At 46.1% G+C, this 72,089-nt stretch overlaps 1 long non-coding RNA gene across 1 annotated transcript; it reads right to left on the bottom strand.

Annotated features, from left to right (window-relative positions):
• Positions 1-14,886: 14,886 nt before the first annotated feature.
• LOC138515547 (uncharacterized) lies at positions 14,887-38,443 on the bottom strand. The gene is made up of 3 exons (XR_011282066.1): positions 38,302-38,443; positions 15,069-15,155; positions 14,887-14,973 (listed from the first exon to the last, which is right to left on the bottom strand). It is a non-coding gene; the product is annotated as an uncharacterized lncRNA (long non-coding RNA).
• Between the last annotated feature and the right edge of the window lie 33,646 nt (positions 38,444-72,089).

The raw sequence follows: 72,089 nt of genomic DNA, 5'->3' as shown, positions 1-72,089 counted from the left end.
GACTAATGGGGAACGGCACTCTAGCATCCAGGGCAGGGCCGCCCCGAAGGCACTTGGGATACCTGCTGGCTATTTAAACCACGCCCTAATTGAGGCACGCGCTTTGCGTTATTCTGCTCTTGCTGCACGACGTTCACCGGGTCCTGCTCAGCATCCTGGCCTGCACGGGTGAAAAAAGGCAAGAACCATTGTCATCCTTACCTGCTCAGCGACATCCTCCGTCAACCGAAGTCATCCAACGATCATCGTCCTCCTCCAGCATCGTCTCTGGAAAAGGAAGCGTGAACAAACATCGAATAAGCTACTTACCAGTTCGTCTGGAAGGCCATCGTCTCCAGTACATCTTCCGCCTGCTTGGGTTCCAGTGAACCTTTCCTCCTGGATTCTTCTCGACTTGCAATACAAACAATATCACAGGTTAGCCACTTGCAAGGACGCTTGCAGCGCCGCTTGGCGCATCCATCTTACCTTCTCGAACACAGCCTCAACATCCATTCACAGCTTTCAACATCTGCAAGAAAAGGGGAGAAGATTATTGGGTGCTTAAACCAATATAGACCTGTTCTCATCTTAAAGACTTACCTGAAAGTGGAGTTGCAGCCAGTCTGGACTCCGGCCCTCGCCAGTGAAGAAACTCAGCGGTACGGTGCCATCGACAATGCGCCCCTGCTCAGCGCGGCAGGATGGAGGGTGCATCTTAACAAGCATCAAGTTGAGAGATGTTCCCAGGGGAATCGCAAGGGGAACCCGGGGGGTGGGTCGCAAGGGAAGAAACAGCAATTAAACTTTGCCTTCTGTCTCCTAGAACTGATCTTCGGCCGCACAAACTCCAGTGAAGGTGAGGCGTCCCGGAGAGCATCCCGACCAGCCGAGGGGCGTCCCCGTGGATACAAGGTGAGTGTTACAGAACACGAAGCCCTAAACTTAATAATCCACCCGGGCGCCTAGTATGGAAACTTCGGAAACAGGCCAGTTAGCCCAGTTGTTGGGGCAGTTGCGTGCCGAGGTCCACTCTGCACGGCGAGAGAACTAATTGTGGCCAGGGGAAGAACTGATGACCTTGGTAGGCAGCTCCTTCAGTTACAAGCAGGACAAGCTCCGTTACCCGGAATCAGCCAGCCAACACCAGCACCAGAAAGCAATCCAGTCCAGATCAATCTCCCTGGGGCAGTACCTCTGGCTCCTCCGGAGCGATTCTCTAGAGACCCCCGATGAAATGCTACCTTCATGAACCAGTGTCATCTCCATTTTCTGTGCAGACCTGGGGCGTTCCCCACTGACCAATCACGTGTGGCCTTCGTGTTATCTTACCTGAGTGGGAGTGCGGCAGATTGGTCAGTACCGTTCATCAGCCGGAACAACCCTCTGTTACAAGATTTCGACAGGTTTCAGCAGGAGCTGGAAAAACATTTTGCTCAACGCCACCATGGACAGGCTCTAGATAATGAACTCTTGTCCCTTCGTCAAGGGAGCCAGGATCTGCTGACATACATTGCGACTTTCAATAGACTGGTAGTTGAGGCAGGTTGGCCTGAGGATAAACAGACTACCTTGTTTCACCGGGGTCTTTGAGGGGAGCTAAAAGATATTTTGGCCCAGGTAGTGGACCCACCCCGGGATTGTGCCGAGTTCATCAGTTTGGTAGTACAGTTGGATCGCCGACTGCAAGATAGAAAGAACAACTGTGGGAAGCTGGATTCACGACCCTTATTCCTGCGACCCAAAGAACAAACCCTGCGGGGACCAGACAGACCCAGTAAACCCATGCAGATAGGAGGAGTGAGGCCTCCTCTAACCCAAGCCGAACGAGATAAAAGGAGGGAATTACAGTTATGCCTGTATTGTGGAAGAGCCAGTCACTTACTAAAGGAGTGTCCGGTCAAGCCACCCAGAAGAACAGTGGGAGCCACAAATAAAGAAACTCCTGATGAGGAGTCGGGAAACGACCAAGCCCGGCAATTGTAATGGTCCAATTGTCGAGCGAAGAAATCCAGTTACAGACCTCCCATTTTGAGCTACCTGTGATCTTAATCACCCATCAGCAGCCGTCTAACATGTACTCGTTGGAGGCCTATATCGACAGCGGAGCGGTGGGAAATTACGTAGATCAAGACCTTGCAGCAAAGATGGGGATAGTCCTCTGCCCCAAACCAACCGCTGAGACTGTAACCACCGTTGATGGTACTGAGATTGCCTCGGGCCCTGTGTCTGAATGCACCACCAAACTCACTCTCCTGTGCGAAGATGGACATCGCAAAATCATAGCCCTCGATCTGATTAAAGCGCCCCAATTTTGGCTGATCCTGGGAATGCCATGGTTGGTCGCACATAATCCACGGATCAATTGGCGAGCTCGCGAATTGGTTTTCGCCTACAGCTGCACACACACCTGTTACCCGAAAGGTCGGAAGGCAATGCACGCTAGCTCTCCTGTTCGGGAGGGAGTCACCCATGTCCTCGGAGGGGTTGCTACTCATTACCAAGACTTCCAAGACGTTTTCCAAAAGGAGCAAGCCAATACGTTGTCCCCCCACAGACCCTATGATTGCCAAATCGATCTGTTACCTGGAGCCCAAATTCCATGTGGGCGCATTTACACGCTCACTGAACCTGAGAATCAACACCTGATAGACGAACCTGAAGCAGTACCTGACCAATGGTTTCATCCGCCCGTCCAAGTCATCGGCCGCAGCGCTGTTATTCTTCGTACCAAAGAAAGAAGACGATTTGAGAACGTGTATTGACTATCGTGCATTGAACCAAGTAACCATCAAGAACCGATACCCTCTGCCTTTGATCCCGGAGTAACTGGACCAAGTCAAGGAGCCCCAGATTTATACTAAGCTGAATCTGAGAGGGGCCTATCACCTGGTGCGTATCAAAGAAGGGGACGAGTGGAAGACGGCATTCCGTACCAAGTATTGCCGTTCGGCCTATGCAATGTCCCGCGGCCTTCCAGTATTTCATGAACGATGTCCTTCGAGAACTCATTGACGTTTGCGCCCTAGTATACATCGACGACATTCTGGTGTACTCAACATCTGAGCAAGAACACATTGGGCGTGTACGGGCAGTCCTTGCCAAACTCCGAGAGCACCGTCTTTATGCCAAGTTGGAAAAGTGTTTGTTCCATGTTACAGAGGTGGAGTACTTGGGCTTTATCCTCTCCCCTAAGGGCATGCGAATGGACGCTCACAAGGTGGACGCCGTCCTCAATTGGCCAGCTCCCAATTCAATCAAGGGGTTCCAGAGTATGTTGGGTTTTGCAAAATTCTACCGTCGGTTTATTCCCAGATTTTCCCAAATAGTACACCCGATTACTTCATTGCTAAGAAAATGCAACAAGACATTTAATTGGACAGAGGAAGATGAGATGGCCTTCCAAGAACTCAAGACAAAGTTTACCACCGCTCCCATCTTGCGGCATCCGTGTCCAGACCTTCCTTATGTTGTAGAAACAGATGTGTCCAGTCTGGCAATGGGGGCAGTTCTGTCCCAAAAAGACCCACAAACGAACCAACTACATCCAGTGTCCTTTTGGTCACGAAAATTCATACCAGCGGAACTCAATTACGCCATTACAGACAAAGAGTTATTGGCTATTAAAGCTGCCTTCAAGGCCTGGCGACACTACCTGCTGGGGGCCCGGCACACCGTCAAAGTACTAACAGACCATCAAAACTTCCAGTACTTAAAGGGAGCGAAGGCTCAATTGTCACGACACCTGCGCTGGGCCCTTTTCTTTGCAGAGTATGACTTTGTAATTATGTGCCGACCCAGAGTTAAAAACGGCAAGGCGGACAACCCTCTCCCGATTGGGCACTGACGAAATGGTGCACACGCCTCCAGATCCGGTGGCCATCATTCCAGGGAACAGAATCCTAGGGATTACAACCACCATGACCCAGGACGAGCTCTTGTACGAGATTCGGCAGGTTTTGACACAGGAGCAATTACAAGAGTGGGGTTCCAGAGGGGAGCACTATTGTATTAAGAACCAACTGCCTGCTGTTTGTGCCAGTGAAGGCGCTACAAGAACAGGTTATCTCCAAATACCATGACTCCCTGATTGAAGGCCACCCGGGAATTGCCAAAACTTTGGCCAAGGTAAAAAGAAACTACTGGTGGCCAACTTGGCGCAAGGATGTCATTGAGTTTGTTTCTTCTTGCGGTATCTGTGCCCAAAATAAGTCTACCAAACAAAGACCAGCCAGACTCCTACAGCCTTTGGACATTCCGCCGGCCCCATGGCACACGTTATCTTTAGACTTCATCACCGATCTTCCTCCGTGAGAGGTCTTCCTTCCTAAACTGAGGTCAGTTATTTTTCAGAATCACCAAGTCAGATTCCATCTTGGTCACCCTATCATCTGTGTCCACAATCCTGGATTCCTCGTTATCAATTCAGCCACTTTCTTTCTCTAGCTTTGTGCAAATCGAGCAAATATTTGCTGATAAATAATCAAGCTTGGAGTGGACAGAAGCGAATCCCGGGTGCATGGCATTTATTATAGGGTCCGGACGTAATTGTGTGGATATGCTGCCAGTGTCACCCGCCTCTGAAATCAAAGATAAGTGTGGGCCAGGAGGATCTCTAGACTGCGTGTTCATGAAACAAGTCCATAGGGCCATGTTTTTTATTTGCTTCCTTTGTTATGGCTGACAGAGTTGGCGGATGTTGCAAGCAGGGCAGTAAGGGTCCCGCTCAATGGCCTCAGGTGCTGTGGATAGCGGATGCCCCTTCGGGAGATGCTCACCCCTACCTTCAAGACATGCCTGGAGTGCCCTATCGATGAACTGTAGCTCACAAAGCTTCACTTCTCTTCTCACCCAGCCAGACAGTTCTACCTTCAACTGGGCTCCCGCCGTATCAGACCAGAAGCATGTGCCAAGTGGACCCTGCTGTGGGGGCACAATGTGTGGTGGCCTCCACACACAGTCCCACCGCAAAAGAGGTGTGAGTAGATGCCGGCCTGGTTGCAGTGATAGCTCCATGCAGCATCGAGAATGATAAATGGCCTATCTAGGAAAGCATAGTCCCTGCTGTGCTTCCCACGTTGGTACCAGCTGGATCAGAGGGTACAGTGTAGCCAGAGATCCCCTACTGGCTGTGAGCTCCACAGGCCAGACTCCAATAGTCCACCCCTCAGCCAGAGGGTGGATAACAGTTCAGATAGTATTTCAACATTGGCATTGTGGCGAGTCAGGCTTCCAGGATCCAGGAGCAGCGTGGTTCTGCGTCTCAACCTGATACACACCGCAGTTTGGCCTCCACAAACAATCCATCAACGCCACAGGAACCTCAGATCATTTACAGGCAAAATTGGATCGGCGGCCCCCTCCACTGCAGGGTCTTGAGGAGGCAAGTGGGATTTTCGGTACGATTTTGCAGTCTCTGTATGGAGGATTAGGGAAGGATTTCCTGTCTTGCTAGCAAGCTCAGTGTTCAGGCGGCCATTTATTTTATTTTATTGTTTTTTTATAACACACCTAATACCGTATCTGAGTTTGGTTTCTAAGCACGGATCTGGGATTCGAAACTCTGTTGCTTTGCATGGTCTTGCTTCCAAGACCAGCGAGTTGCCCCTGTGCTATCACTGCATGAAAATCATGGTTTACAAATTGGTAAACTGCATGCAAACCTATGCACACTATAAGTTCGCAAAGGTTTACAAGTGTTGTAAACCTTTGGTTTACATTGCGTTTACACATAAGTAAACCTTGTAGTTATGCAAGTCCATTTGGACTTAATGTTCCAGAGATTTCTAAACCCTAATTTTGCAATGGTTTACAAATCATGACTACTTTGTAAACCTACCATATACTTAATGTTTCATGCACAATTGAACATTTCATTTACAAAGAAAACCTATTTGTAAACCTTTGCAAACCTAGTGTACACCTCAGATTTGTCAATATTAGTAAACATTTGGTTTACAGAATGTACAATGTTTGTAAACCTTTGCAAATAGTCTTCAGTTCAGTCTTTTGTGTGTACTTTCACTTTATTAAATAGTAATGTTGTATAGCCCTTAAAACGCAATGTTTGAAAGGTTGCGTTTTAGGAGTTTACTAACAAAACCTCGTAAATACAGACCTGGAATCTACTGCAGTAGTTCTCCCCTCTCTGCAGTGACTTAGAAAAGGTACATATGATTTGAAGAAAACAAAATTGTGCATCACTGGCTAAAAAAGTATATACAAATATTTAAAACCTCTCCACCATGTGATTGCATTCCAACATTACACTGCAGACATCACATAAGGTGTAGATCGATACAAAAACATGCAAAACAATAGCAGAGTTTGGAATTGCTAGGAGCCATTTAGCTCCTGGTTATAGCCAAGGAGAGCCTGGTTACGTCGAAACCAAGAACTACCAGGGAAGTGGTGCTATACAAACACAGTTGTGTAATATTAACTGGGTAGGTTTGGGTATGTGTATAAAAGAGAATCATGGACACACTTAAGAGGCATTTAAAGCATATTGGATAATGTATGAATGGACAAAAAGTAGAGTTTGCATCTTACGCAAAAGGTTACCTTTGCTATGCTCTATGCACTTGCTCCTGGTTCCAATAGCGTAGCTCCTGCCCAATTGGTGATGCCCGATACACAGGATCTGAATTTTGCTCCTGGTCAAGAAATCCTAATTTCTTGACCCCTGCAATTGTAACCAGTAAATGTTTTATCTACGACACTAGACTCTTGTTACACCACACCTACATCACCTACATGTCTTATGAATTGTTGGTTAATCCTTCAGTTATGGCTCTTTACTTGTCTTTCTTTAATCTAAATTCACCAGTCGCTCAAATGTCATAAATGTCCTCAGTGTGCCAGAGCACCAAAAAAAAACTTTCAGAGGGCAAATTAATGTAAGCAACAGCTACAAATCATGTTTACAGCCATGTGAACCAATAGGTTATTGGGTTTTAAAGTTAAAGAAACTGTTGTATGTTGACCATTAGGCATATAGTGGCCACTGGCAAATTTAATAAAGAGAACACTGATGAAGCCAGATGAGGTACTACAGCACATAGAAGAGAACTATAGGTGAAGCTAATGTATGCTATATTGGAAACCCACAACAAAAGCATTTTGAAAAACAAGGTCCTATATTTAGAGAAGTCCAGCATATGCTTCTCCTAGCCTGCTAAAATACTGGTGTGTACCTCAACCCTGCAGAGCACAAGCTCTCACCAAAGGTTTCATCAAAATCACAATTCTAATCCCAGACAGTATCCAACATGATTTCACATCCTTTGATTGGAGTAGGGAAATCTGACTAAACCCAAGCAACTTACAAAGGCACATGCATTTAAAACTGAATAATGGCAATTACAATGTGTGTGACTGTGGTCAAGTAGTTGTACAAATTAAGCCTTCCATGTTGAATGTGGTCATTAGAAATTTCGAAACAAACCTATGGGTAGTTAGACGCATCTGCTCTGCCAATTCCCTGCTGCAGCACCAATATCATCATCTTAGCTTCTCCATCAGTCACTGATTACTTGACAGAGTTCATAAAATAGTAATATTAACCACTTACAAAGTAAAAATAACTAAACATTTCATCTTGAGTCTTAAAGTGTAGAGAGTATTCGATAGTTTTTCTGAAGAATATTTCCTGTTGGAAAGCAACATCATTTGGGGCATAAAAGGCATTAGAGATAGTGATTTGGCCAGGATCAGAGTTTTGTCAAGTGGGGCACTTAAACATAATGGGGGTCATTACGAGTTTGGAGGTAGCCATGTGCTATTAGCACCATGGCTGCATCCAAACTCCGGTCCGGGTCCGGGTCCGGGTTCCTTGAATGGGGACTTACCGGGTCATTCCAACCTTGGAGGACCCGGTAAATCCCCATTCAAAATACCCATCCCCATTCGATCCCCCATAGGGTTCAATGGGAATGGGGAGGGAGCTAATAACAGGCCTGTTATTAGCTCCCTGGCCCTTTAATGGCTCCTGCTAAGGACGGGTTTTACCAGCCGACCTTAGTGGGAACCAATAAGGGACATCGTAATGCGACGGTGAGGGGTTAACAGCACCAGCATCCTTACCAGCGCCGTTAACCCCTTATCGCCAGCCTCGTAATGAGGCCCAAAGTCTGCTAATTCTCCAGTTTATTAAGGCATATTACTTACTCCTTCAGAACCAGGTGTCGAGAACGGTTACCAGTCATTTGGTCGAAAAAAAAAGGTCGACAGGACAAATGGTCGACACCATTGGGTCGAAAGACAAATGGTCGAATTTTATTTTTTGTATTTTCACTTTTTTTTGGGGGGGGGTCTCCCCCCCAACCACCTTTTTTTCCCTAAACGATAACCTAAAAAATATATATATAAATAAAAAAAAGAATTCGACCATTTGGCTTTCGACCAAATGTCTTTCGACCAAATGATTGGACAGCGTCGAAAACAATGTGTTCCCTATATCCACTTTGTAAAGTTTGACTCCCCATTGTGAAGGTCTTACTTCTCTGTGCCCTTATCATGGATCTATGGCTCCCTTAGCCACTTTGTGAAGCCCTGTATCCCCCTTGAGAACGTTGGTATGAAATTAACATAGTGTTAACTATGCATAACATACATGCATAACTCACATTTTAAAAAAGCAAAACGAGGACAATTAGCTAATTGTGACTTACTGTTTATAATGAAAAGGCAGGAAGGAAAAGAGAGGGAGAAAGAGAAAAATTGAGACATAGAAAAAAGGCAGAGAGAGAGAAAGACAACCATTAGCACAGAGTGGCAGACCACTTATAGCGAGCGCCTCCTCCATGGCAGATTGTAAGAAATTAGGTCAACCATTAGCAGTGAGTGGCAGACCGCTTGGAGCGAGCGCCTCCACAGTGCCTCTGATTCAAAGAAAGGAGGAAGATGGCCATTAGAATAGTGTGAGACTGCTTAGAGACAGATATTTACTTGGGATCTAAGGGAGTGAAGGAAGAACAGAGAATTGCACACGGAGGGCACACACAAGAATAAGCTTTAAATACTGGTCTAAAAATGTCACAATTTGGGACAGTGGTGGTTTTTACATCGCTAAGCCTAAATGCCTATGAATTGTCAGACATTGAGCAGCCTTGTATTACAATAGCTGTTTATTACTGCTTTGCATGCATGTGACGTCTAAAGACAGCTAACCCTTCGAACAAACTCACCTTAGCCCCTTCACTTCAAGAAATTAAACATTCTTCATTGAAAGATGTGTAAATTGTACTTTTAATCGACTACCAATAAACACATACCCAAATTCGAACAGCCATCCCAACCTAAAGAGGATTTATTACCAATCCTGGTTGGCAATAAAATCCATCCCCAACATAGGTCAGTGTGGTGCTGCTGTTCCCTCGGACCTAATCAGATTTCCAGAAACCCAACTCATGCTTGTAAAACGCAGTAGGTGAAAATCCTGGCAGGCAACTATATTTCATCTATTTCCAATAACCCATCCTTACACTAGCAGTTGTCGAGCTATCTTACAGTGAAGATGGAATGGTATAGAAGTAACTCTTGGAACACAGACTGGGTTAAAGGCAATCTGGCTTGTAACTCAAGTCATCTGACTATCTTTACCTGCAATGAGTTTATGAGATTCAGTGGTCGAAGTGTACGAAAAGAAGTAGTGGACCTATGTTCCCTGCTGTTCTGCCCCGCTCCCAACAAACCCCATCCCTGCGCCCCCTCCCACACACAATCCAAACAAGCACACCTGCTATTTATGGGAATGTGGAGTGCAGTGCACTGAAGTGCAAGCTTCAACTTCTTCCCACACTTTTATTTTAAAACAAAACCTTTCCAGAACGGTTTCTTTTTAAAATAAAAGTATAGGAACTATGAAAGTTAAAAATAAAAAGTATGGGAGCACCGCTCCCGACCGCTCACGCCCACTTCGACCTCTGATGAGATTGTGAGTGGGGACATGTTCCTACTAATCAAAATAAATATCTGATGGGAAGGAGCAGCTCCAAGGTATCTGGCGTCACCTAGTATACAGGAAACATATCTGGAGAACTAGCAGCTAGTACATGGCTTGCTACAAATGTAATATTCATTTGAGATCCAAACTATTGTCGGTTATATATGCCTCATTGTAATGTTAATGTGATTGGAATTGTGCTTGATAATGTTTTTTTCTTTTTATTATGGTGTGATTGATTTGTGGAAAGTTTATTTTAAGCTATACACAATGTTTTATTATTAATATGCTGCATTATACTTTTAAATGTCTTATATGTGTCATAATGCTGCTTTATACACATTCCAAAATGGGTCATTTTCACATAGGTATATTTTTACGGCAAATGTAGCTCCTAGTATTGCTTGGTGTCAAGCTAACTGGGCTCATTGAATATACAAGCATGAAATAAATAGCTCCCAGCAATTTCACTTCCTGCATTACATTTGAGAAGGACAAAAGAGAACGAAACAGTCAATCTGGTCCATGATGCCAACATTTTTCATATGGTTCAAAGCTTTGCACTTTCCACAATGCAAAATACATATTCTGCTGCCGACATTGGACTATCTGGTGCACATTCCCTCCCCCACTCTTTGTTACATTACATGTGACCCGTGCGCATGTACACATCTTCACCAGTTGCCATGGTAAACTCTGTGCAAGGCTCGGGCCACACATTGTGCTGTTGTCCTCACACTGTTTGTTCCTGGTGCCACATCAAACTGTAGCTTCATTGGCGGAGCCTGACACAAATACCCAGTAAGCAATATTATCACCAATTACCATTGCTGTTTATGTTGAAACTAGGTATTTTCCCCCCTTTCTAGGAAAGTCGAATCTGGATGTTTTTGCAGTGCGCTGCCCCGCCCCTGTACTCCATCCACACTGCTCCTGCGTTCCCATGTGGTGTGTTGCTTCCTGGGTGCCTCCTTCTGTGTGAAACCTGGTGCTTCCTGTGGTGCGCAGCTGTGGGCTGTGCTTCCTTTTCTCCCTTACTCTCCCTTCTTTCCTCCTTGCACGCTATATGGTGCTCTCAATAGCTCTCTAATCTGCTCAAACTGCTACTCCATCTCCCATCCTATCCCATCCCTTTCACGAAGTCTGGAAGGAAAAAGTTCAGAGGAATATCCTGGTCTCCAACCCAGGCCTCCCTATAGCCGATAGCTACATCAGCGCTTCCTCCAGACAGACTCACCGACATCCTCTTTGTTGTTCCCTCTCCAGACTTATGGAAACCTCATATGGTCTCTTGTTCTCTCTCTCCTTTCTCCAATTAATAGTGGCACCCAGTGGGAGGTCCTACTGGCCCTCTTCCAATCCTCCAAGACCATGATCAATGTCTATCTAAATGGTATCATCATGGTCCAGGGTTCTCAGCCCAATCTCCTCCTTGATAGGCGCTCCCCACGTCTTATCAACTTCCTCCCTTCTCCTGCCTCTCCTAACACATCTCTGGCCCATATGCCACCTCCGTCTATTGCCTCTACCCACTCTCTGGCTCTTCTACCGCCTCTCCTGGGCGTACCCCACTCCTGCACCCCACGCTGGAAGTCTTTCAAATGTGGCAACCTGCTCTACGTAGCTATTCTCAACTCTTCCTCTGGTGGTAAACATTCCTCTGACAACTGCCACCTCCTCTAAACCTTGACCTGGATGTCCTCGCTCTCACGGAGACATGATTCATGGCCAGCTCTGTCACAGGTTTTGACACTCTCCTCCCTGAGGGCTACAAGACCCTCTCCAAGCCCAGAACCAACGGCACAGAGGTGGAGTGGCCCTGATCTTTCTGGAATAGGTCCCTGCTTCTGTCATTCCTACAGAAGCCTACACCTCCATTGAATGCCTAGTCTGCCGGCTCTCTATCCCTCCTGAGCTCACGCTGACTGTGGCCTCACGCCGACTGTGGCCTCCATCTACAGGCCACCTGGCCTGGTCACCCTCTTCCTCTCAGAATAGACTGACCTCTCTTCGTCCCTCGTTGCCTCGACCTCTCAACTTCTCCTCCTCAGAAACCTCAACTTCCACATTAATGCATCTAATCCTCTCTCACTTTCTATTCTTCCCTCTGGTCCGACACTCTGCTGGACACACATTGGATGTTCTCATATCCTCAGACATCCCCCTCTCTAACCCTCTCACTACTCCTCTCTCTTAGACTGACCACTTTCTGCTCTCCTCTCACCTGAAACCTCTTCCCCCTCAAGCAAAGCCTACCTCAGCACAGTCACCTTCCTTCTCGGTCATTCGGCCCATCAATCAAGTGTCAGTGGACGCCTTTGCCTCTACTTTCTCTGCTCCTCATAGTCCTGCGGCTGACGCGCACTCCGACACAGCCCTCTCTAACCTGCATCTTTCTATTGCCAACACTGTGGACATCCTTGCCCAGTTATGAGAATCTGTCTGAAGCCTACCTCCACGTGCAACTCTTGGTACGACTCCAACCTCCCCACCCTGAAACACAAGTGCAGGGTGGCTGAGAGGAAGTTGAGGGCTTCGGGTGCATCCTCTGACAAAGTGACCAGCCGACTGCTCCAAAGGCAATACAGACTCTGTCCTTTCTAAGAAGAGGGTCCATATCCAAGCCTGCATCTCTATGGCCTCTAACACCACAGCTGAAGTCATTAAAATCTGCAAGGAGCTGGCCAGTCCTACTGTAGTCTCCGCCTCACCTGTTCCCTCCCATGCCTTCTGTATGGCTCTGGCTTCTCATTTCACCACTAAAAATCAGGACATCCTATCCTCGCTTTCCTCCACCGCTCCTAGGCCCTCGTTGGGTGGCAGCCGCTCCCTCTCCTCTTCCTTTTTCCTCCTTGGCTCCGACAACATCCGACGATGTCTCTAGACAAGTCCGATCTATGAAAGTGTCATCGAAATAGGTGCGTCCCTGCTCCTCCAGAACCATCAAGGACCACATTGCCACCATCGCTCCAGCCGTGGCCGATTTCTGTAATCACTCTTTCGCCACTTGATCTTTCCCCTCTCTCCTCAAGCACTCCCTTGTGCACCCCCTCCTAAAAAATCTTTCTGCCGATTCTACCTCTCTGGCAAACTATCACCCATTTCAATCACTCCTTTCTTGGGCAAACTCCTGGAAAATCTGGCCATCTCCCAATTTACCGGCACACTGAATCTGTTGGTTGCCTCCATGACCATCAGTCTGGCTTCAGAGCATCTAGAGGCACAGAAATTGCTCTACTGAATACCCGAAGATCTGCTTTCTAACCTCGATTCCAGCTCTTCCTCTGTCCTCGTCCTCCTTGACCTTTCCTTTCGACCCGGTCAATCCCGCTACCCTGATCAACAGACTGTGTGAACCTGGGCCTACCTAATCTCTACCTCCTCTTCTAATTTTGTGTTATGCAAATGTCACTCAGCTCTCTTTCAGGCTTCCCTCAGCCTCCTCTCCTCCCTCACTCATTCCTGACTGTCTATCCATGATTCAGGATTGGTGCGCCTTCAACAATCTTTGCCTTAATGCCAGTAAGACGTAGATCCTTCTCATTGGGACCCCTGCTCCCACTTTCCCTCGCTCACTCTAGCCGCCCTCCCTGGGCCCTCTACCATCGCCTTCCTGTGAGTCAAATAAACTTGGCGTCATCTTCGACTCCACTCTCTCCTTCTCTACTCACATCATGGACCTTGCCAAAAAGGCCCACTTCCAGCTTCTCCTCCTCAGAGGTATTCTACCTTTCCTCAACTTCTCCTAGAAGCTCACTGTCTCCAGAGTCCTGGTTCTCTCCAGGCTGGACTACTGCAATAGCCTCTTTCTCAATCTGCCTACCTTTACTTTTTGCCCCCTGTAACTAATCCAGAACAGGACTGCAAGATTTACCCTAGGCCTTAAGCCCAGGGAACGTATCTCTGCAGCCCTGGAATCTCTCCACTGGCTGCAGGTGGCTGCAAGGATCAGGTTCAAGACCATCTACATTGTCCACAAGTCTTTCTGGGGCGGGTCCCACACTATATCCAACTCGATCTTCCGAAATACCTTCCTTCTAGAGCTCTTGGTTCTGTTAACTAACTCTGAGGGTCAGACACTTCTCCAGGAAGACTCTCTCCTCTGCAGGTGCCTCCCTCTGGAAAGGCACCCCTGCCCCTCTCAAACTTGAGCCGGACCACCTGAAGTTCCAGAAGCAGCTCAAAGCCATCCTTTTCTCCTCTGCCTTCCCTCTCTTGCTCCCTTGCTAACTTACCTGTCTGCTGCGCCGACTGATTGCTTGGTTCCCTCAGAGCCTCAAAGGGTACCATGCTTCTCCACGACCAGTCTTCTGTGCACTGCCTCCTGGTCTACCACACGCTTAGGGGCTGTAACCGTTACCCCTACAGCCCCCCTCCCTCCTTGCACTTACCTAGAGCTGCGCTACCCTGGCTGCACTTCCTCAGAGCCATGCTGCCCTGATCAGACTTCCCCATTTTCCTCTATCTTGCTCTTCCCCAATTTCCTTCCCCTTGCACTTCTATCATCGCACTTACCCGATCCGAATGACACAAGGCTTAGTAGGATTGTTTGTCTTGTCCTCTCTATGTTTCCTGCCCCCCTTGTCTTCTGGTGCCTAGAAACACTTGTGTACAATCGCATTATAAATGCCACATCATATCAATGATGCCAGCAAATAATCATTTGAATGGTACTAGAGATGTACACACACACACACAGACATCTAAAAAAACAGGTAATACATACATGACCAAATACGACACAGACATGAACAAATAAATGTACACAAACCACACCGTGCACATGCAGACACAAAAACAGTGCCATTGCACCAATCTACTTCTCCTGCCCTGGCATGTGTGGATGAGTGACTGTCTATCAGTGCACAGAACAGTGGTACAATTACATGGGGTTGTAGGGATGGAATACAAGAGATGCTAAGTTTAGTACCTAAATCCAAGTTTAATTGTAATGCCCATGTTATAGAAGTAAAGATACATTATTTTAAACATACCAAAGATGTGAGGGTCAACAAGAGTGTCCTTTGCTGGCAGGTCTTCTATTTAACCTACAGGAAACACAAATAAAGACATGTTTTTCACTCTGCAGCTGCATGGGACATTTAAGTAATTTGAGTGAGGAAAAGTGTTAAAGAAATTGTACTTAGATTGGGTGCAGCTTGAATTTGCAACACTGCCATCTCTTTGATGGTCAATAAACATATGGGATTTGGAACCTGGGATTTGGAACCTGTGGAGGCAAAAATGAACACATTAGTTTGTATTCCATGATAGTGATGATACTTAAACTTCTATCTTCCAACAAAGCTGAAAAGACAATGGCACTTCATCCAGTAGTGGCTTGGCTATACGGGTTCATCATGGCAGATGAGAGGCTGGTGTCCACATTTACTGTTTGGGGGCCATAGGGTTTACGGGAGAGGAGCTATTAGGATGCAGGAGGTGACTACCAGAACAACTACGGTGGACACAGACCTGCATTGCCAGTAGTCATGCGTACAGTACAGTAACTCCCCCTATTGTATTCAGTCGTCTCTGCAGCCACGCTGCTCTAGTCAACCTCCAAAACATCTGCTGCCAAGTCGCTTATGTCACCAAACATTGAGGCTCACTATCAAGCTGGGATAACAGCAAAGCAGACATACATATTGTAATCAGCACTGTGCTGGCGGAAAAGTACACTATTTGGTTTCATTCGTACTTGGCCCAGCTGTGCAAATACCATTTTGCTGCTCACATCTCTGCATCACTCATCCACCTTGCAGTTTCCCCACTTTTTCTGTGCCTCTCCCAAATATCCTGTAGAATTTGCATCCATTTCTATGACATGCCATCCCACAGGTTTATTTATACTGCATCCTTCCTTCTACCGTCTCCTGAGTTCTGTTCTCAGTATTCCATTGTACACTCATGCTTTTCCCTTCATTGGAGTCCCTCTGTCATCTACTATGTGTCGCTCCTAACATATCATCTCTCTCTCCCCTATCTTCATTTCTGATGACAATTGTATTGGATTATATGCAACACTTATAGCACCAACTAACAGCTGCAACTAAAAAGGAATGACAACTGCTACCACACAGATGAACAAATGCAGAGCAGAGGCAGCACCAGGGACTGAAATAAATAGAAATAATCAGATGTTGAGTAAAAGACTCAAAAGAGCCACAAGCAACCAGATAGAAACACACAGAATCACAAAGGAAGGCACGGAGCAGCAAAGATATACAGTGACCATCAGATGTAGAGCAAGAAATACATCAAAAAACACATCACTTCCCTGCCTCGTTGTATAACATTTTCAAGAGTGATAGAAGACAGCCTCCAAGCCCACAAACCAATCCATTTATCTACCAAAAAATGGCACTTCTTGCTGGGCAATGACAGACAGCAACAAAACAAACTTCACTTTTAAGCCTAGTTTATACCAATGATGGCTTCTCGTTTGACAGAAAGGGTTTGAATTTAGCTTGATATTCAAACGTCTTTAGCACCATGCTTATAAGAAGCTTTACGTTGTGTCAAACAATTACTTTTGGGCGACTATCACAAAATGTATTCCATTTTGTATTTGAAAGAAAAGTGGTTTAAAAGAGATATTTCAGCCTTGCCTTCTGAAACTTTTAGGATTCCATTCAGAATGTGTAAAATTAAGTTGGAAGGATACTTGGCTAAACAGGGTTCTTTATGGATGCATAGATTGCCTGGTTCCTTTACAAGTGATTTGTGTACTTTACAATAAACTAAACAGAATGTATTCCTGAAACCCAAAACTTAAATATGTCGACCAACAGGAACTCAGAAGATATGTGGGAAAGTGCATGAATTGCAATGTGGATTACAATCCCATCTTCAATGCTTAACCAAAGTGTGTGAGTCTATGCAAATCATTTTATTTCACTGTGCCTTATCTTCAGAAATTGGAGAGTTTCAAAAGCCTGCCAACTGTTATGCTTTTCAGTACTGGTGCCAAAACAGGGCAAAATCAGTCTGATTGATTAGTGCTTTTGATAGATGGCTATGTTAGGCTAAAAGAATCACATTTAAATAAAAAAACATTGTAAGGCGAGACCTCCACACAACCAGACAATAAAAACACTCCTCTAAGGATAAAGGCTTGGTGCACGGCTTTGCAAGGCAAACAGGGTTTATTTTGTATACAAAAAGGAACAAGTATCAGAAGGTCCATGGCATCTTGATGGAATGGCTGTCCGCGGCGGGGGTCTCGGGCTCTGTCCTGGATTGGTGTGTGTCTTTTCTAACTGGTCATTCCAAGTCCCTTTCACTTCTTCCGTTTGTTTTGATTGAGAAGCCCCTCACCTGTGGGGTGCCTCAGGGTTCTGCTCTTTCCCCTCTCCTTTTCAATTTATATATTCAGCCACTTGTCAAGCTGATTCACTCTTTTGGGTTTCAGTGTTTTTCTTATGCTGATGACACACAGATCCTGGTGAGACTAGACCTATGCCATCCTGCCTCGGCGGAACGCTGCGGCTCTTGCCTGTTGGCTATCCATCTTTGGATGGGTAAAAACTGTCTTCGCCTTAATGGCGAGAAGACGGAGGCGCTAATCGTAGGTCCATTTTTGGCTCCTGCGCGATAGTCTATGGCATTTTGTCCATCTGAACTTGGTCCTCTGTGGTGGTGAAGAACCTAGGGGTTAAGCTCTCTGAGTCCCTATCTATGCAGAGTCAGGTCAGCGCGGTCTGTCTGTCAGTTCACTTTAAACTCTGTATCCTTCGGAAAGTGTTTCCCTATCTTCCTTCTCATCTTTGTTCTTTGGTTGGATCCTCTCTCACTGCAGGTTTTCCAGATTACTGCAATGCTCTTTACCTAGCTCAGCCAGCCTACCTTCTTCAGCAGCTGCAAGTGTTGCAAAACTCAGCAGCCCGACCGGCAGTGGGTGCTTCCCGGTTCTGTTCCATCACAGCGATCGGGGAAAACTGCATTGGCTCCCGGTGGCAAAGCATATTAAATTTAAGGCTTTGTGCGTGGTCCACCTTGCCTTCTACGGGAAAGGCCCAGGCCTCCAGCAGGTGAAATTGTGCCCCTATATACCAACTCAGAACCTTTGCTCAGTTTCTAGCCTGATAGTTACCGTCCCCTGGTTTCAGCTGGCGAGTTACCTGGATGTTACCTACCCCATCGGACAAGACACATGGTGTGCACCTGGTTATTAGCGTGAGCTCAGTGGGCAACTCAAAGGTCAAATTGGCCCTTGTAATAGCAATACGCTCTTCTTGATACCAGGCAAGCAGGTGCCCCAGCAATGCCCCATCCATCCATTAACTAATTTGTTGACATCACTACTTGCTTTTCGTATCACAAATCATGGGATGTTCTGATCCTCGCTCCTCTAACCCCTTATCTGTTGGTCACCTGTGTTATACCCCCCACCCCCGATTTCTCAATGACCACATTAATCAATCTAATACTTATGCATTTCTGTTCAAATTAGATGGGCATTTTCTTGGCAGGGTGCGGGGAGGCACCAGCATCCTAAATCTAACATGTTGGCAGCTCAAGAACTCTAAACAGACTCCCATGGATTTGTCATTCGGGAAGGCAGCAGCCCTAGCCTCGCTCTGCCGTTCGCATTCCAATCTTGGTCCTCCAAGGGTCTGCAGCTGGATAACATTTAACTTATCTATTCGGCATGAAGGCCACTGTTCTCAGCTTCACTACTGAGGCTTGGGAAAGTGAAATCTTTCAAAATCTTCATTATGCCACACTACTGCAACGGGGAATACAAAATGCTAGTCCTCACTTCCGATATGGCGGTGCTTCAGTTTTTCCCCTCACCCCGGCCCTGTGTCTGCACCACCATTGTCACACACTCACTGCTACTATAAATAAAATGTCACTGCTGCTACACAACACCATTAGCCATAATGTCCCCCACCAGTAATCAGTAACCAGAAATCTCCAAATACTTCACTCCACCAACTGTATGTATCCAAGCTGCCTGCCGATAAAACCACCCCAAAACCAAGCGGATTTACTGCCTGCATATACCAGCTTCCAGGATGAATAGATCCGGTTTGCCCACACCCTTTGATGCCATAGAACACCACCCGTTCCTGTTGATGTTGGCCGTTAGCCTCCCTACCACCCCCCCACCGCCCAACATAGCCTGCATAGTAGGTTGCCTACCCAGCTACACAACAAGCTGCCTACTAACAATCACCTGAATAGTGCCACAAAATGGATGGTGCAGCCGACCCTCTCCACAGGATTTCCCCCATGGCCTACACCCATCTTAGCCGGTCAAAGCATTGTTGGTCCCAGACAGCAGGTAAGCGGATGGTTGATAGTGTGTACCCAAGTATGAGAGGAGTTCTCCAACTCAGCTGCACCCCTTATATTCCCCTTACCTTTACATACTTCCTTCCCTCCATCTGCTCCTCCAGCCCTCTGGTTAACTCCTCCCTTCTGCCCAAACCCCACCAGCATCACACAACCACCCACACCCACTGCGGCCCCAGACCGGGCAGACTGCCCTAACCCCAACCCTGAGGAGCCTCCATCAGATATACCACCCACAATAGCTCTCCTAGCCACCAACACCATGATTCCCACTGCACTCGCTCAGCCCCATAATGGAGCCGATCACCTCAGACAGTTCTCAACTTGCACCTCACAGCCACGCTTCCCCCTACTTCCCTCCTCACTCGTAATAACCGCATGAGCTCTCAAACCACTGTGCCGTGCATTTCCATCATGTGCGTTCAACTCATCAACACTCCTAACCACCCTCCACTATACCCCCACTCCTCCATCTAGTATACAATGTGCCTTAATCAATGCATGCTCACTTACTGCTCATGCGGACATTCTCGATCTCATTGAGGTCACCAACCTAGGCATCTTAGCTATCAATGAAACTTGGCTCCATGATGCCGCTGGCCCTGCCCTCTCCATTGATATACCTCCCGCGGAGTCTGCTGCAGAGTCTTTTGGATACTGATACTGCAGGACTCTATTTGCTTTGCTCCAGGAACTTTGAAGACTTTTCCAGTCCTCTTTCTATTTCTGCTAACAGGAACTTTAAAATCCCCACGAAGCCGCGGAGCGGCCGCAGAGTCTGCTGCAGAGTCTGCTGCAGAGTCTTTTGGTCTTTAGGCTCTGCAGGCTCCGTGGCGCCGCTCCGCTTTACCCCCAAAAGAACAAGAGACTTCCACTAGGAGAAATCCCTGAGACTATTTCCAAACAAATAACAAAACCTGTACTCTGTGGCGAGTGGCAACACCTCCCCCTTCTACTTGCCTGCCCCCCCACCCTGAAACACACTCACTGAACCGCAACGCCTGTCCTGCCCGCCCCCCGCTGCCTCCCTTTGGCCGATCCAACACCCCGACGCAAACAAGGACGAACTATCGTCCTCGCAAACCTCTGTTTCTCCCATTCGGAATTCTCTCGCTTGCACAAGAAATAGACAAGAAACCTGCGCCCGCCCGCCAACTCCTACCTGCGTGCTTTTCCTTGCAAGCCTGTTTTTCCCCATTCGGATTTCTCTCGCTTCCACAAGAAATAGACAAGAAACCCGCACCCGCCCGCCAACTCCTACCTGCGTGCTTTCGGAGCCCGGGCTTTCTGTCCATGCACGTAGGCTTCATTGATCCAGCTGCGCACAGACGTGCCGCGGCTGTGTCTGATCGCTGATGTGCGACTGACGTCAACAAGCCCTGAACACCTGCACACCCACCCTCCCCCTTGCACAACTTACGGCGTCTGGTCTCCCGCGAGCCACACAGGACGCGTGGCCGATTACATCCAAGCTTTCCATTGAGGCTGCTAGTGAGCCGCGCTCTGCCATCCACAACTCACGAGAACGCCAAAGCTCCATCTAGTGGCAATCCATTGCGTGGCTGAAAGACCCCAATCTAACACACTGCCTAGTCTCCGACCAAGCAGCACTGCATCCAGTCTCAAGACAACTTCTCACAAGTCGAGAAAACTGCAATCCTGTGCAATGAAGAACCTTCCAGGAAATTTCTTTTAAAAAAACCTACCTTCTCCAAAATGTGTTGCACAAAGAGCCTCGCCTCACAACAAAAGAAATCGATTTTCCAACCTAATCAAGAGACTGCTCTGCCTTTATCACTCTCCTTGTGCTACAACAACAATATCCCAAGCCTTCACAAGATCAGAGAATACAGGAAGCATTCTCCTATAATATCACAAATACTTACAGCACAGGAGATCTTTCTCCGTCAACAATACCACTTGGTGTGCCGAACTAAGCATTTTAGCAACTAACACAAGGCAGGAGACTGCAGGGGCTTTCCCCCCCTTTGATCCTGCCCACCCTACCCTGTACAAACGAAACATCATCGAAAGTACACCACAATAACAATGAAAACTATCAAAAAACAGGAGACTGCAGGGGCTCTCCCCCTTTGATCCTGACCAGACTTTTCTGCTACAGCAAATACCCTCCAGCGACCATTTGAACTAACCAGAAGACAGGATACTGCAGGGGCTTTCTCCCCTTTGATCCTGCCCACTGTACCCCGTACTAACGAAAACATCACTATCAAAGTACATCACAATTACAACGAAAACTACCAAAAAAACAGGGAACTGCAGGGGCTCTTCCCCCTTTTTTGATCCTGATCAGACCTTTGTGCTATAGCAAATACCCTCGAGCGACCACCTGAACTAACCAGAAGACAGGAGACTGCAGGGGCTCGCTCCCCTTTGATCCTGTCCTAGGCGCTGCATCAAAGAAACTCTGACGATCCAGTTCATCACCCTGGTCTGCACTGTTACGTCTAAAGCGCTGACTTGATCTTGAACCCACCGGAGCATGCGTGGGGCCATACCCCTTTGATCCTGTCCCGGGTGCTGTAATAAGGAAACCCTGATCAACAACAACCTCTCTAGCATCGCACTAAGAGCCTCACTTACCTTGAGATGCAATTTGAGACATTCCCAACATCAAAACTTGCAAAAGTACTAGAGAAGACAGGAAACCACCTATCCCCCTTGAGGAAAAAAAAAAAAACAGCCCATGCGGCCAAATACAAGGCTTAGAGGAAAACTTCACGCGGACCCTTCTCAAACAACAATGGAACAGGCATTCCAAAAGAAGAACCCTAACAAACATCTCATTGAAAATCAACCAAGTCAAAATGCCTCAGAACCACAAATCCAAGAAAACAAAATACACAAACAGCTTGAAGATATCGAACAGATCCTCTCAGAAAGTTTAAACAAACCCTCACCACAATCAGAATGCGAACAAACTAAAGACCTCGCCCAAACTAATCAAGGAAACTCAAGCATTCAAGTCTTACAAATCCCAAACACCTGGGATCAAACTGAAACTCAGCCAACAACAGAAAAAAAACAATTCAATCAATCAACCTGCAAAACCAACACAGAAGACAATGGAAACGACCGAGCTAATAAACAATCAGATATGCAATTTGAAACAAAAGACACAAACAAACGTAGCGAGATAACTGCAAAACCAATTCTCGCAAAAATCCAGTCTATATTGTCAATGGACGCTGCCAACGACCCAACTAGAGACACAAGTCCAAACAAAATGCCAAACCTCCCATCAGCTGAAACATCACCGACCATCCAAAACCAAACTGACAATGAAGAATCATCCAAACAATCAAGCCGAACAAAAACCCCAGGAGTCTCGACGGCAGCAATGACAAAAAAAGGAAAAGCGAAACAGGCAAAACTACAGTGGTTACAAACCCACACTACTCAAAAACTATTAAATGAACCTGCCAAACAACCCTCGAACACAGAAACAGAAAAAGCAGCCCATCTATCCCTAGACATCACCGAAATAGAATCTATCACGAATAGTGCAGAAAGAAGGAAAGAAATCTTCGGCGATCCAAAACATTTGGCAACTCCCCCCTGCACTTCAACGCCACTACCAAAAAATCCTAATCAACAGAACTGTGAATCTCACGAAAAACAAGGCTCACGCAGAGAACCACCACACCCTTTACATCTCAAAATAAAAAAGGAACCAAAAACAGCTCAATTTGAGAACGACGTTGGAAGAATCCTTCCATACGCCGGAACAAGAAAACGCCACAAAATACCCAACCCCAATATCTGGCCACACAGGAAAACACTTTTCTCCAAATGACGACAATCAAAATCAGAGTCTTCCAACATCAATGCTAGAACTACAAAACATGCTGCTGGCAGTGGTATCCCAATTTATGATACCCTTTCTGAAACTTCATGAAGCAATAAAAGACAACATACGAGACCAAGCCACCCTCTTGGCAATGATCCACACCAAGCAAATAGATACAGAAGATTTCACAAACACAATTGGAAAACGCCTAGACTTTGAAGCAGAACAGTTTTGCAACTGGAAACAAAGACTCTTCGAGATAGCACGAGGTGATAAGGAAGAAAAGATTCAACTCACAAATGTAACGCTCACCTGATTCCCATGGAGGCGCCGACCCGTTCTGGACTGCTACAACTTCTTCCACGGTAAAGCATAGTGCTTGGAAGATGGGACTGGACTGGACCCCCAAACCTCGTCTGTCTGGCCCGTAGAATAATCCTTCTGTAGATGGGAAAAGGGAGTTAACTATCTGCTAGATTGTGTGTGAGATTCCCCCCTTTTTCCTCTTCTCACCCTCCTCGAACCCTAGCTGTGCCTTCCGCAGACTCTCACCTTAATTTCTGTATGGACGAGCTCTCCATCCTGCTTCTGACGCAGGGGCGCGTAGATTCAAGTTACTTCACTGGATCTCGGATTTGGCGAGGGTTCGATATCTGCTTGCCTTTACCAAAATGCTGCCGTAAGTATATAGTTCAAACGATCAAGTCTTATTTGTCCCTTGGCCTTTGTTTAATTTTCAGGGACTAGGTGAGGAATCTGTGTGGAGGAATGGATTCGCTGAGGTTAGCTCAGGTGAGTACTTTTAATGAAGGTGTGCCGTAGTGGTTTGCTCCGACACCTTAATGAGTGTGCCTTATTTCCCCATAGGGGCCGGGGTACAGAAAAGCCACTCCGACCCGAAAAGGGAACCGAGGTCCCAACTAAATTCAGGTAAGACTTAAGGTGAGTAATCTGTCCTTTTGCAATTAGTTCGTTGCTCACCTTGTTTTGTCCTTTTTCTCCGTAGGTCTTGAATGCGACCGATGTCGCATATGGGCGCTGAGAAGGTTGCCGGCGCCACGTGAAGGTAAGTGGAAGCGGCGCGGCAGCGTGAGAAGCGGAGCGCTTCTAACTATTGTCTTTCTTTTCTGTAGGTGCTGGGATGCGGCCGATGTCGCCTATGACTGCTGAAGAGCTAGACAGCGCCACGTGAAGGTAAGTGGAAGCGGCGCTGCAGCGAGCGATGAGATGCATTTCTAACCCTTGACTTTCTTTTGCGGGATCGACGGAGTGAAGAATCCGGATGCTGGATGAAGGTAGGTAATGTCCTAATGCTTGCCTTTCTCTCCTTGCAGGTGTTCCAGGTGCTGGCGGGCATGGCAGGAGCCAGGATGCAGGAGCCGACTCGGTGAGCGTCCTGCTGCAGATGCAGAATAACGCGAAGCACGTGTGGCCATCCGGGCGTGGTTTAAATAGCCTTGGAAGAGCTTCAGGTGAGTGTTCTTCCACTGGCCCCAGCCGAGTAAGAAAAGAGTTCCTGAAAGAAAATAGTTCCTCCCCAGCCTTAGTTAGCTTGGAGCTTCAGACAGCATGGTCTGCCTCGGGTGAGTATGCAGCATGGTCTGCCTCAGGTGAGTTCACCCAAGCATTACCATATGTTCTGCCATGATGAGCCTGGCGCCTATGGCGCCAGGACAGATGCCTTTTATTAGCCTGGCGCCAAAGGCGTCAGGACAAGGTCCAAAGAGCCCCTATAGGGGTTTGCTGGGTCCTGCTTGGTGAGTATGAAGTCTGCTTCCGGGGACGCTGGGCCTGACCTGGCTCCTCGGGAGCAGGCATCATGACAACAAAAGAACTCATGATTTTACTCAAAAACCAACAACAACCAGTGCCCTTACCACAGAACACATCAAAAGAAAGCACACCAACTTGCATGATGCCGGAGAAACTGAATCTTGATCACGCTAGATCCACACCAAGCAAACCCTTAACGTCCTCTTCGAACCAAATAACAAATTCATCAAATGCGTGCAAAGAGACAAAACCAACAAATGACTCCAAAAACAAGATTGGCAACGATACTTTCAGGATCTTCGCTCCGCAAAAAAAAAACGACAAAGAATTAGCAAAGAAACCCATCAAACAAACGGGATCACGAGCATTCCTCCGAAACCTGTCAATACCAAAGCTTGTCCCAGAAAAAACACCCAAAAACTCAGCCACAGAAAAAAACACCTAAAAACCAAGCAAAGAAGTTCATAACGAAACATCCGGACCCATCAGCACAAAATCTAATCAAAAAACCAGTAGCTGCAACTGCGCTAACACACAAGGATCAAAGCTCGGCATTAGAAGATCTACTCAATTTATCAACGCATGAAGGTCCACCTACACATCAAAAAATGAAAACGAAAAGGCAATCAAATGACTCAAGTTTAATAGTCATTGACGAATACCAACCAAATCACTCTGCTAGCTACACAATCTCGTGCAAAGAAATTTCAGATAGATCAATGGCCAATCTAACCAACGCTTCAAACAAACAATCTATGATGAAATCTCCTCAACCTCACTCAACGAAACAAGCAGTAGCATCGGAACCAGCTACTCCCCAACTCATCCAATACAAGAAAACTTTGGACCACAACACCCGAGAGAACGCACAAATCTATCTGAACCAATATTCCTGAACCCTTTACAGTCAACAGAGAGCCACACGGTGCAAATAGAAAACATCATCACTAGGCCTACCAAACTGGTCCTAAACAGAGCGAACATTTTAATTCTCTTTCAAGCAATTCCAAACCTTATTCAAGTACGTTCAAGAGACGTTGACCTAGTCATCTTTGTAGATGAAACCTCTAATGACAAAATATTGATAAAACTGCACAACAAAACAACCATGGAGCAAATGTTAACATCAAGAGACGCACTACACAAGCTGGGTTTTAGCTGTACGACTGACATCTCAGCGAAATACAAAGAAATCACCAGAAAAGAAAACTCTAGAAACACCTTCAAATTAAATCATAGTCGAGAACATTTGAGAAATCAGCAAAGGAGAGACATAACTATCCAAACAACCATGTAACTGTGCCTGAATACTCTAAGAAGACTGTAGGTCATAATTTCAAAACTGAACAAACTGAGGCCACCAACAACAACGGCAATCGCCAAGTCTGACGACAGCATACCCCGGAAGACAGTATACACAACCAAGATGAAACAAGGACGAGCTACAACAACGATCGTCCGATCAGATGTCAGTATGCATCAGAAGACAGCCTAAACTACTCAGACACTACAGAGCTGACCAACATCTCATAACCATCAATCGGCACATCAAACATTTGGACCCTGTGCTCATGGAATACACAGGGAAACTCCCACTTGTTTAATGACTCAACTCCCGAATTTGACTCATATCAGATCATCTGTTTTCAAGAAACCTGGCTCTCCAACACTCCATGCTGTGATGGCTTTCTAGCCTTCCTCAACCCAGCCCCGACAAGAACCAAAAGAAGACCCTCATCCGGTCTACTGACGTTAATCAAGATCGACCCCACTTGGTACATACTGCATACAACAAACATTAACCGATGTATACAAAACACGGTCAGAAAAATAACGACAAAGGGAGGCCCAGATTCTGCCCCATCGACACCTAAGCATGAAAGAAAAATTGCAATTATGAATCTGTACTGGAATCCAGCGGCAATCAATAACGAAGCGTTCTTGGATGGTGTCTTTTTAACAATCGACAACCTCATTTGCAAACATACAAGAATCAAATTTATATTATGTGGAGTCCTAAACCTACACTTATGGCAAAAAGATGGACAAGCAACCCCTAACGAAAAACTAACAATCCGTGCAAAAAAATGGATTAAAGAAACCAACATCCATAATCTACTACTTATTGACTATCCTACAGACGAAACAGGAAAGCCCCTTTCCACCTGGTCCCGAGGCAAATCATCTGCCATAATCAACTACATTTATCTCTCCAAAGAACTAAGAGATGCAGTAGAAACAACAAGCATAATCTCAACAACAGAGAGCGACCACAACCAACTTGTCGTACATGGACAAGACATGCCGTGCCAACCTCAGCCCAATCGTCCTACCCCGCTAGAAGTCTGCACAGCTGGGAAAAAACTTTGCATAACCCAACAAGCAACATGCTTACTCAAGACAATTTATGCATACAACTTTACCCGACGACCAGAAATTAAACTATCAATGGTTACTGCAACCCTACTACAAACCAGCCAAACAGCAAACCTTACAGACTCACCAACACTCTTACAACAAGGAGCTTGCAGAAAGGAAAAAGACACTGAGAAACACAGTGCGGTAATTGACAAAAAAAAAAAAAAAGGCAAGGAAACATTTGCCAAAATAAAAGCGGCCAAACAAACCTACAAAAACTGGATCAAAACGCACAAAATGATGCTACTACAAGCATCAGAAGCAATCTTAGAAACGTATAAAACATATAATCTCCGAGACCTATGGAATCTTCTGAATAACACGCAGCACATCAACAAAAACTGAAAGGAAACGTGACAGAACACCAATGGATTGAACACTACACAAAAATATACAAAGCCCGGACGGTCATCAGAAACTAGACAAAATTCACAAAGACAGAACACAAAGTGGACAGTAAGCTGCAGCTATCAAGACATTTTTGAGATGATTCAAAAAAACTCAATATATCTTGTGCTCCAGGCCCTGACGGGACATCGAACACAATGATAAAGAAATATCCGCACTCATGTGCCAACCTCATGAGAAACATCATGACACTCATAAACAAGCTCAATCAGATACCCACATCATAGAAAAATGAGACCATTGTACCCATTCACAAACAAGGTCCGAGGGACGACCCGACAAATTTTCGCCCAATTGCGTTACTAGATCCCTTAGGAAAGCTGTTTGCATCGATTCTTTTGAAAAAAACTCAATCAGTGGGCAACTGAAACAAAGCGTTTTGCGACAAGACAAACTGGCTTCACCCCAAATTTCGGGACAAATATCAACTTACTATTGCTAAACCTGATAAAACATGAAGCAATCCATAACAAAACAAGAATCTATGCTGCTTTCATAGACCTCCACATGGCCTTCGATGGGATATCCCGGCAAAACCTTAGGGCATTTCCATTTTTCAAGTTTATCCCAAACGACATACTAGGCCCAATCAAACAATTGCATTCAAACACATTCATAACAATAAGACTTACAAGAGAAGGCCACACAACATCCAAAATAAAAGCCGAAAATGGACTAAAACAAGGATGCCCTCTAGCAGCCACATTGTACAATCTTTTTACTGCAGACATTGAGACTCACCTACAGTCCGACGCCCTCAACCCCCCAAAGATCAATTCAATACCGGTAACAATCATGACATATGCGGACGATATCATTCTCCTGGATAAGACACCATCAGCTCTACAAAACAGCCTCAGTCAACTAAGCATCTACATGAATCTCAACAAACTTACCATCAATACAAAAAAAGACAAAAATCATGCAACTGTCCAGATCGACCAATAACAACGGAAAACAACTAAAAATCTATGTAAATGACAGCCAGCTCGAAGAAGTAACAACCTTCAAGTACCTGGGCATTCAGATAAACCAATCCAAATCTGAAAAAGAGTGGACTCTGAAACTAGAACAACGGATTCAATCTCTGGCAAGACAAGGTTGCGTGATTCAGCGCAAATTTGGCAAATCCTCTCTTAAACCAATAATCACATACTATAAGCAAAAGGTGATTCCGACAATAGTCTATGGAACAGAGGCCATGATATACGCAATGGACTACGGCTGGACAAAACCAGAAGCCCTCTTCTGGCGTAAGATCCTGCAGTTGCCACCATCTTTCCCTATGCCTAGGATCAGACACGAAATAGCAGTACAGTCCATCAGCTCAACTGTTTTATGGAAACAATTAGACCTATGCCGTAAGCTCCTCACCGATGAGAAAACACCAGCAATTCAAATCTTGAAGTCCCACGACGGAGCACTGAACAACACAATCCTCGTTAAGTGGAAAGATAATCTGGAGCAACTTATGAAAACAGAAGAAATTTCACATGAAATGCTCACGCAACACCCTCAACACGCAAAAATATAAATAATGGAAAATGACTGGATAAAAACCCGAGGAAAAAACAAAATACACCCTCAACTTACAATGTGAGACAGACATCAGATCCATCAACAAATTACCAGCCTACCTGACCATCTTTCCTGATGCCAAAATGTGTGCAATATACCTGAAAGTACGAACGAACACAATACCAACACGTTTTTATCTAGCTAAAACCAGACAAATTGCTCCAATACAACATTTTTGTCGCTTCTGTTCAGACACACAAAAATCTGAAACACTCTTCCACCTACTAATGGAATGCAACGACCTTTCAGAACAAAGATCCAGATTCGGCAGTTACTATAAGATCGGAGAACAAACGATGGAGACAGAAGACAGATGGATGGAAATACTTAATGGCAGATCGCAAAGACTCATCCTGACAATATGCCAATTTGTACAAGAAATTCTAAGCCTTGGCAAACTTGTAATGAGTTAAAAAGAAAGCTTGGAAAACTGGAGACAAATTAAAAATTAAAAAAAAAACTTAAAAAAAATATACCTCCCAACTATGCAATCCTCCAACATCACAGATTCACACAGAAAGAGGGTGGAGTTGTCATCATCTATAAAGACACACTCTCCATCCGCAGACTACCTTCTATCCGCTCCCAAACTGCCTCTCACTCACAGCTCGGCTATCACTGATTCCCATTTCCACTAACATGCTGCATATCATCTACCGCCCACCTGGACCCACCACCACCTTTGAGGACGACCTGACTCAATTTCTCTCGGGCAATATCAATCCTAATTCCAAAAGCATTGCCCTGGGTGACCTCAACCTTGGCTATGCTGACCCCTTGACAAGGATGCTGCATCCCATACCAGCTCCACCTCGGGCTACTCCCAAAAACTTCTCAGCCCCACACACACTCATGGGCGCACACTTGATTGACTACTTGACCACAATTGTAACACTGTGTTCCTCTCCAACACCCCTTGTGCATGATCAGACCACCATATAATTGAATTCACCATCCCCCCACAAAGTGAACCTATCTCCCTTCCCACCTGACCCCCCCAAGATCATCTCAAGATGCATGCATAACTATTCCCCCTCAATACCTCTGATGTAGTTGTCCCAGTTAACCACTACACCACCTCCCTTGCATCAGCCATTGTAAGGGAGAATTCTCAAGAATGTGCTAATTTCCCTTACCTTTTGAGACCCCCAGCAACTTTGCTGGATTTCTAGGATTTTATTTTTTATCTGGAAAGAGTGGGAGCCTATTTTTCCCACTCATGTATTTTCTGGTGCGTTTTACTTTTGTGTTCTTTGGTTATGGAGTTTTAAACAACTCCATAGGCATCATCCTTTTCTTCTGTGTCACACAGCACCTTTAGTGCAATGGCATAGGGGTGTCTTTCAGACTCCCCAAGGTTTAAATACCTTCTCTGGGACTGCCTACTGTGTCCCAGAGCATGTAAAGTTAAATTGACTTTGCTAGTCTCTTCAAAATTACTGACTCAGCACACACTATCTTCCTATAGAGTGCTGGAGGTGTTGCTTAGCATCCCCTTAGTCAAAACACGCTGTAACAGTCAAATGTTACCCTTTCCTACTTTAAATGGCTGGTGGCAGTGGTTTAGATCAAACTACCATGATTTCTCCGGACCGCGAACAACGGCAGCTAAAAATCAGGTCAGCAATGTTTTTCAATATGGCACCCAAGACCTATCTGTAAAAACAGACTCCGGTTGACTTTTTTTGCCATTTCTTTTAGGAAAGGTCCTTCTTGTGTTTGACTCTGCGCCAAACCGGGTTTGGTCCCTTTGTTCGTTGGCCTTCCTCTGGCACCCAAGTGTCTGGGGTGGACAGGATGTAAGGGAGGTACTCGAAACTCCATATGCTTAGTCTCCTAGGAGACCCAAATACACTCGGGCGTGATTGGCCAGCTGGCTGTCCTGCGAGGACAGCCACCCTGCTCAGTGAGTGACAGCCAGGCTGGAATGAATGGGAGAAAACTGTTTAAAAGCAGGTATCAGGGACTTGGAAAGCAGAGTCGACCAGTGGAACGAAAGAACCGAAGACGAGCTGAAGGAAGAGGACTACTGCAACTCCTGGATGACTGGTGAAGCCCTGCTGCAGGTACGAATTGCCTGAAACTCCATAGACAGATGGTTAACTTCTTCCCTTGAGATGGTGGGAACAACCAACTCGCAAGCTGCCTGGAAACAGTCCCCTCCTGGTCGAATTTTCTACAGAGTGCTGTGGAAAACCGGATAGCCAGTGGGAAGGATACCAGTTTGTGGTCTTTAAGGCACTCACACCTTAAACCGACGTCCTAGCCAAGCTTGTGGCCTCTTCCCTGGGCAGTGCAGGAACCTCCCGACGTCCTTCTTGTCCCCACGACTGAAGCACAGGAACTGAGAGACCTGCAGGAACAACTGCCTCAGCTACAGCTTTTTCTTCATTCAAAAAGAACTGTGCAAACGTGGTCCGTAAATCTTTTCGGCCACGGAGAAAGTTTGTGAAACTTTCCCCTCTTTGAAGGCTTGTCCTTCACTAAACATTTGTCTAACTTTTCACCTGACCAAATTCTTCTAAAAACCGTGGCAAAGACTTAACCATTTACTACCAGAACTGTGCTATCCTCTACAAGACTCTGAACCATTGACTTTGGCCCAGGCCTATTGAATTGAATTGCTGGTTGTAGTGAACTGAAAACCTTTGCCCTGCCTAAGAGTATTTGTGCCTTGACTTCTTCTAACCTTGCCTTTTCACCCCTTTTGGAAATCACTGAAGTGCCATTTTGCTCCCACTTCAGGGGAGCTGAACTTGTCCAGTAATTAATTGGTAGTGTTGTGTAGTATACTTGATATTGAGCTGCTTTTGCTAGTCTAATATTTTCTGAACCAATGTGTAAATAAATGTATATTCTTTACCAAGAAACCTTGAGTTAATGTCTACTTGAATCACTGTAATTATTGGTCCTTTGTGTAACTTTTGCTACTGCTCACTTTGCTCTTGAGATAAGTCTAGCTGCTCAGCCACTGCTACCACATTACTGTGTAGTACAGGCTTGTACCAAAGGTGAAATTGTACTGACACCTGTAGTCTTAATTGTGTGTAGTGTTCCCAAAAGGGTACTGCACAGGATTCTGCCCAACAGCCATCAACACACCTGGCCCCCTCAAAGGACACATACCTAAATGTTCCAAGCGCACTAGCCCATGGTTCCCCCAATCTACACAACTTGCATTCCAAGAAATGTGCCATCGAGGCCATTTGGTGTAAATACCCCTCAGCAAAAAACAAATCCTGCTTTACATCCCACTCTAGGAATCACACAAAAGCTATCTGAGATGCTAAGGCATCTGCCTACAGCACTCAGATCAAGAATGCTGATCAAACTCCTGCAAACTTTTCAGTATACTACGCAAACTGGAAGCTTGTGTCTCCCCCACCCATGGTCAACAAAGAAGACGCCTGGTGTTACAACGTCCAGCAGAATGTTCTTCTAGGCAAAATCACTCTACTACAAAACAAAATCCAGCTCAATATTCCCGTCAGTCGCTGAAGCAACATCACTAACATCCTAAAAGGCCTCAAACCCTCCCAATGCAGGAAACACCTGTTCTGCACCACTCAAAGACTGCGCCGACCTCCTATGCGTGCTAATCACTGCCACCATCAACACCTCCCTTGCCTCTGGCTCAGTCCCCATGTCACTAAAAGAATTCTGGATCTTACCCCTCCTTAATCCGCCCAACACCAGCATCCCCCTCATGCTAAAAATCATCAACCGGGCTGTATACATCCAAATCCAGAAACACCTTGAGCAAAACCACATTCTTAGCCCTCACCAATCTGGCTTCCGCCACAGACAAGGCACGGAAAACAACACTACTAGATCTCAAGAACCAGCTCGATGATTCCAGAGACTCTGGCAACCTTGTCCTCCTTATACTCCTTGAACTGTCTGCTGCATTCAACCTGGCTGACCATTCCACCCTCTGCCACCACCTCACTAGCTCTGCATCCTTCGACAGCTGCCACCAACTAGATTGCTTCCTTCTTTACCAACTGCATCTCCAGAGTCTTCTCTGATAACCACTTCTCTACCAGACAACATCGACATGTGTCTCACCCACACTCTACAATGTATATACCAAGCCTCTCTTCAATCATCTGAAGTCACTCAGCATCAAGTACACAAACTATGCTGATGACGCTCAGATGCTCATCTCTCTAACCGGAGACTACCACCCGGACTTTCAGAAAGTGAACTCTATCTATGCAAACATTCAAACCTGGATGGCCAGCCACCAACTGTGCCTTAATGATGAAAAAACAGAACTACTCCTCTTAGGCAACCCAGCCCACCTCGTCAAACTAAGCCCAGCCTACCAATCTTCTAACATTGACAACCACACCATCCACTTCTCTCCTGTCAAACATCAAAATGCTCAGCTTCCACCTAGACTCCACCTTGAGTATGTCAAGCCACGTCAATGCCATCGCCTCTTCAGCAGCGTATGCCACAACACGTATCAATTCAAGTAGGCCCTTCCTATCCACCAACAATTGCCTCAATATTGCTTGCGCTATCCGGTCCAAGCTGGATTACTGTAATGCGCTCCTTGAGGGGGCACCTCTGAGAAAAACCTCAACAAGCAGCAAACCATACAGAACAATGCCCTCCAAGCTGCCCTCGGCCTCAACAAACACGACCATGTCTCCACGTTAAAGAAAGAGGCACACTGGCTCCTCGTCAGAGAAAGATTAAAGTAAAAAATCATCACCATTACACACTGCTGCCTCTCCGACAATGCCCACCTCCTTCCTGGCCCAAAGGGTATCCAGATCCTCTTCCACTAGACCTACTCGAGCCACCTACTGCAACCACTTGTCCAATCCCAGGTTCAAGCGATCCAAAGCCGGTGGCTCAGATTTCCCGTCTCTGCTCCTGCACTTGCTCCCTCCCGCCCCGAGGGCAGAACCATCCTACAGCTCTGTTCCGGAAACAACTTAAGACCTACTTATTCAATTAATATGCTTATCAATCGCTAACTTGTCTGTTATTTATGTACAATCGCTTACTGCCTATAACTACCACCTAGATGCCCAAGGGCTTATTGCACTCGACAAATGACAAATAAAATAAATACCACCCGTGCCATATGCCTGGGCCTACCTTAGCCTCCATAACTACCTTAAAGATACCTTTACAGCCACGCAAGAATCGACAGAAGTAGCCAATTATCTGTGCAGCCGCACAAACAACAAATCACCACTGAACTCGGCTAGCTACATATAACACACAATTCCAGTGGACACTGGTCACAGGCATAGCTACCCATGCACATCAGAAGAAAGCAAGTACTATGATAAAATGTGGTTGTGCTGTTCACATAATTCTCCACCGACTATGCCTCAACACCTCTGACATCAGAATGCAGCACAGACTTATGACAAATTTGGGCACGCTGAACACATAGTGAGTCTCTAGCACTCACGCCACCTCCTGTCTCCACTCAGCATCCATCCACATGCCTGACCACCTAGGTTGCTCTCTACCGGAGCATGGCCAGCCCTGCTAAGCCTTATTTGGACAAATACACACATGCATCCTAATCTTACTCTGTGACCTCCAACACTCTGGACTTCAGTTCTCAGAAGGCATACCCGCTAACAGCACATTGGGACCATAATAAGGGTAAACGGCACTATATAACATGACAAGAAGAATACAATACATTTGTTGCCTACGCCATATTTTCACATGCAAACCTATCATATGGCCAGCTCCCAACTACAATCCCTGCATGCCTGCTGCGGTGCACCTTCAATTTCTCATGCGCGCTATTAGATTTTCTTTAGTCTCTCTCACACACACACACACAAAGAGGGGCTGAACACATGACTGGAGTTGGGATATGTAGAGAGGATGGCAAATTGAGGGAGACACAGACATGCACATAAAAAGTGGGACAAGAAGAGAACTACAAAAATGGATAGCGGGATATGCGCAAAGTTAGATTAATAGAAAAGGAGCGAGCAACCAATCAATTTTTGAGCCCACCACGCCTGAGTCCTGGCCCACTTAAATCTCAGACTGATCACTATATGCACTTTTCCCACCCTTTTAAAGCACTCTAGTATATCACACATACATAGCTGCCAAACTCCCCAGTACCATGCAGAGTGACACCTCGAGCCAGTCCGGGTTTTCCCATTGCATACTGCAATGTGTAGACCCATGCTTACAATTGGTGAAATGAAACTACAAGTCGCTGGACGCAATGGGGGAAAGCAGAACTTGCTTGAGATATCATACATGGAACTATAAATCTTGGCAGTAATGCCCATACATACATACATACCTTTATTATTTTACCCTGGGTGAAAAAATGGCAGATTCAGAGATTCTCAGGTTTCCTGCGGCCATGCAGTGGTGTTTTTGCTTTGAATTCTGGGACTTGCTGTTTCCTTACATTTCAAATTGGAAATTTAAAAAAACAAGTCAGAATACAACGTGAATAAAACAAAACTGTATGGCCTTCTTAAGCTTGGCCATGGGAAACTTCAGAGTCCTGCAGAATTTGAATAATTTGATTTTGACATGAAGGCTGGCCCGATGCAAATTCATTTGACTGGGTGGAGCTCGAGAGGGATATTTTTTTTCATCAAACTCTTAACCTGAAAACGTTTTTTAAGGGATGCTTTGTAAAAACATTTCTAACATCGGTCTTTAAAGTGAAGCCCCCTCTCTGTTCTGCCAATTCCTTCTCTTGGAGCCTCCCCCTAACCAATTTTCTTCCTCTCAATGAGGACCTCGGTGCTCAACCAAAAAAAGCCTTTCTGCCTGTCAAAAATGCCTCCTACAGACAGCCGAGAACCACCTCCAGACCCTGCTGCTTCACATTCAGGAAAAGATGCCCCAAAACACAGCCTAAACAGCCCAGAGAAGGACTTCGCCCTTCTGCATCCACCCCACCAAGCAGAGCGCACGCACACATACGCACAAAAACTGCACCCAACGCCCCATACTGAGCACCCAGGCTGCCCCCACGCACACCAAGTACCCTGCTACTCCTCCCCGACTGTTCCCTGACAAGGCTCTCATCCCCTTCTCTCCAACTGCCACCTCCCCACACAGCCTCCCTCACCCAGGTTCTCCACCAAAGGCCCACCTACTCCACTTCTCCCCCAAGAGTCACCAGCCACATCTCCTCCAAACCACTTCTCCACCAACAGGCCCTCATTCTCCCCCAAATTCCCCCCCAGCCATTTATCTCACCACTATCCCCCTTCTCCAACTTCCCTGGTAAGACAGCTCAGCAGATTGAGCGCTCGTTGCTGCAATTTATGTGTGATCTGCAGGTTGAAGTTTCGAATCCTGGCAAGGCAAACTCAGCCTTTCATCCTTCTGAGGTTGATAAATGAGTACCAACTTCGGTTGGATGATTTTGTATGTAAACATATTTGTAAATTGCTTTGGCAAAAGTGCTACATAAATAACACATCATTATTCTCCAACTGCTGCCTTCTCGTTCAACTGCCCCCCAAGCCCTTCTTCAACCCCAACTAGCCCCAGCACTCTCTACCCCAACCCTCCTTCTCCCTCAAATGCATCTCCACCCCTTATCCCTCAACTGTCACATCTCCCCCAGCAGATGCCCTTCTTCCCCAGCTGCCCCATCCCTTCTCCTCCAATTGCCAATTCCTTCTTCCCCAAAGTAACATTTCTACTGCAGCAGCCCCACCCCTTCTCCACAACCGCCTCGTCCCCCAAATAGTACCCTGCACCTTCTCCCTCAGTTGCCCCCGACTCCTCCTTCTCCCCAGGTGCCCCTTCTCACCCCAGTTCCCATCCCTTCTTCCCCACACTACCCCGACTCCCACAACATCCCCTTCTCCCTCAACCTCCCCAACTCCTTCTCCCCCAATTTCCACCACACCCTCAACTGCTGCCACCCACTTCTCCCCAACTATGCCAACTCCTCCTTCACCCCAACTGACCCCACTCCATTAACTGCCCCCTTTCCCCCCCCCAACTGCCCCATCCACCCCCAACTGCCCCATCTCCACAACAGCTGTCTGTCTTCCCCAGCTGCCCCCACTGCTTCTTCTCCAAATGCCCCTTCTCACACAAGTGCCCATCCCTTCTTCTCCAAACTGCCCCTTCGCCTCTAACTGCCCACCCCTTCTCCACAACTGCCCCACCCCCTACTCCCCAACTGCCCCCACCCCCTGCTCCCCAAAAGCCCCCACTACCTCCTCCCCAGAACTCCCACCACCTTCTCCACAACAGCCACTACCCCTTCTCCCTCAATTGCCCCACACCCTGTCCCCAACTGCTCCTTCTTCAATTGCCCCCACCACCTTCTCACCGAACTGCCATCCAGCACCTTCTCCCCTAACGACCCTCTTCCTCATTTGCCACCCACCCCAGCTTCTCCAACTATCGCCATCCCTCCTTCACCCCCTACCCCCTCAACTGCCCCAGCACCTTCTCTCCCAACTTTACTCCTTCTCTCAACTGCCTGATCTCCCCAACTGCCCAATCTCCCTAACAGCTGTCTTTCATCCCCAGCTGCCCTGACCCCTTCTCCTCCAAGTGCCCCTTCTCACCCAATTGCCCATTCCTTCTTCTCCAAACTGCCTCTTTTCCCTCAACTGCCCCTTCTTCCCTAACTGCTTTCTTCTTCCTTATTTGCCAACCACCCCAGCTGCTCTCCAACAACCCTCACCCCTCTTTCACCCCCAACTGCCCCTCTCCCTCAAATGCCCTCCTCTTCCCCACCAACTACCCTTCTTCCCCACCAACTGCCCTCCTCCTCCCCCCAACTGCCCTCTCCTCCCCCCAACTGCCCTGCTGCCCTCCTTCTCCCCCAAAAGCCCTCCTTCTCTCCCAACTGCCCCTTTCTTCCCCAACTACCCCACACCCTTCCTTTTCAACTGCCACTCACACAAGGACCCCTCCACTAGCATTCACCCAACTCTCCCAGCACCAGACTACTTAGTAAAATACCCCCACTCCCAGCACTGACGTATCCATGCACTCCAGTCTCTCAGCCAAACAATCTTGCAAAAGAGTTCACAGTCAAAACAGCTCCCCAGGCACATTGGCTTTCACAATTAATTCAAAGACTTAGCCTTACCCATTTACAAGTGCCACAAACTCCGATCTCTTTCTTCAAAGCCTTCCTGCTGCAAAGGCTCTGAAAGGCACTCTGCCGTTCCAGCGGCACCTGGTTCTATTCTTAAACAAACAGACATGCTTCATGAAGCGCGACACAGACACATCTTCTGATTTGGAGATTACAAACAAAGCGCGGGAACTGCTGGAAACCGTGGGGTATGCCGGGAACTGCAGGAAGGAGATGGGACATGCGCAAATGGTGCTGCCAGCTTTAATGGTTCAGAAGCATTACGGACAGTTGGACATGTTTGCTTTGCAAGCATTGTATCTATCTCCAAGGCATTCAAAGCTGCATGTGGTTTGAAAATAAAGTCAGTAAACTGATTAAACAAACAATGTATTGAGTCACCTTCATGATCACCTTTCTACTTGCAGAGAAAACGTAAAGTGTAACTGGGCAGTAATGTATTATGGAAATGGTAATTAGCTTCTGTATGTATTTTAGAGCACATCATATGCAATTATGCCATGTATTTTCTCAGCAATCATGGAATTAAAAGTGAACATTTGAAAACAAAGGTTTTAACTTTTTTTTTCTTTCGGGTCACTAAAGAATAATGATATATAATTAACTCATGATCACGACCCACATCTGGAAAAGAAACTCATCAGGTTGAGGGACTGTTGGTGCGATTGCATGCACGTTCTATGGCTTTTGTGTCATTTCTTCTGAAACACTTGTAGCTTCCAACATGCCCTATACCATTCGGGAGATGCTTGTCCACTCCTGATTTTAACATTGCATTCTGTGACTTGTAGTCCCAAATTTATTATTGGGCAATCTGGGACCACAAATCCCAGAATGCAAGATTTAAACCAGGCCTGGAAATGCATCTTCCAAATGGAATGGGGCATGTTGGCATGTAAGTGTAATTATTAAAATGAAAAACTCTTTGGGAGAAAACTCCAGCCCCCTTGCTCTGGGCAGGGAAACAAAGCACACCCACCACTCAACCTACCCTACCACTTCAAAATCACCCCACCACCCAACCTAAACCCAGCGCATAAGACGCCCCCTCTTTTTTATTGTGACATCTACCTTGGACACCTTTTCACTCTCCCAACACTTCACATGCCCTCCATAAACTTCAATCGACTCACCCGCCTAGGACATTCTTTGCCAACAGTAAAAATGCATTAGCTTCCATTGCCTTTAATGGGATCACACATCCCACATTCAGACATCTTGTGGAGTCAATAGATTGAGAGGTATTACCGCATACCCACCACCCAAATCGCCCACCCCTCACCCCAGCTCCCTGACACCCAATCTTCCCACAACATTACCACAATCCATTCTCACTGCAGCATGCCCAGCACCAAACCTCTTCCAGCACACACTCCCTACAACTATACAGCACCCATCCACAAGCCAGCTCGATGTGGGCCGCTAGCAGGGACTTGGTCACCCCTACCTACCTTTGGCACACAGGCATTTTATTCTCCTCCAACTAATCTCCCACTCCATAGGCTTCGGTCCTCTAAGGGCGTTCACCTACAGCGCTTTGAGACCATACCAATGGTAATAGGTGCTATACAAATGCCCTATTACATTACATTGCATAAAGCAAGCATTATAAGTATTATTATATGTCACGACTGGTGTACATTGGAGCCAGTTTTGACATGTGTTCTTACTGTGGCATGGCATTTTTAATGTCCAAACCAACATGATTATATTCTTAAGTGGGGGTACTGGCATATATTGACAAAGCCTGTTTGGACATGTTTTCTTATAGTATCTTTACTGGTATTATGCACGAAGCAAACATGAGTATGTTCTTATATGGGAATACTGACATTTATTGGTTCAGCCAGAATGGAAGTGTTTGGGCACAGCCAGCTTAAAATATTAGTTATACTGGCATAATGTGAGGGCAAAGGCATGAAAATGTGCTGTGAAACGAGTATATGTGCTCTTGATGATTTGCATCATTTGGATTTTTTCAATCCAATTGCAAACTGTCTTGTTTTTTTACTCAATTTATTACATGTTGTGTGCTGTATAATTCCCCCAATTTAAACGACTATTCAAAAAGATTTCTCAGGGAGAACACCCCTGAATCTCCTTTGGTAAGTTTGGGCTCCATCGCTACGCTCAGTTGGTCTTGCATATTAGTGGCAAATATCTTTGTCTCTCCAGTTGAAAAGTTCACTAGTCCCCGCTTGTGGCTGCTACATTTGGCACCACCCCCTTGTTTCTGTGCATTGTGAAAGACTTAAGCTTTGACTAAAAAAACATAGTTACATATTTTACCTAGTGCAGTGCACAGTGTGCCCCTGCCTCAGCATGGTCATCATGGGCATTGCGCATGGGTGGTGGTCCAGGCCAGCCCAGAGTGTGAAGCAGCCCCTGCTTTGTTGAGGAGGTTGAGGGTGGAAAATGCACAGGGAGCTTGGTTGCAGAGGGCTAGACCCTCATTGCAAACCAATGGGACAAACAAACCAATCAGAGTCCAGGGTCAGGCATGGAGGCGGGGCGGAACAAAGGTACAGTGGGTAGAGAGGGAGTCAGGGAAAGTAAACGCTGGGCCGCAGACAATGGACAAAGATGCCTCAGAGGGCAGGGGAAGCAACTCTCACCTGATGCCTGTCGTGGAAAAAACACAGGGAGTTCGCTTGCAGAGAGATAGACCCTTGTTGCAAACCAATGGGACCAACGCGCCAATCAGAGTTCGGGGGCAGGCCTGGAGGCGGGACAAAGGTATGGTGGGGAGAGAGGGAGCCGGGGAAAGCAAAGGCTGGGCCGCAGGGATAAAAACAATGGACAAAGTTGACTCAGAGGGCAGGGGAAGTGACGCTCACCTGATGCCTGGGGTGGAAAAGGCACAAGGAGCTTGCTTGCAGAGGTCTAGTCCCTTGTTACAAACCAATGGGACCAACGCACCAATTGGGAGTCTGGGGGCAGGTCTGGAGGCAGGACAAAAGTACGGTGGGGAGAGAGGGTGTCGGGGAAAGCAAACACCGGCTGTAGGGGTGAGAACAATGGACAATGTTGCCTCAGAGGGCAGGGGAAGCGACGCTCACCTGATGCCTGCGGTGCAAAAAGGCACAGGGAGCTCGCTTGCAGAGGATAACACCCTTGTTGCAAACCAATGGGACCAATGCCCCAATCAGTGTCAGGGGGCAGGCCTGGAGGCGGGACAAAGGTACAGTGGGGAGAGAGGGAGTTGGGGGAAGCAACCGCCGGCCCGCAGGGGTGAAAACAATTGACAAAGTTGCCTCAGAGGGCAGAGGAAGCGACTCTCACCTGATGCCTGGCATGGAAATGGATTTGCATGTCATCCTTTCTCCCCTGAGGGGATCCCCTTCCCATGAGGCACTGGGTGGTGTACTCAGCAGGAGGATCTCATGGGGAAGGATCCCACCCTATGGGACTAGGGATGACTATCCAGGGAGAACGTAATATGCACACTGACCACCACACTCCCTCTAACCCTCCTCAGACACTCTTGTTACTTCAGTACCTCACACTTCCATGTGCATGTATAAGATAGGAAACTGAATTTCCTTCTTGAAAAGTACTTAGACGAGGAAGAGCGTGCAGACTACACATTTGACACGGACTCAATTACTGGAATGAAGAAGAATCCACATGACCCAGTGAAGAACCACAATGGTAATGTTGGGACGAAGGAGAAGTGCAGAGCCCTGAAGATCAACACGGGAAACAACAGCGGTCCAGTTGCTAAAAATAAAACAGTGCAAACCACAACTTAAAACGTATGAGCGGCCGACCTCCGGTGTCATTCTGGCCCTGAAGGATCTTCAAACAGGGACGCACAGCAGCTCTGACAGGAGAGGCTGCAGACCAGGACATGTGCAGCAGAAACTTGGCATCCAAGATAGATGGAAGAAAGAAGAGCTTACTAGAAGGTTGGAGAAACAGAGGAGCAGGGAACCAAGGGGTCTTCAAGAGACCCGACGTTTGGGGAGGGACCAGTGTGGCAAAGCCCCCACAGCACGAGAACGTATTGCAAGAGAAAAGGGGAAGCCAAGGCAAACCACATACACCAGATGATACTGGAGGCCCCGCAAACCAAGCCAAAAGGTATGCAGAGGGTGCCCAGGAAGGTGCTGGGGAATTCTGAGGACTCTTGCCAATCGAGGGAGGAAGAGTGGAGAGATTTTCTTCCTCCCTGCGGGTCAAACCAAATCTTAGAAAACGAAAGATACCTGGTGAGAGATCATCCTCATGAAAAGCTATCAAGAGAAACCAACCATACTTGGCTGGAGAGTAAACCAAGTTAGTGGAGCTTGGGAGAAGAAGAATACCCAAAGGCCCCGAGATTTAAAGAATGGCCAGAGGAAGAGAGAAATTCCTTCTGGACCTGTGAATTGTGTAATTCCCCCTGGCATTCTGAACTGCTTTAAGACATCTTATAAGGGCCAGGGGGAGGGAGCCATTCCTCCTGCAACTTTGAACTGCCATTAGAATCCTGAAAAGGGCCAAGGGAAGGGAGAGATTCCACCAGGTATTGAGAATTGAGAAAGAGAGCCCAAAAAAGACCAGGGGAAGGGAGTCATTCCCCTTAGTGTGGAGAGCGGGTGCTACTTGAATACCAGGAGAAGGGAGACATTCTCCTGGAGCACCTAGTCCAGGGCGAAGGGAACCATTCCCCCTGGTGGTAATAAATCAAGAGGCGAGAGAGGAGGTGTTTTCCAGGAACCCAATAGTGAAGAACATATGAGCCATAAACAATGGTGATGTTCTGAACTGGAACTGTACCTGTTGAGAATGTTACTATTTTGGAGCTTCCAACCTGGAACTTTGTTTTGTGCTTTTGAAAAGGGATTGCAAGCTGGGTAAGGGAGTCATTCCCTCAGAAACAGTACCGCCTAACCATTGGAACTATATCCCACTGTCCAGATGAAGGGAGTTATTCTTCTGAACCAAGGAGAGATACCACTTCTTTAGTTTAGTTATAAGTGTAAGGGAAGGAAATAGGTTTTTCAGACAGGACGGTGGACTCTTGATTTTATTTCATTTATTGGGTGTTTATAATGCGCCTATAAACAAAGACGCAACGAGATAAGAGGGTGGGGAAACAGGGAGGACAAAAACAAAAACTATCCTACTAGGCCTTGTGACATTCGGATCATGCAAGTGCAATAAAGAGAAGTGTAGGGGAGGAGGGGGGAGTGCCAATCAGGGCGGCAGGGCCCATGAAAAAGGTGAGTGTCAGGGGAGGCCAGGTGGAAAGAGCCAGGGGAAAGCAGAGAGTGCCGATGAAAGAAGGTACACAAGCTAAGGGCGATGTAAGGGGCTGGAAGGGCTATACCGGTGGAGGCCCAGCCAGGCTAGTGCAAGGGGAGTGCAGGTTGGGGAGGCAGGGGAATCCAAGTGCAGGGGTATAATGGATTGGGGGTGCTGGTGCCCTGTAAGACTCTGAAGGAACCAGGGAGCCAGTCAAGAAGCAGACATGGATATTAGCAGGGGAGGGGGAGAGGGAAGGGAGACGAGAAAAGGAAGGTCTTCAGAAGCTTCCGGAACTTTAGGAGATCCGACTCAAGTCTGAGAGAGGCAGGCAGGCCATTCCAGAGGGAGACACCTGTGGAGGAGAGTGATCTAACCAACAGCCCCCCACCCTCGGCTTGGAAAAGTGTCTGATCTGCATAGAGTTAGAGCTAGACAACTGAAGGGTTCTAGCAGGGAGCTATTCAGTGAGACAAAGTTGAATGTAGAGGGGTCCCAAGCCCCAGAACGCCTTGTGGATGATGGTCTTGAACTTCATCCTTGCAGCCACCTGGAGCCAGTGGAATGATTTTAGCGTTTGGGGCGATACGGTCCGTGGTCTTGAGGCAAGGATAAGTCTTGCAGTCCTATTCTGGATTAGGAGGTGAAGGGAGGAGTTAGGCAGATAAAGGAAGAGGCTGTTTGCAGTAGTCCAGCCTAGAGAGGACCAGCGCTCTGGAGACATTGAGTTTCTGGGGTAAGGTGAGGAAAAGGAGAATGCCTCTGAAGAGTGCAGCTGGAAGTGGGCCTTCTTGGCAATGTCTGTGATGTGAGGAGAGAAGGAAAGAGACAGGGTTTTTTGCCTCACAGGATGGTGAGGGGAGGGCCCATGGAGGGCGGCCAGAGTGTAGGAGGGAAAGGGGGAGCGGGATTCCAATGAGAAGGATATCTGTTTTACTGGCCTTAAGGCAGTGATCGTTAGCAGTGCACCATGCCTGAATAGCAGAAAGGCAGTCAGGAATGAGAGAGAAAGAGGAAGAGGCAGAAGAGGGAAGCTTGAAGGAGAGCTGCGTGTCATCCGCATCACACTAGAAGTTAGGAGAGAAAGTGGGGATCAGATGGGCTAGAGCGGCCAAGTAGATGTTGAAATACCATGGCGAGAGGATAGAGCCTTGGGGGACTCTGCAGGACGAGAGTGAGATGGTGGAGAGAAAAGGGCCCAGTTTAACCTGGGAAGGTTGGTCCGAGAGGAAGGTGGTCTACCAGTCCAGAGCGAGGTCCATGATGCCAAGGATATCATGGAGCCGATTTATCAGATTGCAATGGTTGACCCTATCAAAGGCAGAGGAAAGGACAAGAAGTATGAGAACAGAAGATCTGGAATCGAGATTAGAGAGCAGGTCTTCACGGGTGTTCAGGAGAGCAGTTTCCATGCCTCTAGCAGCTCTAAAGCCAGACTGGTGGTTGTGGAGACAACCAACAGATTCAGTGGTGTGGAAAAAATGGGAGATGGCCAGCTTCCCCAAGAGTTTGCCCAGGAAAGGGGTAATGGAGATAGTTTGCCGGACAGGAAGGGTTGGCAGAAGGCTTTTTGAGGAGAGGATTCACAAGGGTGTGCTTGAGGAGTGAGGGGAAGGGTCCAGTGGCAAATGAGTGATTGCAGAAATAGGCCAAGCCAGAGCAAGGGAGACAATGTTGTCCTTGATAGTTCTGGAGGAGAAGGGGAGCACCTGTTTGGAGGAGACTTTAACAGAGCAGACTTGTCTAGAAATCTCATCAGGTGTTATGGGAGAAAAAGAAGAGAGTAGGAGGGGAAGGGTGAGGAGGGCCAAGGGAGGCCTGAGAACAGGTGAGGGAGAAGGATGAGGAGTAGAGTAGAGTGAGGACAAGATATCCTGAGTATTAGAAATGAAGTGAGAGGCCAGAGAAGAACAGAGTGCAAGGCAAGGCAGAGGAGAAGTGGAGACTGCAGTAGGGTTGGTGAGATCCTTCCAGATTTTGAAGTTAAGTCGTGTTATTTGTGGCCGCAGAGATGCAGGCTTGGATATAGGCCCTCTTCTTAGAGCAGATGGAGAGTCTGTATTGCCTTTGGAGCAGGAGGCAGGCCAGTTTGTCAGAGAATGTACTCAATGCCTGCCACTTCCACTTAGCCTCTCTGGACTTGCGTTTAAAAGCGGCCAGGTCGGAAGTCATACCAGGAGTTGCACTTGGAGGCAGGTTTGATGCAGATCTTCATGACATGGGCAAGGATGCCCAGATTGTTAGAGCAGGAGAGTTGAAGGTTAATAAGGGTTTTGTCTGAGTGAGAGACAGTGGCAGGAGTAAGATGGGGAGTGAGGATGGCAGCAAAAATGGCAACTGACACTCCCTTCATAGGTCGAATGACAGAGAATGAGGTTGGCAGTGCCCTCAGAGCTTAGCCGGGGGACCCAGGAGGTCCAGATGAGAGGACAGACGAGCATGATAAGACCATAAGAGAGGAGGAATGGGAGGGTTGGAGCCCTGAGGCAGCATCAGGGGAGTTGAGGTGAATATTGACATCTCAGAGGAGAAGAAGCTGGGAGGAGGAGGCAAGGAGAGAAGAGGTGAGGTCAGCCCTTTCAGAGAGGATGTGGGAGACCTGGCTAGGGGGCCTGTAGATGGTGGCCAGATTCAGAGAGAGGCCAGGAGAGACATCAAGCATGCAGACAAGGCATTGGAAAGAGGAGTAGGCCTGCAGGCATATGATAGTAGCAGGGACCCACTCAGGGAAGATCAGGGCAATGCCTCCCCGGGACAGTTATGGCTGGGTTTAGAGAGGATCTTGTACCCCTCAGTGAGGAGAGTGTCAAAACATGTTACAGAGCTAGCAGTGAACCATGTCTCGGTGAGAGCAAGCACGTCTAGGTCGAGGTCTTCAAGGAGATGGCAGATGTCAGAGGCATGTTTGACAGCAGAGCACGAGTTGAGGGTAGCTAAGTGGAGTATGTTGCCACTTTTGAAGGTCTTCAGAGGAGGGGTACCAGAGTTTGGTACAGCCATCGGAGGTGGTAGAGGGGCCCGAGGGGTGGCAGAAGGAGGAGTTGCAGGAGAGGTGAGGGAGTTGATGAGAGAGGGAAGACACCTTTAAAGAAGGCAGAGGTTGGGCTGAGAGCCCTGGGCCATGACAGTGCCATTTAAGTCGACATTAGTGAGATCCCTAGAGGACAGGAAGGATACTGTAACGCTCACCTGGTTCCCACGGAGGCGCGGCGTCGAAGGCGCAGAACTCTGAAGATGGACAGGAAGGGCCCCTCTATTCTGGCTTCCCTGGCTCGTTGGATACCCTCCTGTGCGTGAAAAGGGAGTATTACCAACTGTGGAACAATGCTCAAGCCTCCCACTCCCTTCCAACCCGCCACGATACCTCCTCCACGATTCCCCGTGAAGCCTCACCTTAGGGTTTGGAAGGATGAGCTCTCCATCCTGCTCCTGATGCAGGGGCGCGTTGAAACCCAGTTACTTCACTGGATTGAGGATTGATGGGAGTTCAGGTAAGCTTGACTGTTCAGGTAAGGCGCTGTAAAAGTTCTGTTCAAAAGTTCAAGCTTAATAATAATGTTCGTTGTCTAATTGCAGCAAGCGCTAATGCTTATGTCTTTTTCCCCTTAGGGGCCGGGGTTCGGAGTGCCGGAGATATGGCGCCGACCCGAAGTGAAACAGTTCTGGATGAGCGCTCAGGTAATGTCTTTGCATTCGCTCATTCAATGTCTTTGTCTTTTTTCCCCATAGGGGCCGGGGTCCGGAGATGCCAGGAAGCGGCAGGACCCGAAATGCAGTGGGAATAATCCAACAGGTAAGACTTAAAAGGAAACTGAGCTTTCCTTATTCCTTTTCTCCCTCTCACCTTTGTTCTTGTCTTTTTTCCTCTAGGCGCCGGGGCGTAGCTGAATCCGGAAGATCGCTGCTGAAGATGGAAGCGCCTTGCAAAGGTGAGTAAAATGCAGCGCTGCAGCGATCGAAACGAAATGCCTTTAAAATGATGTCTTCCTTTTCAGGGCCGTTGGAGAAATGACTCCGGAATGCAGATTTAGCAGGTAAGGGCTTTTCTTCTCCTATTCTCTTCCTTTCTCCCCTTGCAGGTGTTCCAGGGTGCTGGCAGGCGTGGCTGAAGTCAGGATGCAGGAGCTGACACGGTGAGCGTCCAGCTGCTAGGTGCAGAACAACGCGAAGCATGTGTGGCTGTTCGGGTCGGGTTTAAATAGCCTTGGAAGAAGTTCCTGGTATGTATCCTTCCACCAATCAGGTATGTATCCTTCCCCGACCACACCCGGGTGGTGAAGTAGTCCTACAGGTTAAGTAGTCCCATTCAGGCCTCAAGAGGGCCTGGATGAAGCAGCAAGGTCTGCATCAGGTAAGTGTGCACCCAAGCACTTAAACACATATCCTCTTCTATGAGCCTGGCGCCAAAGGCGCCAGGACTGGGGTCCGCTATGAGCCTGGCGCCTAAGGCGCCAGGACTGAGTCCAAAGGGCCCCGACTTGGGCCCGCTGAGACTTCCCTGGGGAAAATGATGTCTGCCTCTGGGGTTGCTGGGCCCGGCCTGGCTCCTTAGAGGTAGGCATCATGACAGTACCCCCCCTCAAGGCCCCTCCCAAGGTTTTTTCCTCCGGGGGTTTTGGTTTGTGCGGGAATCTTCGATGGAATCTTTGAATTAATCGTGGGGCGTGAACATAGTTACTGGGTTCCCAAGATCTTTCCTGAGGTCCATATCCTTTCCAATCAACAAGATAGAAGAGTTTCGACTTAACTATCTTGGAATCTAAAATGTCTTTCACTTCGAATTCTAATTCTCCATCAATTTGGACAGGGCCTGGGGGCTCAGACAGTCTGGTTCCAGGTTGTACTGGTTTTAGAAGAGATGCGTGAAAAACGGGATGAATCCGCATGTTGGATGGTTAATCGAGTTTAAAGGCCACTGGGTTGATAATAGCTTTGATGGGGTAAGGCCCAATGAATCTGGGATTAAAAGTTCGCTGACCCTTGAGGGGTAGATGTTTAGTTGCTAGCCATACCTAATCTCCTACTTGGTAAGGAGGAGTTTTACTTTGGTGCAAATCAGCGTTTTCTTTATACTTTTTCTTGGCTTGCTGTAAGTGGGTTGTAGCTTCTTTGAAGGCTTGGGTTATTGTGGAATGTAGGTGATTTACTGCAGGCATCTCCAGGGTCAGAGGTGGATCTAGGTCAGAGGTCCGAGGATGGTGACCATACAGGGTATAAAAAGGAGTCTGTCCGGTTCCAGAATGCACTGAATTGTTGTATGCATATTCTGCAATCCAAAGGATGTCCTTCCAATTCAACTCGGATTGGTGTAACATGCACCGCAGATATTGCTCGAGAGTCTGATTGGTTCTCTCGGTTTGTCCGTCGGTCTGGGGGTGGTGGCTGGTGGATAACCGCACGTCTATTTGTGCTAGTTGGCATCATTTCTTCCAAAAGTGGGAGATAAATTGACTTCCACGGTCTGAGACTAATATGGAAGGGAAACCATGTAACCGCACTATATTTTCCATAAATTCCTTGGCCAAGGTGGAAGCTGACGGCAATCCTTTTAAAGGGATAAAATGGGCCATTTTGGAGAATAGATCCACTATTACGAGAATCGTGTTGTAACCACCACAAGGAGGCAGGTCAGTTATAAAGTCCATTGACAAGGTGTGCCAAGGTGCTGGTGGAATGTCCAAAGGCTGAAGTAGGCCGGCTGGCCTTTTCTTTTGACTCTTATTTTGGGCACAGATTCCGCAAGACAACACAAATGACTTTATGTCTTTTCTCCAAGAAGGCCACCAGAAGTGGCGTTTGATCTTTTCTTCTGTTTTCGCGATACCGGGGTGTCCTTCCATTAATGATTCATGATGACGGGTAATGACAAGTTCCTGCAATTCTTTACTTGGCAGAAATAACCGCTCTTGGAAGTAGGGTAAATCATCCTTAACGGTGTAGTGAGGACCCTTTTGACTCCATTCCAGTAAGGCAGAAGAGTCAAAAAGCTGTTTTACTTGAGCTTGGATGTCCTCAATGGTTTGCAATGAAGTCAAGCCCAGAATTCTTTGTTCCGGTATGATTGGCACAGGTTCGAAACTCGAATTGGGTTCTTCCATGCCTATCCGGGATAAGGCATCTGCCTTACCATTCTTGCAGCCAGGGCGATAGGTAATTACAAAATCAAATTCCGCAAAGAATAAAGCCCATCGGAGTTGTCGCGAAGATTGAGCTTTGGCCGTCTTTAAATACTGCAAATTTCTGTGGTCCGTAATTACGGTGATGGTGTGTCTTGCACCGAGAAGATAGTGACGCCAAGCCTTGAAAGCTGATTTAATAGCCAGTAGTTCTTTGTCGGTAATTGCGTAATTGAGTTCAGGTGGAGAGAATTTTCTGGACCAAAAGGCTACAGGGTGTAGTTGGTTAGTTTCTGGGTCTCTTTGCGACAGGACAGCTCCCATGGCCGAACTGGATGCATCGGTTTCCACGATGTAAGGGAGATCTGGGCGCGGGTGCTTCAATACAGGTGCAGAGGTGAATTTGGTTTTCAGGTCCTGAAAGGCTTGTTCAGCCTCAAGAGTCCATTCAAAGCGTTTATTTTTCTTTAGGAGAGCTGTGATGGGTTGAACAGTTCGAGAAAATTCCGGGATGAACCTTCGATAGAAATTGGCAAAGCCAAGCATGCTTTGCACTCCCTTCACAGAGCTAGGAGATGGCCATTTGAGAATGGCGTCCACTTTCCGCGAGTCCATTCGGATTCCTTGAGGTGTCAGGATGAATCCGAGAAACTCCACTTCTGTGGTATGAAAAACGCATTTTTCGAGCTTGGCAAATAATTTGTGCTGGCGCAATTTCTCAAGAACTGCCTTAAATGGTTTCTGTGATCAGATTCTGAGGAGGAATACACCAGGATGTCGTCAATATAAACGATGACACAAACATCGATAAGTTCCCGAAGAACATCATTCATGAAGTACTGAAAGGCGGCAGGTGCGTTGCACAAACCGAAGGGCATTACTTGATATTCAAAGAGCCCAAATTTGGTGCGGAATGCAGTCTTCCACTCGTCGCCCTCTTTTATACGTACCAGGTGGTAAGCTCCTTGGAGATCTAGCTTGGTGTACACACGAGCATCTTTTACTTGGTCGATAAGCTCAGGTATCAGGGGCAAAGGGTAACGATTCTTAATCGTTATCTGATTTAGGGCGCGGTAGTCAATACAGGCCCTAAGGTCTCCTTCCTTTTTAGGTACGAAGAACAAAGCGGAAAAGACTGGTGACTTTGATGGGCGAATGAAACCATTGGCCAGGTATTGATCCAAATACTGGCGCAAATGCAGGTTCTCAGGTTCAGTAAGAGCATAAATCCTACTACAAGGTAGTTGTGCATTGGGTACCAAGTCGATTTGGCAATCGTAAGATCGATGGGGAGGTAAGGTGTTAGCCTGCTCTTTCTGAAAAACATCTTGGAATTCTTGGTATTCAGATGGTAGCTGTACAGGGGTGGAAGTTACAGAGGCTAGACCCATAGCTGGATTCCTTGGGTAACAGGTTGGTTCACAATCAGGAAAAGTTATCTTCTTTGCTCGCCAGTCTATTCTCGGATTATGTGTTTCTAACCAAGGGATTCCAAGAAGTACTTGAAATTGTGGGGCCTTGATCACATCAAACACGATTGCTTCCCGATGTCCGTCCTGACCCACCAGAGTGATTTCAACTGTGGAATGCGTTACAGGCCCTGAGGCTATTTCGGTTCCATCAACTGTAGTAATTACATCTTGGGCTACTTTCGGGCGGAGAGGAAGCTTAATCCTGGAAGCCAATTCACGGTCTATGTAATTTCCAATAGCTCCACTGTCTATGTATGCTTTTATAGCATGCAACTGCTGAGGCTGTTTTGGGTTCACAAGCACCATTGGCATGACAAAATGCGAGGTCAAAGAGTTTGTTTTCAAGCTCGGCAAGCGGACCCCTACGCTTGTCGGGCTAGGTCGTTTCCCGAACCAGGTGTCAATAACTCGTTATCAGTGGCTTCAACCACCTTCTTGGGTGGTTTAACTGGACAACTTTGAAGAAAGTGACCGGAAGTTCCGCAATACAGACAAAGTTGCATTTGTCGCCTTCTCTCTCGTTCCTTCTGAGTTAATGGTCCTTTAACACTGCCAATTTGCATAGGTTCGGAAACGTCAGTACTCTTGGAGTTAACGTGGGTCTTGATAGGTACTCTGGTTTCATACTTGAGCCGATCTGCTTTTCTATTTTGAAGTCTGTGATCAAGTTGAACCACTAAGTCTATGTAGTCTGCGCAGGCCTGGGGTGGATCTACTATCTGAGCTATAACATCTTTAAGCTCTCCGCGCAGGCCTCGATGAAACAATGTGATCCTTTTATTTTCAGGCCATCCGGTTTCCACAACTAGTCTATTAAAGGTGGCGATATAGGACAAAAGATCCCGATTACCTTGTCGTAAGGATAGCAGTTCGTTGTCAAGGGCCTGTCCCTGCGAGTGTCGAGCGAACAATCTTTCCATGCTGGCCTGGAAGCCCTGGAAATCCCGGAGAATGGGATCATCCTGATTTACCAATGGAATAGACCAATCGGCAGCACAGCCACTGAGGTAAGATAGTACAAAGGCTACTTTGGTCTGGTTGTTGGGGAAGGCCCCGGGCCTGCATAAAAAGTGTAAACGGCATTGGTTCATAAAAACGGCATATTTCTTGGGATCCCCCACAAAACGTTCCGGCGGGGCCAAAGGCATGTGTCCAGGTAGATTGATTTGTACCGGGTTATTCGAACCCATTGTTGTAGAAATATCTCCGGAAACAGGTAAAGGAGTGTGCTCTGCCTGGCCCTGCAATAACCTTTTGGCCAGATCATCAGTTCTTTCCTTGGATAGGATTAGTTCCCTTCTGAGAGCATTAGTCTCCTGGCGGGCTGAGTGCACTTCTGCCCGTAATTCCCCTAAAAGATGGGCCAGCAGATCTGTCTCGGAAGTCTCCATAGCGCCCAGGTGGGAAATTGTGGTAAGGCTTCGCGTTCTGTAACGCTCACCTGGTTCCCACGGAGGCGCGGCGTCGAAGGCGCAGAACTCTGAAGATGGACAGGAAGGGACCCTCTATTCTGGCTTCCCTGGCTCGTTGGATACCCTCCTGTGCGTGAAAAGGGAGTATTACCAACTGTGGAACAATGCTCAAGCCTCCCACTCCCTTCCAACCCGCCACGATACCTCCTCCACGATTCCCCGTGAAGCCTCACCTTAGGGTTTGGAAGGATGAGCTCTCCATCCTGCTTCTGATGCAGGGGCGCGTTGAAACCCAGTTACTTCACTGGATTGAGGATTGATGGGAGTTCAGGTAAGCTTGACTGTTCAGGTAAGGCGCTGTAAAAGTTCTGTTCAAAAGTTCAAGCTTAATAATAATGTTCGTTGTCTAATTGCAGCAAGCGCTAATGCTTATGTCTTTTTCCCCTTAGGGGCCGGGGTTCGGAGTGCCGGAGATATGGCGCCGACCCGAAGTGAAACAGTTCTGGATGAGCGCTCAGGTAATGTCTTTGCATTCGCTCATTCAATGTCTTTGTCTTTTTTCCCCATAGGGGCCGGGGTCCGGAGATTCCAGGAAGCGGCAGGACCCGAAATGCAGTGGGAATAATCCAACAGGTAAGACTTAAAAGGAAACTGAGCTTTCCTTATTCCTTTTCTCCCTCTCACCTTTGTTCTTGTCTTTTTTCCTCTAGGCGCCGGGGTGTAGCTGAATCCGGAAGATCGCTGCTGAAGATGGAAGCGCCTTGCAAAGGTGAGTAAAATGCAGCGCTGCAGCGATCGAAACGAAATGCCTTTAAAATGATGTCTTCCTTTTCAGGGCCGTTGGAGAAATGACTCTGGAATGCAGATTTAGCAGGTAAGGGCTTTTCTTCTCCTATTCTCTTCCTTTCTCCCCTTGCAGGTGTTCCAGGGTGCTGGCAGGCGTGGCTGAAGTCAGGATGCAGGAACTGACACGGTGAGCGTCCAGCTGCTAGGTGCAGAACAACGCGAAGCATGTGTGGCTGTTCGGGTCGGGTTTAAATAGCCTTGGAAGAAGTTCCTGGTATGTATCCTTCCACCAATCAGGTATGTATCCTTCCCCGACCACACCCGGGTGGTGAAGTAGTCCTACAGGTTAAGTAGTCCCATTCAGGCCTCAAGAGGGCCTGGATGAAGCAGCAATGTCTGCATCAGGTAAGTGTGCACCCAAGCACTTAAACACATATCCTCTTCTATGAGCCTGGCGCCTAAGGCGCCAGGACTGGGGTCCGCTATGAGCCTGGCACCTAAGGCGCCAGGACTGAGTCCAAAGGGCCCCGACTTGGGCCCGCTGAGACTTCCCTGGGGAAAATGATGTCTGCCTCTGGGGTTGCTGGGCCCGACCTGGCTCCTTAGAGGTAGGCATCATGACAGATATCAAGAGTACCTACACCAATAATGGGAGAGGAATGGAAAGGGCAGAGCACAGAGACCATAAGGGGAATACAAAGGTCCGGCGAAGGGACGACAAAGAGGATGTCAGTGATAGTCTGCCTGTAAGAAGCATTGACATAGGTGTCAGCGATGGGCAGGCCTGGATTGGAGACCAGGAGATCCTTCTTGAACTTTTTCATTTCAGACTTCGTCAGAGGGGTAGGATAGGAGATAGAAAAGCAATTAGAGAAGATAGGGTCGATTGAGAGCACCATTGAGGGAGAGTGCAGAGAGAAGGAAGGGGGAGAGAGGGCGGTACTGCAGAGAACGACACCAGCTGCAAGCAACAGCACTGACACAATCTAGAGTCAAGTGTCTGGGAGGGGAAAAAAGGCCTACGTTACAACATATAGCAGAAAGCATGACACCTAGAAGCGAGGGAAAAGCCTAATTATAAACACAGCAGCAAATGCAAGATCGACTTTCCTAGAAAAGATGGAAAAACCTAATTTTAAAACCCAGCAGCAAATGCAAGAACATACAGAGCCTCATTACGACCTCGGCTGTAGCCATGCCGCTATTGGAAATCGCGTCTGGGTCCGGGTTCCCAGAATGAGGAATTACCGGGCCATTCCGAGTTCGGAGGGCCTGGTAATTCCTCCCCCCCAGGAACCCGGGCCCGGACCTTCCCCATTCCCATTTCAGCCCCCATAGGGCTGAATGGGAATGGGAGAGGGAGCAAACAACGGGCCGATTATGAGTGGCCCGTTGTTTGCTCCCTCTTCCCCTCGCGGGATCCCGTAACGACCTCTGGTTTTACCAGGCGTCCTAACCGGGTCCCGCGAGGGGACCTCGTAATGTGGCAGAACGGGTTTAATGGGTCTGCCTCCTTTTGCGGAGCCTGTTAACCCGTTGAGCCAGGGTCGTAATGAGGCCCACAGATTTGTCTTTCCTAGGAAAGAGGGGAAAAGCCTAATTTTCAAACAAGGCATGCAAGAACTCACAGATTCAACTTTCCTAGAAGAAGTGAAAAGCCCTCAGGTTAATTAAGCCAAATGACTGATGCCAGAAAAGGATATCATACAACTGCCAAGTGCAGCAGACTGCAGTATTAGATAATAGCAGTAATAAGATAGAAGGACAGTTAAATAGGGAGCTGTAATGGCTGTTCCCCTCCCCAACCCTTTCTTACCTTGCCAGTCGCTGCTGGTGAACGACTGCGCTGCATACTTCCACAGCAAACACCGGCAACAATGGGAGTTGCCCTTTTCCCTGGGGCCCTTAGCTGCAGGGGGACTGCACGGGCAATGGGTTGCCTTAGGATCTTGACTTAAGGGGCAACTCAACCAATCAGGGCACAGGGCTGGCAGGGAAAAGGGCCCAGTCAGGGAGCCAAGCCAAGACACATCTAGAAGGCTACTAATGGAGTATTTTAAATCAAGAATTCTGGCACAAAAAGCAGGAGCTCCAGACCTTACCATGAGGATGGTGGCAGCACAGAAAGCGGGCCGCTCCTCATATCAAGTAATTAACACAAGGTTCAATGGAGCCTGGGTGAACCAATCACAGGTCAGGGCAGGCCGGGAGGAGGGCGAGGAGGAGGGAACCTGGAAAAGCGCTCAGGCAAGGAGTGAAGACGAGCAGAGAAGGCTACTAATGGATTTCATGGACATCCTGACATAATCCTTAGTGTTTAATTGAGGCAGAGAAACCTGTCTTAGAAGTTAGGGACACATAGGGTTTTCTATTTATTTTTGGAATGAATAAAATACTCTAGCCAATACCATGCCACTTGTGTGTCAGTCCCTTCCTTCTGCACCCATACAATACATAAAATGTAAGTAAGGGAGAGTGGACAAAGTGCTACTTTATGAGGTTTAGGGGACAGGGAAAAGTACAGTGGCCATTGCGTGGATAAGTCAGGAGAGAGGCACAATAGGTGAAGAGATGTTAGAACGACTCCACCCCTGACAGTAGGAGGGCATTTAGGTTGGATTTAAATAGTGGTGGAGAATGAATTGAGCGGAGTGGCAAAGGATGTCCATTCCTGAGTAAAGGAGGGAGAAGAGATGGAGATCAGAAATGAGAAGGAGCACAGAGGGGAGAAGGAGTGACGGCCAGGTGGTGTGCCGAGGATGATCTTAAAGGGCGTGGGGGATTTAAGGGGGTGAGATGGGCAGTTAGGTAAGGAGGGGCACTGGCATTTATCATTTTTAAAATTATGAGAAGAGATTTGTGTTTAGCTCTAAGATCCACCAATTAATTTGGTGGGGGGACAAGGAGGTAGAGGTAAATCAAGGAAGGTCCCAAAGTGTGTGGACAGCAAAGGTAAGGATGTTGTCCAGTGGTGAGAAAGCATAGTTGGGAAGGCCATAAAGGAGACTAGCACAGTAACCAGTTTTAGAGAGGATTAGGGTGGTTATTATGTGTTTGGCAGTGTGGAAAGAATGGAGATGGTGTATTTTGCTGATACAAGGTCTAGTCTGGCAGCTGTAGATTTCAAAATAAAGAGTAAAACATTGTGAAGAGGGTCAAATACAACACTAAGGTTGCGAGCAGAAGGAGAGTAAGGATGGTAGTCAGGGGAGAGAAATAAGGGAGGGGGAGAGTGGGGAATTGTGTGTTGAGTAGTTAAGTAGATAAATTTGGTTTTCGTGGAGTTGAGTATGAGCGAGTAAGATGCTTCCAATATTGTATGGCGGTGAGAGATGCTGTCTCTTAGTTTGTCAGATAGGGAGAGAAAAGATAAGAATATCTGGTTGTCATCAGCGAAAAGCTGATATTTGAAGCCGTAGAAGGAGTTGAGAGCACAGAGAACAGAGGTTTAGAGAGTGAAGAGAATAGGACCTAGGAGTGACCCTTGGGTAACCTCAACAGTGAAAGTGGTGGGTGTGGAGGAAAGGTTATTCCAGGACACATGAAAGTGCCTATGGGCAAGGTAGGAGGATATCCAATCAAGGGATTTATCTTTTATAGCAAGGAGAGACAGTTTGGCTTGGAGGTCACAATGGTTGTGTCAGACCTGCGTATCAGCACTCTCAACCCAACTACAAAAGCCGCATGCACATAACCATCCCACCTTGGTTGACAAGAGATGTCTATTTTGAATATACTGGCCACCCCCATGCAACCAATTGGGGGAAGAGGGTTAGGTTGAGGTTTTGGATATGTATGGAGAAGTTAGTGTAACCAGAAAGAGTGTTAGGAGCGGTAAATGGATAGGCAGGGGGAGAGTAGGGTAAATACATAGAACACAAACATGAAATTACACTGAAATCCTGTCTCACACTTTTACTCTGTTGCCTCCCTTTTTTCCAGACCTTCCTTACACCTAGCCACCCTATGCATGTCCTTGCAGTATACAGTGCTTCATTTGACCTTGGCTAACATGCTCTTCTTTAAGCCAAATTCACATAGAACTCCCAACCAGAGTATACATGACTACCTTTTTTAACTCCTGTTCCTTAAATGTCTACTCATTTCCCAAACACTTGCACCCCACATTCCCCTCTGTTGCCGAATTCATCCTACAAGCCCCCAACCTACCAGCACTGTAATGCCCACACGCCTCGTATGATCCACAGTTCCTAACAGTCCAAACAAGAAGCCTTTGTCCCAAAAGAAATCAAAATAAAGTTGTCATAATTTTCCCTCTTTTACATTCAGAAATTATAACGTGCACTGGGTGTGAAATGCCTCTTAACTGAGACCCCTCAACCCACGCGCGAGTCCAGGGGCATGGGTGAAACGGCGTTGAACATACAGGTTACCCTAGTCCTTGTGCAGAATGTTTGAATATGTTGAATACTCCAGCATGAACTGGCCAATACATCACCGTTACTACCAATCAAGATTACTTCATGCGCGAAGTTCCCTCAAAGGTCTTTTCCTTAACCAAGTTTAACATTTTGGGGTCTTTTGGGGTATGGCCCTCCACCTAGGCACATGCAGCAGGCATCAACAGTGAAATATTATTCTCTCAACACAGGCCCAGCACAGGTGATTACTTGGTTCATCACCCTTCCTGTCTACAAAGCTCCTTTAAACATTTCACAAACGTAATGGTTTATACAATATTTAAATGAGTGTACACCTTGTTTGCCAATGTTTTACAAAAATGTAAACCACATGCAATACCTTGAATTTACAATGTTTGCTTTTTTGTAAACCTAACCAAAATTATGGTTCGAAGGGTTTACACATTTTCGTGTACCATTCAAACAAACGGTATGCAACATCGTTGTAAACTGCTGTACATGTTTTGTTATTGGTTTGCAAAACTTTTGTAAATCTTTCAAACCATAGGTTTGGTATGGTTTACAACCAAGCAAACAATTGTAAACACAAGGTTTTGCACATAGTTTAGATTGTTGTAAAATGTTTGCAAACAATGTGTACACTCATTCAAATGTTTTGTAAACTCCAAGTAGACATTATGTTTGCAAACGATTTACAATAGCTGTGTAAACTGTTGTAAAGATGAGGTTATGCAATGGTGTACCAATCTGAGAACATTTGTAAACTATCATTTTCATGCAGTGTATCATCCGTTCACAATCCTAGTAGCTGCTCAACAGCGTCCCCATCTATCTGCTCTCTAAAATGTCTAATATGAAATTTCCAAACCAGAGTCTTTCTTTGCTTAATGATGAAATACTGATTTATGCACCCAAAAGGAGTGCTTTATTTTAAAACAAAGTATCAAATAAAAGCTAACTGAATAAAGATTTACATGCACCTGTTCTCAGGAAGGTGGTTTGGTTGAGTTGCGGAGCGACAAAGGATCCTTTCAGTTTATGTGTAATCATTACAAACCCTATCTTGATGGATGTGATCCCTGCACAAACCAGCCACTGGAATATCTTTAAAAGAGTGCTGCTGAGGCATCCACATTGGTTTTGGTTTTGCCAAAACCCTTCACCTTCTGATTCATGTATGTTTTCTGAAGTGCACACCTATCTAAGAAGCATCAGGGGGTGTCCAGGTAAAGTTTCGAAAACAAAATGATCGCTTGTATGGGTTCAGTTACAAAGATATGAAAGGTACAGTTACGGACTAGGCGAGGGCTCACATTCACTAAAAAAACCTCTTGGCCCCTTTGTGCGTTCTTCAAAAATGTTTGAGGAAGTTTCAGAGGTTCGAGCACTTGCACTGATGCACTGGTTTAATAGTATTGCATCTCTTAATTGGTGTTATGTTCAAATTGTCAGCAGAACAGTAATAAATGCACATTTGCAGTATTTGAAAGTAGCATGTCAATTCACAGCTGCCAGTATAAATTGCTATGCCAATATTATAAATGCTTGTGAGAACCAGAAAGAAAGGGATGGGCACTTCTTGTTTCTTCCTCCCTTATGACGTGTAAGGGAAGTCATTATTTAATACTGTGCATGAAGTCACAAAACACAGAGTGGTTCCCTTCCATGAAGGACTACTTCCCCTTTGTATGGAGCACTGGTTGGCTTCAACAGGGCACGCAATGAGACAACTGCCTGCACCCCAAAGATCTTCTCCATAAATCAGTTTTGTTTTAGGATTGTTTGAAGGTACATGGTTGTAATGTAAGCTTCTTTTTGGATGAAAATGCAGGGATGCGGGTCTCCTGTGCCTTGCAAGACTGTGGCCCAATAAGGCAATCATGCAAGAATTGTTGCATTCATATTTATTAAGTGGCCCTTATGCGCCTCATTACACAAAGTCCAATTGAGTATTACAGATCAGAACAGATTTCTAAAATGTCTATTGTGGTGTCTAAATGTTTCTTGTAGCATTGCGTTTGTTCATATCTTGGTTTACACTTTTCAACATGCCTGACTTCCTGTTTAGTACGCTCGACTTCTGGCTGCATCTTTTGACTATACTTCAGAAGTCGTTCTGTGGTGGTCTGTACTGGGGCAGCGTGAGATAGTTCAAGTGTTCTTCCATGATCCCCAGATCTCTGCAGTTAGTGGTAACATCGGAACCACCAGGGTTGCCAGCACCTGCCTGGGAGCAGGCGGCTTGGCACTGGCCACTGGACCTCAAGGAATGAAACCCTTAATTTTGTGTAGGTGTCTTCACACTTGTTCAACCCTGTCACCCCATATGTGTCTGCACAGAATAGGCCATAGCTAAAAAAACAATGATTTCTCTTAAAAATAAACACGATTTCAGTAATAACCCTGCTTAAAACCACACTGTTCCACAAATACATATTTCCAATTAGCAAATCTCTCAACCCCTGATCACAGGCATCTCAACATTGTCTTGAATTATGTAATGCCCACAGCCTAAAAAGATGACATACTCCCCAAACGCCATAAAATCATTATCTACTGAGTCTCCCAAATTCATCTTCAGATTAATCTTAAGCAACAAACACCCTGGCCAGGAGCTACAGCTCAACCTAGAAGACAAAGCAAACTATTTCCCATGTGTACACCTCCCATTCTGAGTTAGACTGATAGAGCAACTCGGGTCTAAGATTAAATCAAGCAGTGCTTCCTTCCCCAAATGTGCCAATATGGCTACTGCACCAGGTGCAGTACAGAAACTGCAACCATACACGTCAGTGTCAACGCCCTTCAGATCTGTATTGAGGGTCTCATTTTAATTGAGCCTCTTCTTTCTGAACTGTGTAATATTGCATGTGCCTCTCCACTCTTCAAGCACTATGAGTCTTCCTGATAGGCAGACAAGACGTCCACATGGAAACCTCGAGATCACCCCAACATCCCCTTCCAGTCATGTGCCACATTGCCCAGCATCTTTATCCTTCCAGCTGATCAAACAATATCTATTCACAGGTATTTTCAAGACACCCAACCATATCCCATGGTGGAGCAGATTATGCCATCTCCCAACAACAATGTCATTCAATCCTGTATGTCAGCTGTTTATCTAAAACTAAGACAGAATGTGTTGTCTTGAGCAAGACTCACATCAAGATAAAATTCCAAGTGGCCTGGCACCAGATTTAATGCTTCAACAAATCAAGCCTGCCACATTGTATCTTCTGCATAACAGTCAGACCCTTGTCCTCACTGGGATAGATGGATTGAAACCACTAATCGCACTGGCACTGCTCTTCCCCCACCAAAAGCTATTATCCACATAACGTCCATCTCATCAGTGGCAGGCAGAAATTCAGCTACATCACCTGATATGTTATTGTGATTAATACAGCACGCCACTGTCATTTCCATGGTCTGCAGGAGCTGTGGCAGATCTGAAAAGGAAGGAGAGCTTGTGAGAGTCTTGGTTAGTGGATCATGAGGGAGAGCATACGCGCATAAGAGAGCTTTGAGGTAGCTTCAGTTTGGAAAAAGCAGTCACTGTATGATGGGTTTGTTTTTAAGTCTATAATGCTTTGGATATGTTTTGTGTATGGGCTAGTTTGTATGTTTTTGTTTTGGTTGTCTGTAGCGTGTTTGGTTTAGAGGGGGATTGCAGATTGTGTGCAGTTTATGGCTGTTTCGGGTTTTTGCTCCTGTAGACATGTGTGTTTTGTTTTGGTGTTTGAGGGTGAGTCTGCAGGATATTGGAACGTTGCTAGTTGTGTTAGTGATGAGGGTGATCTGTGCTCTTCTCTTCGAGGGTTATGTTTGTTTGGTGGCCTGCATTAAAGTGCTTGATTTCCTTGGGTATCCAGGTTTTGGCTCATTAGGTTCAGGTTGTTTGGGTGGTTCTCTTGTAAGTTTCCTTCTGATGGAGTTTCTTGTTTAGCTTGGTGAGTTAAAGAGCCATGTTTTTAGTAATTTTCTGAATGTTAGGTGTTCTTCTGTTGGTGCAACTTCCTTCAGGAATGAATTCCAAAGTTTCGCTGAGATACAGCAGAATGCTGATCCACCTAATTTAAACTCTGAGTATTGTTTTGGTTCGAGGCAAATCTCGTTGCTGGATCTCGGTGTTTGATTTGGTTCGATTTATTCCTGTATGAATTCCACTCCTTGGCGATGGATTGCTTTGTGGGTTATGTAGAGTGTCTTGAAGACAATTATTTTGTTGACTGGCAGCCAGTGGCAGTTCTTAGTGCTAGTGTGATGTGTTCTCTATGGGTGAGTATGAGCATTGGTTTTGCTGCTGTGTTCTGGATTCACTGTAGTTTCTTTAGACGATTGCGCGTCATTCCGAGATAGATGCTCTTTACATAGTCTATTCTTGACATTACAAGGGAGAGGACGGAGAGTGTTCTATGTTGGTAGGCAAGGAAGAGTAATATCCGCTGGTATGTGTATAGGTGAAAGAAGCACTTTTTTACTACTGCGTTGACTTGTGGTTCTAGCGTTAAGTCGTTGTCCATTATATTCCCAAGTCTTTTAACTACTAGTCAGGGTTCTGGTTGAGTTCCCATTTCTGTGGGCAATGGAATGTGGAGTTGGTTTGAAGGGTTGTTGGGCATTATCAGCATTTCTGTTTTGTCCTGGTTGTGTTTAAGGCTGCTGGTGCTCCTCCATTTGATTTTTCTGTAAGGCAGTTTGTAAGGGTCAGATCTGATTCCTCACTTGTGTTGATTTTATTGATGATTTGTATGTCGTCTGAGTAGTTGTAGCACATCAGTCCATGTCTTTTAATGATATTGATGAGAGGGGTCATGTAGATGTTAAAGAGTGATGATCCTCGTGGGATTCTGCAGGCTGTGTTATGTGAGGCTGATTTGAAGGGGCTTACCCACGTTGTTTCCATTCTTTCTGTTAGGAAGGATTTTAGCTTTAGTAATGCTGTGTTCTGATTCCTATTCTGAGTCTTTTGATGAGGGTTTTGTGGTGGACTGTGTCGAAGGCTGCTGAAAGGTCTAGTAGTATTAGTGCTGAAGAGACGTTGGAGTGGGTGTTGGTTTTAGGTCATTCCATATAGAGAGTAATGCTGTTTCCATTCCTCTCAGCCATTGTAACCAGATTTCTCTTACAGAAAATTACATTTAGGGTGTAGATAGATTCCGTCACCAGTTGCTGCAAGAGCATGGTTGATTTGTTAGTGATTTAGGAGAGTTAGTGTTATCTTCCTCACACCAGATGTTGGAGTCTCCAAGTATGATGAGGTGCTCATATATTATTGCGATGTTGGTGATGGCCTCCTTAGATGTGTCAGTGAAAGAAGGGTTGTACGTCGGTGGTCTGTAGATGAGTAGGAAGGAGACAATAGTTTGATGGTCCAAGGCTAGTTGAAGGAGGAGGGATTCACAGTTTGGGATGTTTAGTGGTGGTGCTGATACTAAGAGAATTACACTGGCTCCCCATCAAATTCAGGATTCACTTCAAATCTTTCATTAACAAGGCTGTGCATGACACAAAATCGGGTAATTCTAGAAGAAAGTGCCAATTTCATGGGCATATATCTCATGAGAAGCCAAGCAATGGTTAGACTGGAGATTTAAAATGCAGAAAATAAGGAATGTGCAGGCATGCCGGATGAATATAATCACTAAGACATTGGACCAATCCCTTCTGTCCCACTTCAGATTAGCCACATGCCTACCACAGTTCAGAAATGACTGAATTATCACCTATTTGTACTTCACCATCAGGCACACACTTGGCTCTCTTCCACATCCACCCTGAGTAACTTAGCTCTGATCTGATAGTAGATACGCGTGTTATCAGAATCCTGTGTCCACTTAACCAAAATGTAATTCTTCGTACACTATACATTTGGTGTGCCGTGATTAGAACATTCTACAATGTAATGTAAGGGTAATGATCATTATTAGGGAGCAAATCTTTGCTCGTGCATCATCGATTATTTGATCTCTTGTTATTCAGGGATGCCTGGACAAAATGTGTTCTCAAACATGTTATGTTGTTTATGAAGGCATGGGTTTGCACACACACAAATCCCCAAATAGCTGCTTAAGAATATATAAGAGACATAGAACAGCAATCAAGAGCTAGAGTGTTTTCTGCTAATGAGCAGGCTAAACAAATGTTCCTTCAAGGCTACAAAAAATAGCACCTGCACAACAAAACATCCATGTAGAATACAAGCCATGACAATTCGGGCCCTGGTAGGCAGCCTAAGTATCAGAAGTGCTTACACATGCGGACATCTGAAACTGACACAGGATTATTGAAGACATGCCTTTTGCCACCACTACTTTTTACCATGCACATAGGTTATTTTCTGGAAGCCCTAAGTTGGAATATACAATAGCTTCCAAAAGTCAGTGAAAAGAAAATTGTCCATATGCTATAAGCTGATCATATGGCCTTTGCTGCTTGTACACTCAACTATTGTAATATCTTCATACTGAAGAGTGCACTAGGTGAAAAAAGAAAAAGGTACGATTGTGGCCTGGGAAATGTGATCCCAAGCTCCAAAGAAGTGTTGAACCATATTTATGGAGCCGCATCTACCACACTAAATGCCAAATTTTACATACTAAGGAAGTAGCTCCTTAAGTACCTAAGAAAGGACCCCACCTGTCCTTCATACATAAACCAATGTGGAGATAGCCAAAAGGGATTTACAAGACCTTTGACGTTCTGTCGAATAGGCTATTGGCCTATTTTACTTTCTAAACCTCCTCTCTATCACAGTGGGAATTAACTGACAATGTGTGTCTTGGGCCAATGCTCGTCATGCTTCTTTTAGTATTCCCTTGTTATGGCAGCGACATGAATTTAAGAGATAATCCACAAGTCCCTTTTGACTGGACTGGTCCCAGTATCCATGGAAAAGGCAGTAGTGTGACCACTCCTGGAAAGTTTGGAATAAATTACTGCTACTGCATATATTAGTCACTTTAACAAAAAGTAACATGTTCAAACAGTGGAAATATCAACGTTTCAGGTTCTTAGTATATACTACTACAATTACTACATACCGCTATAAATAGAAACATGCAATTACAAGTATCCTCTGAGCAGTTTACCACATTTGAAAAAGCTGAGACATAGTAAACAACACACATGTTTTCAGGATGCACAGAAAAATGTAACTTTGAGCCCCTGAGTGAGCAACTGTTAACCAAAGCTCTGAATAAGTCAACCACCCCCTCCTCCTCATCCCGGCTTCCACCTGCTCCCCATGTTACTCTATATGTAGATGCAAATACATAGATGTTGTCATGCACATTCCCTCCTATGTGCTAGATTAATGCACACTTTCTGGAGGGTTAGCCCATCCCCAAAAATCATGTCCTAGCCACACTAGAGAGGAAGGAATGCAAAAATAAAAGAACCAGGAAACTAGCATTCTCAGTCTATATTCATAGACTGTGAAAACTCCTACTCAGAAACATGGGACGTGCCGCCATCCTCATGAAATTCAGAAACAAATCAAGCCCCTCATCTTCAAGGAGATCCTTCTTCACACCCATACAAAACTGCCTGGACCCACCCACCTCATTAGCCCTACTGACAACCACCCTCTAAAGCCCACCCCCTTGTTCCATCCTCAGCCCCCCTTCAGCACTGTTACATGTTTCCTACTAGTTGTAAATGTATTCCCACATGAATACATGTGTGAATACATTTGAACACTCTACCTACTCCTATCAGAGCTGAACCGTCTTTCCAAACCTTCAAGAACAACGCCACAATGTGGCTATTCTCTCATGATCTATAAGGCTCCCCTCTCAGACCTGCCTGCCACTTGTAATATAAGTTATGGGTTATACACCTTCCTTTGTATTTGTATCTTAATCTGCCAATGTATTTCTTGCTGTACATTTTATTGTATATATTTGTGTGTGTAAATTTAGTGTGTATGCACTGTTTACTGTACCTGCTTGCAAGATTATGCGCCCGGTTGCCCCTGGGCCTGGTTTGCGCTTTATAAATAAACAAAACTTCAAACTTCAAACATCCCCGCTATGCTAAATATTATGCCTGTTATAAATGTTCTGTTCTAAGAACTTTTCCCTCTATTGTCATCTAATGTATCCCAGTAACCTCTGAAGATGTTCAGCACACACTGCTACACACTCACAAATTACCCCCCAAAAATAATAAAATGAATGAATGTGTGTGGGGGTGTTTATGCATGTGTCATGCGCTACCCTCGCATGCCCTCTTGGCGGCTATGGAGCTCCTGGCAATTACGCCCCCATAGAGTGTGCCAATTTCTTCCCTTTTCCTTTCTGGTTGCTCATTCTAGCTTTTTCTGTTTACTTTCCTGTTTCCGTATTTAGCCACACCTCGTTCTTCAGTCCGGTGTGTTACAACCCCATAGCTTTCGCCTCTGGGTTAACACGCTAGTGTGAGCTTCTATTTCTTCCTGCTGTTTTGTTGTTTTTGCTTGGAAATCTTTCTACAGGTCTTGCCCCGCTCTCTCCCTCTTGCTTGGTCCTCCCTCCTGCCTTGTTTACCTTCGCTCCGTATCGCCCTTGGTTCACGTTCCTCTCTCTCTCCCACTTTCCTTCCCTGTTTCTCTCTCTCTTTCTTGCCTCTCTGCCCCCCTCGGCTCATTCTGCCGCATTCGTTTCCCACTTGACCGCTTACCGTAGACCTCCTTTTTTCTGTCCAGCCTTGCAGTGCGGCCTGCTCCTGCCTTTGGCCGCTTACTGTGGAGTTCCACCCTTCTATTCCGGCTATACGGGGCTGCCTGCAACCGCTCCTGGTCGCATCTCGCCGGCCAACTGTTCAACTACTTCCCAGCCGGCGCCTTTGGAGAAAGTTTGCCTGTGACATCTGTCCTTCCTGTTTTGCACCAGGACTCGTGCTATTGGACACTTCCACTCTTCGGGAGAATCTCTTGCTGCTATCTTCCTTGGTCTTCTGGACTGGATCCAACTCTACAAGACACCCCTGGCGAAGCGTCAGATTTCTTGGATTCTTAGAGAGGTTTTTTCAGCTTTAAGCTTTTTCCTCTCGCTGGCGCTCTTGGAAGGGGGTCCTTTGCCCGTCCTGTTTACCAAGGCGGCAGAGTGGCTTCTTTCTGTGGGAGGCCGTATCTCTCCAGGAAAACAAAATGTAAAGACTGGAAAGAAGAACAGACCACAGGGATCTGCCTCTAAAGATACAGGTGAGGAGGAGGGGGGTGTGGTATTGAGTGATTTTCAAGACAAGAATTCCAAACCTGACAGCATGTGTGCAGGTTGTGTGCAAGCACGACATTTTTGATTATGACAGAATGGGTGAGTACGTGTCTGACAGATAGTGTTTGCAAGGGAATGTGTGTGTTTGTGTATGCATGTGTGTGAGTGTGTGTATGTTCATGTGTGTGAATGTGTGTGGTAGTGTTGTGTGTGGGAAGGAGAGTGAGAGACAGAGAGAGGGAGGGAAGGAACTGTGGGAAGAGATACAGTAAGCACGTCAGGGAGGTGGGGTCTGCCATGTTTGAAATACAGAGACCGAGAGCCCGATCTTGAGCCTGTGCACCGCACAGTGGGTGTCTGGAAAAGTGATGAAAGAGGATGCAGACTATTTTTAGATATCGGTTACCAGCATTTTTCACCTTTAGCAACAAGTAACAGTGCAGTCTTCTGATTGTCCACTATGAGGATCGCAACAACTCTCAATATAATTGCTAGTCATTTTGTGCTTCCTTTTAAGAGCTTGTTGTGGCTGTCAACTGGCACAAATGTGAAGAAATTGAGAGAAAGGCAGGAAGAGATCAAGGAGAAAAGAGACTGGGAGAAACAAAGAATCATTGTCAGGCAATTGGTGACATGTATCTACGTAATTAAATGCCCATATATACTGTATCTGTGAGAAATAACGGAAAAGTAAAGAAATGCATAATAGATCATACGTGTAATATCAGGAATGATAAATGTATCCTTTGTTTGGGGACAGGCATTGCAAAGAGGCAGGACATAGGGCAGCACATTCCAACTTTCAAGCGGTCAAATTGTTCTTTGAACATTCCAGAGCAAGAAACTGCATTAAAATGTTCACCAGAGAGCTAGAGAGAGTTTGTGTGAGAGAGAAAGTGAGAGAGATTATGGATTTATAAATGCACCTGTCATTTGTCCAGAAGGATTTAATTAATGCATCAATGTGTGTGCACTTCTTCAATGAAGTGACAGAGACGGGATGCATAATGATGTATAATTTAGAAGATCGTTAAGAGTCATGACTCCTTTTTTGGTGTTCATAACATCTTGGGGACAATTTCCTGGCTCACATAAAGGGACTGCCCAACAGTATTTAGAACTGAGGGAAGAGAAGAAGACAGACTGCATGGTGAGTGGTGTTATGGTCCACTCAACTTTAGAATGAAGACAGAAAAAGGATGTAGTTTGCGCCTTTTGTCTAAATATTTGGAAGAGACAGACTGTTTAATGTTGTCTGCCACTGGAAGAGTTTGCTGATAAGGTTTATTCAAACAAAAACATCAAAAATGTTTCATTCATTTTATTTATAAGACCTTATAATGCGTGAACATCACCCAAGGGCATCAGAGTGCAGCACAAAAGAACTGGATCAATATCCAGAAATTAGAGAATCTAATAATTCAACAGATGTTTAAGGAAACACATTTTTTATTTATTTATTTATGAACAATCAGTATAGAACGGGCAAACTGAATAGCCAATGACAAAGAATTCCAGAACCATGGGATTACAAATGAGAATACTTGGTTGAATGTCTTTGCTTCAGAGAACATGTTCCTACAGCTATTTTCAATTTATTTACTAGATATTAAGGTTTATGTAGAACAGCTGTTTTGAACGTTCTATACTCCAGTTTAAAACCTGTGCTCGCTTCCAGTGTAATTCAGCAAGGTCAGGTCAGATGTGATCGAATTTTTGTTTTCTTTGCTGACCGGCAAGCTGCACTATGTAAATATGATCTCAGAGATAGCCAATCACATATAGTGACTCCAGTCAAAATAGCATTAACTCCATCCATGTGAGATAACGCTTAGGCCTCTAGATTGAAACAGGTCAGAAGGAATATAAGCTATGTTCATCTTTAGGAAGTAAATCCGAATACTAGCCGACAGCTCTTTTTACCACACAGGTTTTAAAATACACTTTCTGGTCTATCTAGAAACCCATAGATTTGGTCACTGGAACCAATCAGGAAAAAAATGTGGCCTTGTCCACGAGAGCGAGCCATGACAACATATTGGGTACTTTGTTTTTAAAGCAAATGATTAATTCAGTTTTCAGAGGATTTAATTTAAGACTGACCGAGTTCATCCAATCAGTGAAAATCAGTAGTCAGGATTGAAGACGTACCTCTTCAGATTAAGAGATTTTAAGATACATCTTAGTATCATCAGCAAATTGATGAATAGAGAGGCAAACATTTCTGACAATCCGCCAAGGCTCCATATTTCTCTATTTTTGCATGCATACATACAGGGAAACAAGTTCTTTTGGTCACAAAGAAGTGTACAAAAGGTAATATAGCAGGTAAACGCGAGGCAGTGATCCCCTTATAATGGGAAGAGTTTGAGTGGCATGATGTCCGGGTTTGAGAAGGGGTATATTGGACACAAAAGGGGAACAATAGGATGGACAAACTTAGGACAAGTGTCAGGGGGTAGGCAGTCTAGCCAGTTAAGTGTGAGCTGTGACCTCAAACTATTTAGTGCTAGTGTGGTGGTGAAAGAGAGGTCAGAATCCAGATAGCAGTGATGGAAGGTTTGAGTAGTAAGGCTGAACAGGTGAGTCAAGACGATAGCTCAGAAGTAAGGAGGTATATACATATAAAGATTGGACAGCTGGGAGACACAATCGACCCTTGTAGCATCATGGAACAAAAGAACCCATTTGTACGGCTTGTTTTTATCTGAAATAAATGATCAAAACCATTTTAAAACTAACCCACTCATTCCCATATAGGTATCTAGAATGTTGAAAAGAGGATTGTGGCACACTGTATCAGAAGATGTGGACAAGTTCAGAAGCACCAATAAATAAGGCTCATTCAAATCTGTTAAAAGGAGATTATCATCCAAAATTTGCAACATATCTATTTCTGTGCTTCAGAGAGTACGAAAACCAGATAGATAATCCTGTAATAGGTGATAAGCAACGATAGAAGTGTCTAATTGAATGGAAACTGATTTTTCAAAAGTATTACCAAAAAAGCGAAGTATAACGAACGGGTGATAGTTATTCAAACCATCAGGATCTAAAGAGGCCATCTTCAACTAATGAGGGATTAGTCAGATCTTTATAAAGGAAAGGATCCATAAGAAAAATAAGAATTAATTAATGCATTAGGAGTCTTCAAGGTGTTTTAATTGATTTCCAGAATATATGTTAACTTTACCATTCATTTCACAGAACTGGTAAATCTGATCTAAAACCCCTTACTGTTAAAATCCCACCACAAAATTCGGGGGACCAGAAACAGGCTGCATTTGGTCTGAACATTCTGTTTTATGAAAATAGTACATCAAAACCACAGGTGGCCCCCTAACTTTATGCTGGCTAAGTCACCCACAATATTATGCAAGTACAGGTAGCTTGTCTACAAATGAGAGAAAAAAAACAAGCTGTATTGCTACTTGTCAATGCACACAAACATTCACATAGTCAAATCAATATAGCTTATTCTAAAAAACAATACACATGAAATATTGCAATTATCATATTTTTTGTCTTCAAAAAATCATTCATAAACAACTGGCAATTGTCAGGAAAGGTGGTTGGGGTGGATGGAGATGCTCGGGGCCAGAAAGTGTTAATGGCAGCCAAGAATTGGAAGGAACTACACTTCCCAGCAGGACTGGGGATTCTTTTGTGCGCCGGTACAGCTATGCGTAATTGCCACAGAGTTATCAGGGTTATACAGACTCGGATCGGGCGGACGCAGCGGTTTGTTTCTTGGAAGCAGAAGCAGGAGAGGAGGAGTTGGAGACATGGACCTCGACCAGCGAGCGGTAACTCGGGCTTTGCGGTGGTGACAGGTAGATCTCTGCCTTCTTCGTCTTACCCCTTTGTGTCCGGGCAGTCCAATGGGACTCCCGGACCTAAAGATAAGTGACACGCTTGCAATTACTGAACGTTCTGTGTATTATGTATGTTTTATGTCCCGCTTTGCTTTGCCTAAAAGGCCATGAGTTTGTGCATTCATCTGGGAGAAAATCCCCTGTATGTTCTTTACTGCTTGCTAATGTTCCTTGTTTCCCCAGTGCATCCTAATGTTTCATGCTAAATGTTATGTGTATAAGTGAGGGCACAGCAGGAGAAAGGTGTTAAGTACATTATCTAACATGGAATCATGCTGAAGGAGGTTAGGACTACAGGCAGGTTACAGGTTGAGTCAGATAGGGTACTATAGGTAGTGGTCAATATGTATGTGTGCTTGCTTTTACCTATACTCCCCCATACCCATCCACTTATGTTATTCCTTCACCTCCTTCCGGTTTCCCTAACTTCCCCCTCCCTATCCACAACCTCTGCCTAATCCCTCTTCCCCCCATTGGCTGCCACGTGGTTACCTGTGATTCTAATATCAGGCACCCGTGCCAACCACGCTGGGAGAGTCGAATCCATTAGGCTTTTGTGATTCGGGGAGAGTGTCGATACTCTTTCCCATCTAGTGTGACAGGAAATGTAATACACCTTACTCTCTCTCACAGTTCCAGTCTTAAAAAACACCTGTCAAAACACAACACTTTGGTTTACTTGACTGCTGTTAGAAAACACTGAACGTTTTGCATGGAAAATGCTATGGCATTCTGTTTTAAATCACTCCCCCAATTGTTTTTGGTATTGTCAGAGATAAATATATTTTAAATAATTTCTCTTACGACCCACCACATTCATTGGCCTAGCTAGTAAAGAATTCCCCTAGTGAGTTTTCAATATCTATGAGGAGTTTTTATACTCACTTTGGGTTTTAAAGTACAGGACCGCTATGGGATCGCACAGCTTAAGGCAGCCTCATCCAGTCAGCTATACCTCTCAGTTATCATCTTTCTCAGGGAATCTGGTTAAATTTCAGCAGGTCCTACATGAGGTTTTCTATGGACAAGGCCTTTTCAGGGGTTCCATCAATCATCTCTAAGGTAATATCCCACTTCAGCACTTCTGTCAAACAGAGTCCCCGTTTGCAGTCTTGTTAGAATCCCAGAGCTATCCATAGTTACTGTGTATTTGGATTTAAATAGATGCTCATTTCCCTCATACAGTGTGAATGATGCAATGATTTGTCATTGGACAAGCTTTCACACTGGTATACATCCGACGTTGACACGCCTAGAGATTCAGCCCTCTATTTGGATAGGTCCAAAATATTTAACCATCTGTAAGGGGT

Source organism: Ambystoma mexicanum, chromosome 6q (genome assembly GCF_040938575.1).
Source record: "Ambystoma mexicanum isolate Mex_15411 chromosome 6q, UKY_AmexF1_1, whole genome shotgun sequence".
In the NCBI taxonomy this organism is placed as follows: domain Eukaryota; kingdom Metazoa; phylum Chordata; class Amphibia; order Caudata; family Ambystomatidae; genus Ambystoma; species Ambystoma mexicanum.
This window is presented reverse-complemented; position numbering and strand designations above follow the sequence as displayed.